The following is a 72,089-nucleotide window of genomic DNA, read 5'->3' on the forward strand; positions in this document are numbered from 1 at the left end:
TTTATAGCACCTATACAATTACAGTAGTGGCCCTTTTGTAATGTCGAATGCAAATATTTTGAATGGTCTATATATTTTCACAGTGAAATCAGCTTAGGCTATTTCGTAGTCTCAAGCCAATGCTTTCAAACTAAATCAATGCTTTCAAATGTAGACTGTTTTGTTCGACTTCTCTGCTCGTGAATATTGCACTGCGAAATTTAAACATTTCTTTTGTATACTTAGATCAGGTAACTCGAAAATCCTGTAATTTTATTCGTCACACCACTTATAAGAAACTGAAACCAAAACCGAAACTACCTGTCACAAATGTTTAGTTTTAAACAAAAGGTAGAAACAAAGAGATCGATATCTTGTGATTCAAGTGGTTAGACAGGACAATAGGAAACCACGTGACCAAAACCAAAACCAAAACTAAAACTATATATTTGAAATGAGGCATTCCCTCATTTCACATCTTTAGTTTTGGTTTCTCTTTTGTTCAGAAACCAAAAATCAAGGGATTAAAAAGTAGATCAGATCTGGTCTGCAATCATAACACTATTATGCTGGGAGGACAGAGTATACGCTGGCGAAGTTACGTAATAATCGGATTAACTACCATAGCAATAGGTGAAAACAATTTTTGAATATACCGCGCTGCACTGATACGTTCACACGGTACCTCTTCATTGAACCGTGTCATGCTGATTACTTGCACCTGTAAGATTAGTATCTTTGAAAAGACCAGTATTGTATTCAATCTATGATTGCAGACATACACAGGTGATGAGTGTAACCTGCTTGTAGTGCAGCGCGATATGTTCAAAATTGTTTTCACCTATTGCTATGGTAATTAATCCGATTAATTACGTAACTTCGTCAGCGTATAGGGTATATAACTAGAAGTATACAATAGCCTATTGTGCTAACATAATTAGTATCATGATTGATATCGGAAATCTATCCCGCGGACGACAGTTGATGCTCTTAGTCGAAGGTGGCATATAACACTCACCAGACAGGGTCTAATTCTGCATAAAACCGGGCAAAGTTATTTCTATAGATCTGCTGCGCATTCAAATTGCATTGTATTGCATCGTAATTTCATTTGTGTCTATGCTAATTATGTTTACACAACATGAACTCACGTGTTTTCAAGCAAATTCGCCGATAATAGGTGATCAAAAGCGATCGGAATGTTACAAAAGTACAGATCGCATTCAGCTTACTTATATGAGATGATCTTTGGAAAAATACGGCATAATTTGTCTTGGTGTTTGCGGAATGTCATGCAGTAAAATATTAATACGTTGCGGCAATTCATGATTGACAACTAACAATCGGCGTGTCCTTCGTATCCTCCACTATCAATTTCTTATTCACTCACGAATCCTCACAAAATCTTTGTGTTGATTACGTAATGTGTGGAGGCAAATTGCAATAAGTACAATGGAATAATGAGTAGGGCGGGCTCCGAGGCGGGTTTCTTCTTCATCTTACGTAACAGTATTGTTCTCCAAAAAAACCCGGAAGCTTGTCGTTTGGAGCTCTAGCTGAAATACAGCAAGATAATGTAAGATAGTAAATGTAAACCTGTATTTTAGCTAGAGTATCTCGAGCTAACACTCACGAGTTCTAGGCCTAGAAATCATATACATGCACGTATATTGAAGGATGGGATGGGGCGGGGACTTTGTTTGTTTGTATGAAACATAAGCGATGCATGGAGATGATTTGATTATTAATTTGTTTATTATCCCCGGGAAGCACAACCCATACCTCTTTAAGAGGGGGGGGGATCCCCTCCTACCACCTATTCCCTAATTGATTCCTTCTCCCCCCTCCTCATTCGATATCTTCATCTCGAGCTCTGATCGCCTCCCCCTTCTCTTTCACTTTCAATGCTCTCTTCCACTTTCACTTTCATTGCAGTAAAAAAATGCTTCAGTAAAAGTCATTATTTTATTAGAGGTCATATAATGGCCTTCCATCGATTCTGGTACATGGGATTAAGGACATGAATCGATTTTATAGCACCTATACAATTACAATAGTGGCCCCTTTTGTAATGTCGAATGCAAATATTTCGATGTTCTAGATTTTTTCACAGGTGAAATAACCTAGGCTTATTCGATTTTGTAAACCGCGTCTTTCAATGTAGATTACCATGCTCGATTTCTCTCCTCGTGAATATTGCACTGCGAAATTTAAACATTTATTTTGTATACTTAGAGTAGGCAACTTCAAACCAAATATTTTTTTCTTCACACCACTTATAAGAAACTGAAACCCAAACCGAAACTGACTGACACAAAAGTTCGTTTTTTAACAAAAGGTAGAAAGAATAAGTTCGATTGCCTCATTTCAAATGTTTAGTTTTAGTTTTGGTTTTGGTCATGTGGTTTCCTATTGTCCTGCCTAACCATTTGAATCATGAGATAGCGTTTGAGAGAACTACCGTACTTTAAAAAAACACGACTTATAATTACATTGTAGTTCGGCTTATAATTCACAAAAACTTTGAACTCATTTCATGATGCAGTCATGTCTACAGTAGAATTCATCTCGACCTTTGCAGGACTTGAACCCCATTAAAAGCTATTAAACCAAGATAACACTCATTGAAACAGCTCAACTGATTAAATCGGATCTTCTCTGGTTGTGCACATGTGTCTGTTTTATATGTGCGGTATCGCTATGAGGTGCTATAATACAGCTTCAGTTGGGTAACTGATTATAAAGGAAAGGCAAGGAAACAATGGTATGTGGACCTTTGTTCACGAAATGAGACAATGGCCTGCTTTTTGTTAACCAGCATTCTTGAAAATGAGCAACATAATGATTGTTGACTTAACACGGTTTGGAAATAATTTCTTCATATTTTTGGTGTTATCTGTCGTTTACATATCCTTCCTAAAACACAAAAGTGCGACTATTTCCAAACACCTAAATTAGCTAAAAATTTAGGACATGTTACAAAACTATATTTTCTAGAATTTCTTAGAATAGATTAAATGTAGCTTGTACCGTTTTTTTGTGGCATCCTTCAGAACGGAGCGGTCCGTTACCAATATAGCTCAATATTTTCGGTCAAATCTCCATTCAATTAACACGAGGAGTTGGCTAGCTATGAGCTACGAAAGTGCGACTATTTCTGAACATCTAACCTAGCTGTAATTTTAGGTCATGTAAGAGAAATATATTTGCTAGAAGTTTGGAGAATAGTTTAAATATTGGCCGGTTATTTTTTACACAGTGATGTTAACTAGGCAAATGCAATATACTTCTAACATACACTATTTGTAAAGGTCGCGCGTCAATGGTCAGAGCACTGTGTATTGTGTATAGGAAAATGGACAGTAACTGCAGTATGTACATTGTGTATTGATACATAATGGCATGCACTCAGTTGGGTGCAATAATTAGTTGCGATAGTTGCATGTCATGTAATAAGTAATTGCCGCGCTTATGTGAATATCGCCAGCGTAACTTGGAATTTTGATGAGCATGGTAACAAAAACCAACTTATTTTTACCAATTGTAGGCCGAACAAACATTCAAAATTAATCTTATAAAAAAACTGAGTGAGTTATCAATGTTTGAGATATTGAAAGAGTGTTTTGGTTCAGTTTTATTGCAAACTAACCTTTAAAATTGTAGCCATAAAAGATTTTTTTTTCTGGTAGGCAATAATTAATCACTAATTTTTCACGATTATGAAAGAGACATAATTGACAATCTGAGTTGTTGAGGTATTGATATTCTCAATAATGAAAATGTTATTTCAAAGAGTAAGGGACCATTCACAAACACTTGTAAGGGGGGCCTGATGCAAAAGGGGGCCCTGAAATTTTTGACCCTCCTAAGGGGGGGCTGAAAAATTGCCAAAACTTTTTCTAGGAAAATTGAGTTTATATGCTTTTCTATGGGGTTGACCGATAATTTTAATGTCAAAAAGGGGGAGGGCTGAAATTTTTGAGGTCTGTAAAGGGGGCCCCACAAAATGTTCGCGATAAAAAATTTTTGCATCAGGCCCCCACTTACAAGTGTTTGTGAACGGTCCCTAAGCACCACAAAAAGTTGTCAAATATGGCCTTAAAGAGAAAAAAGGCTTGTTTCTAATACATTATTGTACTAAAAAATTATCATCACAGGATGCAGCAATTTCTCTAAAACCATACAAAAATGGATTACTTTTTAGAGCATTATAAATTGCACAAAATACAAGCACATTCAAAATGTGGCAAACTGTTTATAGGCATGAGACTATTTTCCTAAAAATAAAACTGAAAAAAAATGCATGTGAAATTGGGCAAAAAGTAGGCCTACCAAAAAAAAACCAGGCTGAATAAATAATTTTGCACGCATCTAGGACACTGTTCTAGGAATCACAGAACGTGAGCATGTAAAAGTGGTAAATATTTAATGCTGACAGAACTCGAGCAAGCGGCAAATGTTTAACGCTATTTTGCAATCAGAGACGCCTTTCTGACCGTGTGCATTATACTGCATGTGATTACTAAACGCCAAATCTGGGACTACGTGCGACTTTCTACAGTGAAACCTTTTAATTTAGTTACCACCTACAAAGAAGTACAATTGATGTCCATGCTGTCTGTGTCCATCCATACATGCCCATGTCCATGGCCACAATTAATTTTGCCCAAATAAATTTACACATAGTTCTAATGGGCCACACGATCTAGCAATCAATGACAGTACCACCCCATCTTTGTATTTTGGAGATTCATGAATTTCTGCTTATATGAGCAGTACACAATCTTTCATAATTATTATGCTGAAGTGGAACCTAAAGTTGCTTGTGGAGATACATGTAGCTATTGAGTATAGTCTAAACCAGTTCTTTTCTTTCATTTATCCAGGCCTCTGCCATGTCCTCTTCCTCGTCCAGCCACCTTCCTTTGTCCTCTACCTCGTTCTCGCCCTCTGCCAGTGCTCAGCTGCATGAGTCGTGGATGTTGTGCTTCTGGAAGAGGATCTTCCTCACGCTGGCGGATAATACGTTCATGTCCACTGCTACCAGAACCCACCTGCACTGGGAACTGGTTATCCGCTTATCATCCTGCATTGTGATGTACTCCACACAAAAACAAAAACAAAATTAAAGTTTTAACATTACAATGACAATAAATCTTAAGCCTGCAAACATAAAAAAAAAGTCTAGGGTCGGACCTACTTTTAGGGTTACGCCAAACAAACATTATTTTTTAGGCCTTACCTTATCTTGAGCTTCTGGAGAGCAAAATCGTCTGATTCTGTCATAGAGGTACTGCTTCCGCTCTGCGCTTAGGCCTGGTGGCTTATCCATGGGGGGGGTAAGTCCTTCTTCAGGATTGTCACCTCAACTTCTGGTGAGTCCACGAACTGCCTTACAAATACCTTGCCTGGTGTATCTGCACCAAACCTGCAACATTGGAAATAGTAAAATCACATTGATTATTTCTACAGTACAAAAAAATACATGTTAATTTACAATACAGCCATTGTGCACAGTAAAATCATCAGTAACTTCACTAGACCATTAATAACATTTACATTTGTATAATTATTAAGGGTTCCAAGAATCTTTTCTTGTGCATGCGTATGCCACAATTGTGCCACTATCCAGTTGTAACATTTTCATAAACAAACTTAAAAATCTGTGGCCCCATGCATGAACCTATAATATCCCACAAAGACACTAACTTGAGAAAAATCAATTTACAGTTTTTACTCAGTGCATGAACCTATGTGAGAAAAATAATACAGCCTTCTATAGCAAAAGGTTTGGTTACCCAGCCTGTTGTTTTTTAGCAATGTTAATGACAATAACTCATTAAATTGAGGGATATCAGGTTCATGCATGGGCCAAAGAAAATAATGTTGAAGAGAGATTAATATTTACCGAAAATGGTGGTAGGCCAAGATTTCCTTAACAGCTGATGAATAGGGCTCCAGGTGGGTATCCCACGCTCTCTGTACTACCACTGGAGTACCATCTTCTTTACCAACAAGCTGTGGAAGATTGGTCTGGGCAATTCTGGCACTTGCTGACACCACATCACACATGTCATCAAGACAGCTAACCTTGGTCACACGAAATCGCTGCTTGATGAGGCCGAAACATCCATCGGGCAGCAATTTTGTATGTTCAGCCAACATAAAGTTTAGAGTTATTGATTTAATTATGCCTACTTTCCAAAAGTATGTAGTTTTGCATATGCAAAACTACATACTTCGGCAAAATAGGTAGTTTTGCATATGCAAAATATCATACTTTACGGTCACTATGAAAAAATACAAGTTTTGCTGGGAAACCCCGTGCAGTTCGTGTTTGTGAATAAGGGCGCATGTCACAATAATTGGTAACTTATATTTTAAAAGGCAAAATATAGCGGACTGTGTATGTAACAAATGAATTAGCAATATCTGTATCTGTCTCCACAATCTTAAAGTATTAGGCTACATAATATAAAATCAAGTTATTCTTTGAAAGTAGATAATATTAGAACAGTGACCGTATGGATCCATTCTGCCCCTAAAGCGGCCGATACCGAACAACACATAGGGCCTAAACGGCCTTGACCTGCGGTTGTCTAAATTCTGAGGGATTTGCATGCTGGTCAGGTAGAAGATAAATAACAGAGTGACCTTCAGCTTCTCCGTGTTTGGTCAGACCTACCGTATAGGCGTAGGCTGCATGGGGTGTATCCTGCATAAATTAGTGTTCTTGTTCAAACCTGAGACTAGTATACCTCAGGTTCAAACACATGTTTCACACTTAAGTGTACGCTGCATGACTGTATGTTTCTGTTTTCAGGGATGTTTATCCTAATGTCTAATAAATGATGAGGGACATTACTTTGGTGGTATGCACCCTTACAACACACATCGCGCGGTGTTTCTTTATGCAAAATAAAAGTTATGCAAAACATCATACTTTGTTAGTATGTAGATATGAATGCTATACCGGTTCTTATTCCGTCCAGAACAGTTATCGCAAGACAACTGGACAGAACGCTCCCCCATGCCGTAGACATCAAAGAAATGGTCAAGCAAACTAATAACAACAAGAAAGAAAATGGTTAAATTTGTGTGGGGTGTGTATGACAGGCTTGTGGAATAGTTGTACAAATAATTATAAACTGCTGTGGAAAAAGGAATTGTGTAAACAGCATGATAAAATAAAACTCAATGTGAACTAAGCACAAGAGGATGTCACAGCAATTTGGATTTTTTTACTGGTACCAAATAATTATAAAGTTATAAAGTTGTAGAGTTTAATTACGGTACTTTTGCTTCTATACGCTGGCGAAGTTACGTAATTAATTGGATTAATTGCCATAGCAATTGGAGAAAACAATTTTGAACATATCGCGCTGCACTACAAACAGGTTACACTCATCATCTGTGTATGTCTGCAATCATATATTGAATACAATACTGGTCTTTTCAAAGATACTCAGCTCATTTGCATGGCAAAATTACCCGTCTCCTCCGCAGCCAATTTGGTTTCGCTCCATCGAAATCAAGCTGGCCACGGAGGAGACTACCCTCCTTTGTGTTTGTTCATTTGTGTATGGAGAGCCATTATTGGAGTCTATAATGACTTAGGCTACGCTCTCAGCCAGAGTCCGACGCTGCATTGTACTAGAAATACCTTTTCTGTGAAATCGCTATAGAGCCAATCGGGAACACGTATTCGTTTTGAAAATATAGCATTAAAATTAGTATCACCCTTGTGGCCACCGTGCAGTGGAAAACCTTAATTCTTTCATTAAAAAGAAATGAAAATTAAAAACAACACGGATCTACCTGTGCACCTATAAAATGGGCACAGCAATTTGTCTCAAATATGAGTGAATTTTAAGAAACATACGGGATATGATGAACATTGACCTGACGCCATGATAGCAGGTCGTTTTATATACAATGTATATACCGTATTGTCATAATACCAATATTTGTCATAATATATAGTGAGTAATATTTAGCAACGTAAACGTGCAGTTCATATGCACAAACGAATACTGATCTTTATGATATTCAGGTTTTTGTGCATCACATATAACATGTCACATAGGAGGTCATACGTGTTGACCTTCATCTATTGTATTTGTTCAACTGTGTATGGAGAGTAGAAACGCCATTAAAACTCTATCAGTATTGGGGAGTAACTCACCGGATTGCTATTCTAAGTACTTTGATAATACAGATAATATGTATTAATGGGTCGAGGCGATCAACGCTCTGCAGGGTCTATTGTTCTATTGTTTCCGATTAGAGCGCTGACATATTGGAAAATGTTGCCAATCAATATTCATGAGAGTGTACATTCAACGTCCATTTTGCGAAATTGGGTGAGTTGTGTTTGGTAGGTGTGAAATACATCTGACTGGGCGTTTTAATTACGTAACGAATAAAGGCATTGACATCGTCGAATGGCTGCCCAGTGCTGTTATGTGTTTAGTTATTATATAGGCCTAATAATTATTATTAAATGTATTCATCATTCCTTTATTTTCCCTTCTCTGTACTTATTCTTTCCTAGACCTACACTTTATCACTCCCTCGCTCTCATTGTCCCCTATCACCCTCCCTCTCTCATTCCCATCATTTTCCTTATATTTCTATTTATCTACTTGTCTTTATTATATATTTTTAATTCTCCCTTCCTCCAGCCCTCTCTCATTCTCCATATCCCCTCCTCCCCTCTCCCTCCCTCCTCCCCTCCCAAAACTTCTCACAGATGTGAATCTGCCCCTCCCCAACCCCCTCCCCTCTTTGGGTACGCCACTATTTCTATACCAATCTCCTTCTTAAAATAAGATTAAATGGAAATTTCTTCAAAACAACCTTCATAGGCCTATACTTATACTTACATGTATACGTATAGCGATTACCATTATAGTGTAATACAGATATATGGACTGGACATGGCAGCCTTCATACATTCTAATGTGTTATCGATCACCAAGAGCATTCAATTTATTTAAATGAAACGCCTATCGTCAGGTGGGTGGTAAAGATGATGGCATCGACAGCTAAAGCCTCCTTATAATCTTCAGACCCACACAAGCACACATTTGGGATACATGAATACAATGGTACCACTTTACACATGACTGCCCTTACACATGACTGTAGCGTGGTCACTTATTGATACTCGCCTGTTGCGTAGAGCGTTAATATGATGCCGGATCAGTGACCAATTTAATGGCGGAACCCCTTTCTTCGAAACAATGGTACCACTTTTATGAATAGCCTGTCGCAACTTCTAATCGGCATCAAACGAACAAAAGATTATATAATCTATTGCGACTCTATTTCTATTAAAAGCTCTTTGGAGGCGATTGCATTGAAAAACCTAATAAATTATTCATAACAGTTACGTAATCAATCGATAGTGCGGACACTTTTCATTTGCAAACCACCAAAATTCGTGATCTTTTAGCGTTGGAAAAGAAACCACGTGAATAGAGTGCCCTCTCAAGAATAGGTTCTCTGTGGGTAGACGATAAATCATAATGACCTTCATCATGCGAGGCTCAGCCAAGCACGTATTTTTCCGTAGGCCTGTATCATATTAGGCCAGGGAACCTCTATTATTATCGGGAATTGCCTATCACACATGATCGCACACAAGGTCGTAGGCAATTGGTGGGACCTCATCTGCCCAGAACATATTGACCCAGGTCAGCATACCGTCATATCCTTCCCGACATGCTTAGTAGCCAAGTCCGTATTTTTTATTATACGATTAATACGAATTTATTAAACATGGTAACAAATATTCTCTAGCAAATCGGTTATACGGTGGAACTGGTAGGCATATTATAAATTCGGGATATTAAATATCTTCCTGACCAGCCAGATCTGCGCATGGTCAAAAACGAGGATAGACGAGTATCAGACCGACGCAAACTAGCTTAGTCTCCACATCAGCATAGTTTGGTTCCGCCCTCCACAGGGAGCGTAACCTGTGTAGGAGACTCGGTCGGACCTGGTGGGACCTCATCTCTCCCCATCGATTGAAAAATTGTGATCTATAATCCCCGACATTGCTCTTATGAACTGACATCCACCTGATTAGGCCTGCTTCAAGTGCAATGTGGGAGTAGGATGGTTTGTGATATATATTCTTCTTGATGTGATAAATATATTATATATTCCTTTTACATCATAGGCCTATTAAGATACAGTTACCATTTCCACATACGCCTTCCAGGTTGCAAAAGGTGTATAGAAAATAACGAAATACCTGTATGATGGTTGAAGGTTCTGATATCAACTACGGAAATCTATCAATCGTGTAAAGAATAATTTGTGGGAACAAGTCAATTTAATGTAGTATACGATTCTGAATTGCAAAGTATTGGTCACTATACTTTTGTGATATTTCCAATTGGCGTTAAACATGTTTAATACCAGTACGACAGCAACTTAGCTCACTTCCGGTAATTTTTACCGGCGTGACCTCTGCTGTTACGTAACGCAATGTTGAAAATCAGGTGGCAAATATGGTTTTTCAGAAAACTTCAAACAAATGGAATACACGGGTCGTTCCTCCCTTCATTTCCATATTGAGCCCATATAAGATATGAAACATGAGTATAAGGCAAAGAATAACGTGTAAAAGTTGATTTATTGTGGAAAAAATGAATGCTTTTGGAGCGCGAAGTAGCCTAAAAAATGAGAGAAAATGCATGTCATGATCACTAAAATGGTTATATCTACAGCTTGGAGGAAACGCCGGTCTAATGCTTTTCTGTTATGATAAACATTAATTAACCAGAGCTTGTATTAAATTTTCAGCGAAAATGAGCGGTGGAACAACCTAGTCGTAGGTTGAAAAGTTGTGTTCTTTGAGTCCTCGTGTCGTACGCGCACGTTGCAAGTGTCACGATGCTTCACGAAATGGATCCCAGCCGGCGCTGTCTATTATGCATGTTATATTGATCAATATAGCAATTAAAAACGTCTATTGTTATATATTTTATTAATGCAAAATACTCTATTGTGTAACAAAATATTGTAGTCGTCAAAGAGGGTAGTATCATCTCATTTAACTGAAGTACAAGCAGTTTTAAAAAGACTGTTGTTGAGTGAGATACCGTGACATGTTGAACGAGAAATAAGATAGCACAATAATACCCGTTGCAAGAACAAGATGCGATGGCTTAGTGGACAGAGCGAAGGTCTTCAGTGCGGAAGGTTGAGAGTTCGATTCCCATCATGTTATTCTTAGAATTTTTCAGTTCGTTTTTCTTTCTTTTTTCTCTCCCTTTTGTCTTTAATAATATAAGCCTAATGAATGTCAGCTTGAAGGCCCGCCTTTTTCATGATTTATTTCTCGTTGCTAAGTATTTCATATTTGGGCCTAATCCTACATTCGATTTGATATCTTTTTTTAAAATTGCCTTTAAGTTCAGTAGCTTTCAATATGAAATAGTTTCAAATAAAGCATGTCAAACTTAAGTAATTTTTAAGTTCAAGATTATATACTCGGAGTAGGATTATCAAATAAAGGAACATCAACACAGATTTTCACGATTTTTTAATTGGACTAGACCCCTCCCCTATCGACAACATATTTTATGAGCTTTTATGCATACATATTAAATCACGAGAAGCACGAATTTTAAACCTAATATTTTGGCATATTTGTCATTTTTACACAATGTCCAACTTACACCTCAGATTACACCTAATTGGAATCAGCCAAGTTCGTTTTCCAGATAGAGCAACTAACTTTGATGTCTTATTTAATCCCCCATAGAACACCACAGTTAAGCGGTCAAGATATTAGGTGCTTTCTTTCATTTTATCTCGTTACTACTGCTTCAAATGTAATGTAAAAACCTTCCTGACAGTTATTTATTAATTGTATGGGCGGAGCCATAGGCGGAGAGCCATACTTTAATTTTGTTTTGCAATATTTGTTCGCACGTTTAAGGGTTTATCTAGCCACTGTATAGATTGAAAGTTGCAGGGTATATAGTATGTAATCGAATGAAGAAGTAGATAGATTTTTTATAATAATATGTGTTCAGGAGAGGAGATATTTAACAAAAACAAAAACACCCAAGTCCGTCAAATGCACGAATAAGAATACGTGTATAGTATAGGCCTATCCACCATTGGGGAATTGCCGCAGCTGATTAGAGTCGTTCATTTCGTGCGGTACATGATTAGAGTCGTTCATTTCGTACGGTAAATAGCGGGCAATGGGTGTATTTTTGTTTGCTTTTGTGTTGCTTTTTGGAAACACTCGCGCCCGCTATAAAGTCGTTAATTTGTTTGCACAGACCTAGTCTCCTACACAGCCAATTTGTGTCGGGCGATCCGAACAAACATCGTGATAGCCACATACAGTCTGGCCCGAGGCACAGACTATCAAGTGTTTATTTGAATGATGACAAAACAGAGTTCATGGTTATTGGTTCAAAATATCAAACTGCAAAAGTCCATGTTGCACATATCAGGGTAGGAAATGCTAATGTAATCCCATCATCAGAGGTTCGAAACCTGGGTGTTATTTTTGACTCATCCCTTTCTATGGAATACCATATCACAACAGTGTGTAGAGCCGCATATGCGTCTATTCGAAACATAGGTCGTATTCGTAGACATGTAAACAGGGAGACTGCTGAAATGATGGTACATGCCTTCATAACATCCAAGATAGACATTGGCAACTCTCTGTTGCATGGCATCACAAAGACCCAACTGCACAGACTACAGAGAATTCAAAACATTGCTGCCAGACTTATAACGTACACAAAACCACGTGAGCACATTACACCTGTTTTACATGACTTGCATTGGCTTCCAGTTGAACAAAGAATCACATTTAAAATAGCATTGTTTGTCTACAAAATCTTGTATAAATCAGCTCCAGCATATTTAAATGAACTTGTAGAAATGTATTCACCAACTCGTAATCTCCGTTCTACTACAAAAGGACTTCTTCAAGAAACAGTTGCCAGAAACCAGTGGGGCAGCAGATCATTTCATGTTTCAGCTGCAAACATTTGGAACAATCTGCCATTTTCGGTTCGCTCTGCCAAGAGCTTGTGTAGTTTCAAAACAAATTTGAAAACACATTTGTTACAAAATGCTTTTAATTGACTCTTTGCATATCATGAACTATACAACACTGATGAACTGTTTTTGTTATTAATTGTTATAATATGTTTGTATCATTGTACATTGGTTTTTTTTTTTTTTTTTGCAAAGCGCCATGAGCGTCTCGCGACGGATACCGGCGCTTTATTAAGTGTACATTTATTATTATTATTATTATTATTATTATTATTATTATTATTATTATTATTATTATTATTATTATTTATTATTTACCAGTGACCTTCAATAAAATCGATACTGTAGTACAATGTACAAACATGCTATATACAGGGTGTCCCTGAAAGAACTGTTTCGTCAGAAACTTAATTGTTTGGGTATTTTAACGCCACAACTAAACCAAACTAAATACTTTTTGAATTTTGACAAAAAGACGAAATATTAAGATTAGAAATTTAATAACGTGGCATAATCACTGCGCATCATAATTTTTACTTCATTTACTGTATAAAACACATCTTTTGACTCATTATGACCCCAGATTTTTTTTCTTTCTTGAGAAATAAAAATCCTTCCAAACTTTACATAGAGCCAAAAATTTACAAGATTAATTTTTTTTATTTTGGCATTGAAAGTTGCAGGGTATATAGTATGTAATCGAATGAAGAAGTAGATAGATTTTCTATAATAATATGTGTTCAGGAGAGGAGATATTTAACAAAAACAAAAACACCCAAGTCCGTCAAATGCACGAATAAGAATACGTGTATAGTATAGGCCTATCCACCATTGGGGAATTGCCGCAGCTGATTAGAGTCGTTCATGTCGTGCGGTACATGATTAGAGTCGTTCATTTCATACGGTAAATAGCGGGCAATGGGTGTATTTTTTGTTTGCTTTTGTGTTGCTTTTTGGAAACACTCGCGCCCGCTATAAAGTCGTTAATTTGTTTGCACAGACCTAGTCTCCTACACAGCCAATTTGTGTCGGGTGATCCGAACAAACATCGTGATAGCCACATACAGTCTGGCCCGAGGCACAGACTATCAAGTGTTTATTTACCAGTGACCTTCAATAACATCGATACTGTAGTACAATTTACAAACATGCTATATACAGGGTGTCCCTGAAAGAATTGTTTGGGTATTTTACCGCCACAACCAAACAAAACTAAATACTTTTTGAATTTTGACAAAAAGACGAAATATTAAAATTAGAAATTTAATAACGTGGCATAATCACTGCGCATCATAATTTTTACTTCATTTACTGTATAAAACACATCTTTTGACTCATTATGACCCCAGATTTTTTTCTTTTTTGAGAAACAAAAATCCTTCCAAACTTTACATAGAGCCAAAAATGTACAAGATTATTTTATTTTTATTTTGGCATAACAATTCAGGGAATTTTGTTTTTGTTTGTTAACGTTTGTTTTAATACGCAATCACTCGGGCACACCCTTTCCAACGAGCTTTAATCTCAACATTTAATTTTGAGCATGGAGAAAGGAAATCATAATTTCCCTCCCGTTTCTCCCCATTTTCCCCTTCTGTTTTTCTTCTCTTTTTTTTCATTTTGCTTTTCACCTTTCCACATTTTTTCTTCTCAGACAACCCTTGTTTACCAAAAGTAATACATTTTATTTAATTTATGACGACACAGCATTCTGTCATCCCTGTCTAGCCCCGCACCAAAGGTCTGACCTGGTTGTTAAACCGGCGCAGGCCAGATGTCATGTCAGAACTGCAAATCAAATGCAGCAAGGTAGAGGTTGTAATATCGTGCACATAGCTACCTATACCTTGCTGTGTATAGTGAACAGAGCACGTGTATTTTGCTCACTGGCAATTGATACAAACAGAAGGTATCAATAAATATGAATGGATCGTTTTCGAAGTTTATGTTGTGATGAAGTTTGGCAGTCAACATGTTCGATGATGCCGAGTATTAGGGAACAAACCAAAAGATCAATGACGTCCTATAAACGAAACTAGTTTCGTTTAGGGGTGAGGGGGTAAAAATACTCAATTACGTTTGTACAAAACCATCGGTCTGAAGAATGTGTCATTATTATTATTATGTCAAAATTTTCAACATTTCATTATTACGTTTCTGGCAGGGAGGGAGGGGGTCGGCTGAGAAATGAAACTAGTTACGTTTATAGGACGTCATCGATCTTTTGGTTTGTTCCCTTATAGGATCTACAGGGGTTTTAACAACATGGTGTATCGCCTAAACTTGGTCAGTTGTATTTGTAGAGCTGAATAGATTTCGGGGTCATCCAAGGTCACCCAGGGTTCATCTGAGGTCAAATGACTAAAAAACTGTCATAATGGCACGAAACTTGGTGGGTATAGTCAACACTTAGAGTAAAATTTTGGAAGCTCATTTCGGGGTCATCCGAGGTCACCCGGGGGCATTTGAGGTCAAATTACTAAAAACTGTTATATGGGCTCGAAACTTGGTGGGTATAGTCAACATTTAGATTCAAATTATTGGAAGGTCATTTCGGTGTCATCCGAGGTCACCCAGGGGTCATCTGATGTCAAATTACTAAAAACTGACATAACAGCATGACATTTGGTGAGTACAGTCAACATTAAGAGTCAAATGTTTGGAAGGTCATTTTGGGGGTAATCCAAGGTCACTTAGGGGTCATCTGAGGTCAAATGACTAACATCTGTCGTATGGGCATGAAACTTGGTGGGTACAGTCAATATTGCTAGGAAACTGTCTATACATACAAACTGAACTTCCACCACTGGCACGGCTCGGGTTGTTTTGGTAAAGCAATACCAACACCTCGAACTCGACACCACGAGGGGATATCCCATATCCCAACCCGTGCTCTGGGCATCGTGTAAAACATAAACATTACACAGCCGTGCGGCCTATTACATTTCCATATTATTACCTTCTTTGATCACCCCACACTCCCCATCCACCATCCAGGCTTCGCCCATACAGGGTTCTGAAAAGAAACTCACATCTAAACACAACCACTACCATACCATCACCCAACAACCTTACACACCAACCGCGTATGACGAAAACCGCGCAACCCGAGAACCGCTCTAGTATTATAAATATTGTTATAATTTTTGGAATAACAAAACTTCAAATTTAATAAAAATATGCAAACTAGGATTAAAAAAATGAGTTAAAATAAAATCAAAAATCAAAGAGAGGTGCTAGCGGAGTTCGAACCAAGATCGAACCAAATTTTTAATTTACCCCCGGTATTTCCACCAAGCCATACCAGTGATTTGATAGATACGGTAATAATAGCAATGTTATTCCCACTCATGGCTCACTCGTGAATTCTATTTCTGGAATAAATTAACACCGTCCAAATAATGTAACACAAACCGATGCTCACTTTAAAATTGTTTAAACGTTGGGAGTATATTTTCAAGGTAAATAACCAACAATGGACAATTGACAATGCAAGTTTCTTTGCAGGAAAAACATCGATCGGCCTTACAATATATTCCGTGACAGTAGTCACGCACAAAGATAAACATTTCAACGTGTTCAATATACGACTAAACATATACCCCAACCAAAATTGATGAAATTTTCAGGCAAGCTCACTTTAGTTATTCTATAACATGACACCCATTTTTGATTCCGGCGCTTTTTCTTGCTTGATGATATGAACATTTTTGTGTTTGTGACATGCAATTTTTCTCATTTTCCGAGCTACTTTGGACATGTTCAAGATTCTTTATTGTCCATTTAATTCAACTTTTACAAGTTATTTGTTGCTTTACACAATGTTTGATATCTTATATGAGGTTAGGGTACATAAATGGAGCAATATACGACCCGTATCTTCCATTTCTGGAGCTATTTTGATAAAACGTGTTTGCCGGCTAAAATTGCAACATTGCGTTACGTAACTCGTGTTCACCAACCCGTATAAATTTTCTGTCGAACAAAAGAGGTCACGAAGTTGCCGTCGTACTGATACACGCTTGCATTTGTAATACTTGCTGCGGAGTAAACAAAATATTCTGTGTGCGTGGCTGTAGCGCAAATCTGTCTATTTATCCAGCGTTTAGATAATGTATACTCAACCGTTGCTGTCAAAAGGCCATTGATTCTGGATACTTGTCCAAGTATTTAATGACATTGTAATTATATGCCTACTGCGGATGATGTGGCATACCATAATCAGGGATATAAAGGGATAGGCATCGTAGCTATTACGTAACACACCGAATGATGTAGTTTAACTCTAGACAATAGGCGCCATATTGCAGGAGGGTTAGAGTTCATAGAGGAAACGTTAAAGGTTAGTAGATTAGGTCACCCAGGCACATCACTAATGTGTTTCACGAGTTGTAATACCGACAGGTAAAAACATTGATTTTGTAAAATTCTCCCGATTTTCTAAAATTACTAAATAAGGTAAGTACTTCAAACCATTCTTTGATGAATCTATGCAATATGACGGTAATTTTTGAAACATCTAAGAATCAATCTTAAACATCTTCATGATATTCATTTTTTTGCGCATGGTCAAGGCATGCTCTTGCGCTATCCACAGACTATCCGGTGGAAACTTCAAAGCAACGATCATGCGTTAATATTTACAAAATGGCGAATGATGTAGTTTAAGTCGAACAATAGCGTGACCGGCGTGACGTAGTTTTTGGCATTGTTCCTATATGCACTTTCACCCTCCTGCCATAATTCTCCCCTGACGTATATATATAGACCACTTTACATCACTATTTATCAACAAAGGCGAGGGACTCATCTGTCGATATGGTCGAACGAGCCGCCACACTGCGCACTGAATGGTCTATTGTTTTATTGTGTCCGATTTGAGCGCTGACATATTGGAAAATGTTGCCCATCAATATTCATGAGAGTGTACATTCAACGTCCAATTTTCGAAATTGGGTGATTTGTGCTTGGCAGGTGTAAAATACATCTGACTGGGCGTTTTAAATACGTAACGCATAAAGGCATTGACATCATCGAATGGCTGCCTATAGTGCTGTTAGTGTTAGGCCTTTGTGGGGGGGGGGCTGTGTTTAGTTTCTATAATAATTGTTATAAGGCCTACATTTATTTGTTATTCCTTTCTTTTCCTGTCTCTGTACTTATTCTTTCCTTGCTAAAGTATCACTCCCTCTACTTATCTCCCTTCCCTTCTCCATCCCCTCATACTTTTTGTCCCTCTTTCTCTCTTCCTCCAGCCCCCTCTCATTCTTCATGTCCCCTCCTCCACCTCTTCCTCCCTCATCCCCTCCCAAGACCTCTCACAAAAAGATGCCCCCCCCCCCACTTCAGTACGCCACTGTTTATGACATTCTCCTTCTTAAAATAAAATAAAATGTCAATTTGTGAAACAATTTTAATATAGGCCTATACCGGTATACTTATTATATGTTACATGTAGGCCTATACGTAGCTATTACCATTATACAGTAATAGACATGCAGACATGGCAGCCTTGATATGTAATCATTCAGCAAGCGCATTCAATTTATTTAAATGAAGCACCTACAGTCAGTGGGGTGACAACGAACTGCATCAACGGCTAATGTGTGCCTTTTGAGCTTACGGCTACTCAATTACACCCTTGAGTGGTATAACAACAAAAGGTACTTTTCGTTATAGTAAGCGCTTTCACGCGACTTTCGTTTGATCACTTATTGACAGTAAGTTGTGTTCACACAGTCGGATATAAGTGAGTTATTACCGGTAATAAGCGATTTATAACCGGTATTAGTGACTTATTACCGGTATTAAACGACTTAAATCCGACTGTGTGAACACGACTGTAGTCTGCTAGGTAAAGCGTTAATACACTGTCTGGTCAGCTTACCGATTTAATGGTGGAAGCCCTTTGTACCAAACAAAATGTTCCTTTCGTTGAATAGCTTCTCAGATTTCAAATCGGCACAAGTGTACAATGCGTTACATAATCTATTGCCTCTCCATTCTTAATAGCTCCATGGTTCAATGGCTTTCCTGTACTATATGAAATGTGGCGGGCGAATTAAAATGCACGTGCCCTTAGCAGACTACGATGCGTAAGCACACTGCAGGGCAAAGAACAATGGAAAATGCCATAATGCGCGCGCATACTGCCGGGCAATAACGTCACATGGCAAGTGGTCTATAGGACATCATTAACAAAATTTAACACTTCTCGGACCTAAAGATCATGATAAGGGACTATACACTTGGATGATGTTGTATTCATACTTGCACCTACCAGCATCTACTGCGATGTCGCCCGAAGTTAGCCTTTCGAATATGCTTCTCGTGTGGCGTGTGTAAATAAACGAATTAGGTATAAAGCATGCATGCAAGGTTAACATCTTCATAAGCCTGCACATGTCCGTAGGTGCTGGGTTTAGTATGAACTTTCATTGAACCAGGAGGGTGAAAGTGCATAGGAACAATACCGGAAACTACGTCACGCTATTGTTCGACCTAAGCTACATATTTTTTAACGCATGCGTGTTCGTCAATACAGCTTTAGTCTCCTCCACCTTCGCAACACAGTAGGTGGAGTGTCTGGAATCACACTGACGGCGGAGGAGAATACTAGCTTGTCAGACAGTTTAATTTTATCAAGCATATAATAACTGAACAATCACCGTCATTCGATCGATTTACTACAGAATATATTGTACAGTAGGTCCCTGAAAAAATTACCGAGTGAATAAAATTGAACGTAAGTCGAGAAATATACATTAGAATCAAAAAATTTAAAATGTAGCGCATAGCCTATTTCATTGTGCATTGCATACGAACATTTTATTTGATTCGGTTGACTGGTTGCGAAGAAATTAACTATTACATAATGCGAGCATCAATGCAGTTCATTCCAAGTTCGATCAGCATGCGCTTTTTCATACTCGCTCACCGCTTCCTAAAGTTTGTGTATCTCATTAAATTTAGTCCACATTATCTATTTTATAATCCGACGGTGTTATATGTTTCATGCTTTCACTGTAGATTAATAACAGTTTGGAAGCTTTCTAACTTGAATTCTTTAGATTGTGCAAAAATGTTATATTTTAACTTTCCAAAGAACATTTGTGCCAAGAATGACAATCATTATGATCAAGTGCTTGCAGTTTTACGTGTGATTTTTGATACCATGCAACATTAATGTTTTGCATTACAATTTCTTGGAAATATTCCAAAAACATTAATGTGTGTGAGAATTTTTTAAGCTAGCTTATGCAACATTAATATCAACATGAACGAAAAAAGAATATTTACAAGTACCGAGCATCATCTTACATGCAAGCTTTCATATTCAATATCGTGCAGGTTTTCAAATTTGAACCAAAAAATTAGATGTTTTGAAAGAAACAGATTGTTCAAAAAACACGAAAAGGATTTCACCGAACAAAATATGAAGCCCAATGACAGTGTTAACCACTAGTGCGCATTGTGTTGAATGATCTCTCTTTCAAACTTGGAATGAAGTGAATTGAGGCATGCGTTATGTAATCGCTCATTTCTTCGCAATCAGTCAACTGATTCCAGTAAAATTGGCGTACAAGATGCGGAATAAGATGGGCTACACGCAGATTTTTAGATTTGTGGATTCTGGTGTCTATTTCTCGACTTACGTCCAAATTTATTCGCCTGGTAATTTTTTATGGGACACCCTGTATATTCAAACTATAATTTTAATATTGTAAACCTGTTAACTTATATATTTGTGTACTAAAGTATAAGGACACGTGAATAAAATCATGTCGAAGACAAAATGGCCGCTAATCCGCCTATTGTCTAGACCTAGGATACATATTCCGAATGAGGGCAGCAGACTAGGATGCTTATCCCTTCCTCTTGATCCCTGATTTAACATTCTAACCAAGCGCATGCACCTCAAATCTAACCTTCTACCTCTCTTCCGGCAAACATAGTCCAAGGGTCCCTTAAGGGAGGGGTAATGGGCAGGAACCTGGTTTGGATTCCAGAGGGAGTGTGCCTGCAAGAGACACAGCCATCAGAAAAGGAATAGCTCAGATCGCGCGCCGAATAAGTTAGCAGTTCAGAAATTGATATTTTTTCCAGCCTTGAAAGAAATTAGGCAGAGCGGGGAATCGAACCCGGGACCTCGTGGTTCTGAAACTCAATGCATTACCACTAAGCCAACTAGATATTTGCTGTAAGAAGTTTGATAGTAGTCCTTAAGTTGATATTGCTTAATCAATACTGATATTTATCTAATGTACGATGTTATTCAAATCCACCAAAAAAACGTTGACAACGTAAAGAAAGCAGCAAGTTTGAAAAGCCCCCACCTCGGCTCACTTTTTGAAACTTGGTCCCATTTGTAAAAGATACTGATTTAATCTTTGTCATAATTATCAACTTAAAACATTTCCAGAAGTGTTATGTATCTTTAATGTGCCGATGCGATATTAAGTTGTTAGCATTCTGGAACGATCAGAAAGGTTATTATGTTGTTCTTGGCCAATATCCTATATATGTTTTGTTTTATAATAATTATTAAGTTCATGACCAATGATTGAATTAATTATTATTATTAGTAGTAGGCATGTTAATGGCAATGATGCTATTGTTTAAACGTTAAAAACACCGATTTGCTGTTGATATTCAAAATGGGACCAAGTTTCAAAAAGCGAGCCGAGGTGGGGGCTTTTTAAACTTGCTGCTTTCTTTACGTTGTCAACGATTTTTTGGTGGATTTTCTTTCTTTTTGTGAATGTAGCCAAGCAGCTCTAAGCTTGGAAAGTCATCGGGTTACGAAATACTCCATAAAACGAATAAAACGAAAAATAGATGTTTGAAATTATGTTATCCTTGATTTATGACAGTAAATTATTTAATAAAACTTTATCAGCCGTTTATTTTGAAAACTTGCTGGTCACTGCTACCGCGTGACTGTAATGTTAATAGGGATACATATACATTTTAATATACTTTAATTATTCAAGGCAACTAAGAAAATGTAAATATGAACAACGCATACCCAATGTTGACGATGCCAGCGAGACACAGAGTCAGTCCGAGTTACTTCAAATTGAAACTATGTAGCAAGGCTTATACTACGGAAGCGTCTAAGTGCCACGACTTAGCAAGATAATTATGTTTTAATGATTGTGGTTTTTGTAGCCCTGCGGGGCAATCTACTTGGATATCCAAATTTCGCGGTTGATAGTTCTTTGTAGCCCTCCAGGGCAATCTAGTTGGATTTTCCTATTAAGCGGCGGTTGTTGGCGGTCTTTCGCGGTTTGTAGTTTTAATTTCCCTCATTCTTCATGCCCTACCCTCTATCGGGGGTTAATTTATAGTTGAAGCTCGTTGGATAACTATACTTCGCGGTGTGTGGTTCTTTGTAGCCCTGCGGGGCAATCTAGTTGGATATCCAAATTTCGCGGTTGGTTCTTTGTAGCCCTACGGGGCAATCTAGTTGGATATCCAAATTTCGCGGTTGATAGTTCTTTGTAGCCCTGCGGGGCAATCTAGTTGGATTTCCCTATTAAGCGGCGGTTGTTGGCGGTCTTTCACGGTTTGTAGTTTTAATTTCCCTCATTCTTCATGCCCTACCCTCAATCGGGGGTTAATTTATAATTTAAGCTTGTTGGGTAACTATGCTTCGCGGTGTGTGGTTCTTTGTAGCCCTGCGGGGCAATCTAGTTGGATATCCAAATTTCGCGGTTGATAGTTCTTTGTAGCCCTACGGGGCAATCTAGTTGGATATCCAAATTTCGCGGTTGATAGTTCTTTGTAGCCCTGCGGGGCAATCTAGTTGGATTTTCCTATTAAGCGGCGGTTGTTGGCGGTCTTTCACGGTTTGTAGTTTTAATTTCCCTCATTCTTCATGCCCTACCCTCAATCGGGGGTTAATTTATAATTTAAGCTTGTTGGGTAACTATGCTTCGCGGTGTGTGGTTCTTTGTAGCCCTGCGGGGCAATCTAGTTGGATATCCAAATTTCGCAGTTGATAGTTATTTAGATTTATAGATCTAGTTGGATTTCCCTATTAAGCGGCGGTTGTTGGAGGTCTTTCGCGGTTGGTGGTTTTGATCTCCCTCATTCTTTATGCCCTACCCTCTATCGGGGGTTAATTTATAGTTTAAGCTTGTTGGATAACTATACTTCACAGTGTGTGGTTTTTGAAGCCCTGCGGGGCAATATAACTGGATGTCTCTATCGAGCGGCGGTTGTTGGTTGTCTTTCGCAGTTTGTGGTTTTAATTTGTTGGATATCCAAATTTCGCGATTTGTGGTTCTTTGTAGCCCTGCGGGCCAATCTAGTTGCATATCCCTAGTGAGCGGCGGTTTTTGGCGTTCTTTCGCGGTTTGTGGTTTTAATTTTTTCTCTACTTGTTCAGGCCCTGGCCTCTATCGGTGGCTAATTTGTCTTTTAAACTGGTTGGATATCCATATTTCGCGGTTTGTGGTTCTTTGTAACCATGTGGGGCAATCTAGTTTGACATCCCTATTGAGCGGCGGTTGTTGGCGGTCTTTCGCGGTTTGTGATTTTAATTTCCCTCATTCTTCAAGCCCTGCTCTCTATCGAGGGTTAATTAAATAGCTTAAGCTTGTTGGCTATCAAAATGTCGCGGCTTGTGGTTCTTTGCAGCCCTGTGGAAAATCTTGTTGCACATTCCTATAGGCTGTGCCAAGTTGTTCTGTGTGTCTGTGGTGGGGACAGTCCCTCCTTTCAATAGGCCTTTGTGTATTTTTGACGATGCCAGCGAGACACAGAGTCAGTCCGAGTTACTTCAAATTGAAACTATGTAGCAAGGCTTATACTACGGAAGCGTCTAAGTGCCACGACTTAGCAAGATAATTATGTTTTAATGATTGTGGTTTTTGTAGCCCTGCGGGGCAATCTACTTGGATATCCAAATTTCGCGGTTGATAGTTCTTTGTAGCCCTCCGGGGCAATCTAGTTGGATTTTCATATTAAGCGGCGGTTGTTGGCGGTCTTTCGCGGTTTGTAGTTTTAATTTCCCTCATTCTTCAAGCCCTACCCTCTATCGGGGGTTAATTTATAGTTGAAGCTCGTTGGATAACTATACTTCGCGGTGTGTGGTTCTTTGTAGCCCTGCGGGGCAATCTAGTTGGATATCCAAATTTCGCGGTTGATAGTTCTTTGTAGCCCTGCGGGGCAATCTAGTTGGATTTCCTATTAAGCGGCGGTTGTTGGCGGTCTTTCGCGGTTTGTAGTTTTAATTTCCCTCATTCTTCATGCCCTACCCTCAATCGGGGGTTAATTTATAGTTTAAGCTTGTTCGGTAACTATGCTTCGCGGTGTGTGGTTCTTTGTAGCCCTGCGGGGCAATCTAGTTGGATATCCAAATTTCGCAGTTGATAGTTATTTAGATTTATAGATCTAGTTGGATTTCCCTATTAAGCGGCGGTTGTTGGAGGTCTTTCGCGGTTGGTAGTTTTGATTTCCCTCATTCTTTATGCCCTACCCTCTATCGGGGGTTAATTTATAGTTTAAGCTTGTTGGATAACTATACTTCACAGTGTGTGGTTTTTGAAGCCCTGCGGGGCAATATAACTGGATGTCTCTATCGAGCGGCGGTTGTTGGTTGTCTTTCGCAGTTTGTGGTTTTAATTTGTTGGAGATCCAAATTTCGCGATTTGTGGTTCTTTGTAGCCCTGCGGGCCAATCTAGTTGCATATCCCTAGTGAGCGGCGGTTTTTGGCGTTCTTTCGCGGTTTGTGGTTTTAATTTTTTCTACTTGTTCAGGCCCTGGCCTCTATCGGTGGCTAATTTGTCTTTTAAACTGGTTGGATATCCATATTTCGCGGTTTGTGGTTCTTTGTAACCATGTGGGGCAATCTAGTTTGACATCCCTATTGAGCGGCGGTTGTTGGCGGTCTTTCGCGGTTTGTGATTTTAATTTCCCTCATTCTTCAAGCCCTGCTCTCTATCGAGGGTTAATTAAATAGCTTAAGCTTGTTGGCTATCAAAATTTCGCGGCTTGTGGTTCTTTGCAGCCCTGTGGAAAATCTTGTTGCACATTCCTATAGGCTGTGCCAAGTTGTTCTGTGTGTCTGTGGTGGGGACAGTCCCTCCTTTCAATAGGCCTTTGTGTATTTTTGAAGCTTTGCTAATTTGTCTTTACAGATGACTTTAATGGCCTTCCATATTTGGTTGTCTCTTTTTGGATACGTTTTTGTTCCTGCTGGCCTTCCATATTAGTGGAACAATTTTTCACACCTATAGAGTGTATGCAACAAACCAACCGGAACGGTATAACAATTGAAATGACAGTCATGTAGGAATACAGTTCTACGATAGCTGAAGATGACAGAGGGACAGGTCTCTGGATCGATTCAACAACCATTCATACATCGTCTTACATGTGTTATTGTCCTATTATCATGTGAATCGCCCCGTGGTAGGACAGAGCTGTATTTAAATGAGAAAATATTGGTAACCTGATCTAGTTTTTTGTGTTATTCAGATTGTTGTGTTGTTCAGATTTAAATAAATAAAGAAAGTAATAAAGAGATTTCTTTTATTATTTGTTCTGCTAGCGGCTGCACTATAGGTTTTTTTTAAATAGGCCCTTAATATAATAAGTAATAAACCTGAGGATCAAACATCTTACATTGATTAAAAAAATAATATCACAATAGCACTGGATGATTAAAATTGTGTTATCCTTGATTAATGACAATAAAATTATTGTTAAATACAATATTGAAAAAAAAAACAGTTGATCATCGGGTTTCGAACTCGGATCCCCGGATCCGGAGTCGAACGCCGAAACCATTGAGCTACGGGACTCTAATATACATTGCTGTGTCGAAGTACATTATTTATTATATGAATGGGTGCATCCTCCGGAAAGAACAAAAGAATTGTGAACAACTTGATTTTTTGGCGAATGGGGCTCAGAAATTTTATGTAGGGTATCTCAGAAAATGCTAGGGTATAATTGGAAGTAAATCTGAAAAAGTAGTGTGTAGGTGATTGCCCGCTAGTGCTGTAGCCTTGTCCAAAAATTCTGGATCAGCATTATTTTCCACTAATTTTCGCTATGAAATACCGGGTGAAATGAAGCAAAAGTGTTTGTTTATTATTAAACAATGGTTGACTGTAGGATTGGTGTTCCTTTTTGAATTAATGAGTTGTCAAGATATTACATTTGGGACTCTAAATAACATTAAACATGGTTTTAGATACACTTTGTACCCAGCGAAAAATATCATAGAACAATAGAAGTCAAGTGTTTTAATGTTAGGTGTAAATATAGTCTCGCGGGAGCATCTTATTAGTCTTCTTTAACAGTCTTTTTTTTTTTAAACTTGCTGGTCACGGCTACCGCGTGACTCTAATGTCAGTAAATAAACAAATAAATAAATAGATATGGGACCCGTAAATAAATAAATACATAATGCAGAATGCAGTTAATAGTATTCTAGTTACTAAATTCCAAACATTCTATTATTTATTATTTTCTGCTATACACAGGAGCTGTGCATTTAATATCCGCGCCTAATCAATGATGGGTATTTCACTACATAGTCAAACTGGTGTGTGCCCGGACGGATTATCCATTGACCAGCTGCTAAATCAATAAGTCTTTTATCTGTATGCTTTATAACCATGATAACAGATTAAGAGTCTGTAACAAGGTCGGTCATTGGCGGCTTGCTAATAGATTCTGGCATGATACAAAGAGCAGCACCAATCACAGCACATGTTTTATAATGGGCAACCAATGTATCCATATACTAGTATAGTTTAGGCGCTGACGCAAGCTTTCATGCGGGAAATGAACACATTCTCGCTTGTCGTACCCTTTTTCGAGATATTCTGCTGTTTCTACTGGGGAACGGTTGGCGGGTAATGTGGTTTAGTTTAGAGTGTTACCGGTTAATGTGCTCAGTGGAAACAGATCGGTTCAGAGTGATGCGGTGTGGACACCCGGCAACCGTGATCCACCTCATGAGGTAGACCATGTGGTGTGACACCCGGGATTTCTGTCAGTGGAAACACAACGGTTAACGGTTGCTGGGTGTTATTTTATGTACATTTTGTGTATCACCTCGTGACCTTAAAAGCAGGTTGGGTCAGGAAAACATTTTATGTACTTCCGGTACACACCACAACCCTTATTTTAAGCATCAGTAGAAACGTACTGGCTGTTGCCTGAATCGGATTGTGGATTACCAGGTAATACCGGGTAAAATGCATAATGCTCAGTGTAAACACGCAGATTGATACGGCGCTAAAGGCTACGGCTTTTCCAGACACAGCGAAGAACCCTATAAACAGAGGTAAGTTATCATCTTGTTACAAGGAATTCAAAGTAATTTTATCATCAATAGATCCACATAGAAGAATACGACATCTATCGTGAGCCAATCTGCATTCTGTTGCCTGCAAAAGCCGACGATCGGGTAAAAATTCTAAAAGCAGCGTAACTAGATATTTGCGTTAATTTCATGATACGTCAGTTAAAACGCATTGAAAACGCCAAATTGCAGACATAAAATATGTAATATTACTAAATCACCCAAGCAGATGGTAACGTAGGTATGTGGAAAGGAACTGCAATAACAATAACAAACTTTATATACCGCATATATAGATTCCTGTCATCTGATTGGTTAAAAGTAGGGGCATTGTTTCAACTATGCCCTGTATTTGAAAGAATTTCATCAAACTGACTATGGACCGGTCCATGGAAATGAACTATGGACCGGTTCAACTCTGCGCAATCGCAACATCCACGTACATCCATTTAACAAGCGTATTGGGTGTTGATAGTCCGTCTGTGTAAGAGATGGATTTTACTTCCGGGGCAAAGTTGGTGGGTCGCAATTTTTTGACCTGCAGCAGACAGCAAAAACAAAAACAAAAAAACGAAACACGGAAAGTTAACTGGAATAAATACGTTACGATAATGGCCGAATCTGAAAACATAAGGTTCCAACTGCTTGACGATGATGGGTTGCAAGAGATAATTGATGGTGCGGACAGCAAGAATACAAAAGCACAAGTCAAATACGCTCTAAAAATCTTCGAAGAATACCGATAGTGATAGACATGAATTTGACAGACGCTACAAACCTGCCGAATTCGCAGCTTGATGCATTGTTACAGAAGTTTTATTGCGGTTCACGGCAACAAAATGGAACATTATACTGTAAGAAATCCATGATGGCCATCCGATTTGGGATACAACGTCATTTCCTGAATACTAAGAAAGTGGATGTCGTATACCATGATGACTTTGCCAATTCGTCGAGAGTTTTCAAGTGCTTTTCAGCAACACTGAAACAGAAAGGGAAAGGAGTTGTAACACACAAGGAAGCTATATCCGCTGAAGACATGGCCATTATTCAAGAATCTCTGGAGTTGAGTGATCCACTTGGTCTGCAAGACAAGGTTATCCTGGATGTTATGCTCTATTTTTGCAATAGAGGACGAGAGAACCTGCGGGAGATGACACGCGACAGCTTTGAAATTAGCGAGGAAGGAGGAAAACAAAAGATTACTCTCAAAGATACACTCACCAAGAATAACCGCGGAGATGACCAGGAGAAGAGCCAGGGTGGGGTCATGTTGTCAACAGGTATTGGTCCACGTTGCCCTGTTAACACATTTTTACTGTACATGGACAAACTGAACCCTGGCTGTGAGTGCTTTTGGCAAAAGCCAAAACCCAAAGCCAAATCTGCAGCCTCAGTGTGGTACTGCAATGCACCACTCGGCAAGAATAAGATTGGTAGTAAAATGAAGGACATTTCATTGAGGGCCGGTACTGCACGGTCATATACCAACCATTGCTTGCGAGCAACGAGCGTCTCCTCACTGCAAAATGCAGGATTTAAAGACCGTGATATAATGACAGTATGCGGTCACCACTCGGAAACGAGTATAAAACACTATGCCAGAACCACCGAGGACACCAAGCATAAAATGAGTGAAGCAATTGCTGCGACAATGTCGATCGGTCCACCCGCAGAAGAACCATCATCATCTAAGCCTACTCAGAGCAATAGTCAGGAAATTGCTGAGCTAGAGCAAATTATGCGTGATATTTCAAACAACCCTGACGTCATGACAGTTCCTGTCAACATCACCTCAAGTTCAACAACAAATAGCACATGACACTTCTTTGTAAATATGTTGCCTAAATGGGCCAGTTTGTTATTAACTGAAAAATTGTTCGAAGAATTAAGCTGTTGGTGTTGGAATTTAAGCTGAAATTGAACAGTTAACTTTTGCGTAAGCTGAAATTGAAACTTTTGCATTTGAACTTTGACGTTGAACTATTGGAATGCTTGTTTGCATCAAGAACTTTTGTTGTATTTGAATTTTTACCAAGGATTATAAAGGCTATCCTGAAAGAGGAATATTGGTTAGTCGTGAAACTTTCTTTGTAAATATTATTTAGCCAAGGCCTATGAGCAATAAAATAGGCATTTTAACCAATCTATATTATTCGGTATATAAAACAAATATTGACTGCTTTATTCGGGTCATTTTAACCATGCCCCTCATAGCAGTCAATATTTGTATAATATGTGCCCAAAGAGTTGTCTTTGGCATGTCGCTTTTTTGAAATATCACCAAAAATATCAAATTTTGGGAAAACGCCCCAAAATTTAAAACAAACACGAACCTTCCAAAATTAGCACTCGGCGGCACAGTGACTACCTGTCGCTGTAATTTGGGGTAGCTCGTTGCATCCCCTCTGCAGATACCTGTACTTCAAGTTCGCCCATACCCCATACCTTAAATGTACTAATATGAGATTCCTAAACCAAACCCTATACTTGATTCATTTTACCTTGACAGTCGCGGGGGGTCCTTTCGAACGTTCCAATGAGTCAAATAGGGCCCAAACTTACGCTAGAGTGAACGCGATAATGCGATTGATTTTTTACGCGCAAAAATATTGCCAATTCAGAGAGAAAATTTAGTTTCTCGTAAAGGGCCTACTATACAATAATACTTTTTGTTGGCCGCTGAGCTATATCTTTTATAGATACTTTATAACATCCCATGTTGAAAGTTGACAAGCTATTTCTACTTGCTTTAAAGAGAGCACAAATAGGCACACAGTATAGACAATTGAATGAAGACGATTTATTTGTGCTAGGATTTCATTTAATATAACTACATGTATATATTTTAATATTCCTCATACCTATTGAAGAACATAAGATTATATTGTAAAGGCCAAAAAATATACGCATCCATGAGCGCTCATGCATTGGGAGACAAACATGATAAATTTAATCTATTCTTTTCATCCTCGATCATTAACCTTTCACATGGATGCTGTTTGTCTCAATGCTTTCTCGGCAATATCGGACATAGTAATTGAAATCGTGAAACCGTAGAACGATCTGTTGGTCAGCATAGATATTGAATAAAATTGAATCCCATCACATCAATTCAAAGTTACGCCCTTTTTTGAAATACTGGTTACCAGCGACTTAAAATATATGGACAATGGTATAACTTATAACAGAGCCTTAAGGGGGGGGGGGTCGATCTTTTGTGCGTAATTATAGACGGCCAGGGGATTCACTCTATCATTAAAAAAATTATTTGAAGAAGTCAAAGAGCCCTAGGAATAAAAACTGTAGTGTAATTCACACCAGATACAATTTCTTTATACGACAAAAATTAATTTTTGTAATCGATCAAAAAAACAAACGTTTTATATCAATTTTAAATTGAATCCGTAAATATGGTACCTCTCGCCCTTTTTTAGGTCAAGGCTATTTTTACCAATATGCACCGAACCACTGTTGAAGCTATTTCACATACATGTACAAAACATTCTAGAGAAAGAATGGGGACTTATAGTGTTCAAATATCTTTTGTTGATTTCGAATGATAATGTTATGAAGTCGTAAATTTTAAGGTCACATTCCTAAAACCAAAACAAAACATTGCGACGCAGATAATTCCCGACTTACGCAATTTCATCATCACATCAGTGTCTTTATTATTTGTTTGAAACCTTTCCCAAACGTTCGTGCTATTTATGCATAAAACGGCTAATCTATCTTTACAAAACGCGTCTTTTTTTAGTAAACAAAAGGCTAAAGATGGCATTATGAGATTTATCTTTTATCATCATACTCCTCCGCTCAACTGCCACGGTGGCCGAGCGGTAAAGCGCTAGACGCGTAATCGAAGGAAGCTTAGAATCGCTGGTTCGAGTCCCGACGAAGCCTGTGGAAACTTTTATTTTCTTCAAAATTCATGATCGCATTCCGAAAAGAGGCACTTGTCGGTAAATCATGTATCGTATCCTTAAGGTGGGAGTACACGAGGCAATTTCCATTGCAAGGCCCATTACTTAGTGGGTGAGATTATGTGCTCACTGACCATGAAGCTAAGCAATTGTACAAAATACACGAAGCAATGGGTGGCCTTGCAATTCCTTGAGCGTGCTCATAGATTTGGGGATATACTCAAAACATAAGTAGTGGCTAATGGTTTTCGTAATCATATCCAAATGGCTCATGTCTTGTCCTGAAAGCAAAAGATTGCCATCCTCTCCTGTATATCTATACAATTTTCCATAAAGAAAAGGCTAAGGAAAACTAAGATCAAAAGGGCTAAACACCACCACCGCCAACAATATAGGCCTACAAGTGTATTATAATGTAGCATGTGCATACATTTATCATGTTGTGGATGGTGAATCAAGTTGGTCCCTACATTTCCCAAATGAATGCAGCGACCAGCTCGTGTTCACTCAGCTGATTGGCTGAAGGAGGTTAGATTGCATGCAACAACCTTGAAAGTAGAGCATGTCTCTACCTTTTTGCCTGTTGCTCGGGGGATTAATTTGCCTGATGCTTGGGGATTAATTCCTTGCAAATCCAAAATACACGGAGCAATCTTTTTCCAAGGTCTGTGCAACAGGCAATTGCTTGGAAAATTGCCTCGTGTAAGTCGGCCTTTAGTGAATTCGAATTTGTTGAATGATAACTCTAAAGCGGCTCGTAATGTTAAACATTATAAAAACAAACCCAAAAGCCCTGTTTGCAACATGCCTTCTCAGTTGCTACTATGCTGCATACTTATTGTGTTAAATACTATTTATACACGTGATTATTACTCAATATTGATTATGTCATGATGCAGTCATGTCTACAGTAGAATTCACCTCGACATTTGCAGGACTTAAACCCCATTAAAAGCTATTAAACCAAGATAACACTCATTGAAAACAGCTCAACTGATTAAATCATATCTTCTCTGGCTAAATACACGCAACATATGTATCTGCTTTACACGTACAGTGGAGCAATGAGCTGGGATTATCGTTTCAGTTGGGTGAACGATTATAAAGCGAGCGCTAGAGAACAATTCTGTGTGGTCTTTGTTTACGAAATGAGACAATACGTGCTTATTGTTGTCCAGCGTTCTTGAAAATGAGAAGCATGGTGGTTTGCAGACTTAACACGGTTTGGAAATAATTTCTTCATATTTTTTGGTGTTATCTGTCTTTTACATATCCTTCCTAAAACACCAAAGTACGCATATTTCCAAACATCTAAATTAGCTAAAAATTTAGGACATGTTACAAAACTATATTTTCTAGAATTTTAGAAGAGGACTTTTAATATTGGCCGGTTATTTTTCACACAGCGACGTTAACTAGGCAATGTACTATTACCTATATAACATACACTAAAACACCAAAGTACGCATATTTCCAAACATCTAAATTAGCTAAAAATTTTGAACATGTTACAAAACTATATTTTCTAGAACTTTAGAAGAGTACTTTTAATATTGGCCGGTTATTTTTCACACAGCGACATTAACTAGGCACATCCACATACTTTTAACGTAGGCTATTTGTAGAGGTCACACGTCAATGGTAAGAGCAGTGTATTGTGTGTAGGAAAACGGACAGTAACTGCAGTATGTCATGTTCTGATATTATGACGATTTCGATGTTTTTGATTATAAATAATATGTTCATGCCATATTTACTGTGATAATTTGTAACATGAGTACGGCCTCATGACAGAACAACTTATTTCATTTTTGAATGGGTTTCCGTGATTAAATAAAGATTATACTATACTACTCAATCCCTCTTTGACACAATACTTATTCATCACGCTATATCCCTCATTTTATATCATAACTATTCTTTATCTAAAACTGAATATTCATACGTAGTGGTATAATATTAAATTACAACATTTTTTTAAACTCCAACACTACTTAAAATGGAGAGCTTTCACAGTACCAACTGCGGCCTTTGTCGGATGTTATGGCTCTGATGATTTATGGATTGAAAAACTTGGATGACGTCACGTTTGTATATGACGTCAAAGGTATTTTCCTTGTCCCTCTGGACACATAAGACCCATCGTTTCAAGCCGGTGCTGTGACTTATTACCTTGCGCGAGTTGGTGCGGATATTTTATCACATTTGATAGGAAAAACATCACATCATTAATACCCAGGCCTTTGTTAATAAGATCAAACACTTAAAAGTAGAGCCTGATGAGTCCATAGTGTCCTTTGACGTGTCGGCATTGTTCACTCCTATCCCGGTGAAAGAAGCCCTCATCGTTTTTCGCACTTTCTTGAAAAGTGACGAAACCTGGAAAGCAGAGACAGCAGAAAATCTTGAGGTGGATGACGTCATTAAATAACACATATACTATCAACAGAAAGATGGATGCACAATGGGCGGCCCTTGCAGGCTCCTGGTGGCTAACGCGTATATGAAGTATTTTGGAGCGTTATGTCGATGACATTATTCTGTGTCATAAAAACTTTGCAGGTGGATGAATTCACTGATCTCATAAATTCACAAGACGACAACATTAAGTTCACCAGAGAGGAAGAAGAAGACGGGCTACTTCCTTTCCTGGACACTCTGATCGTGCGGGCTAGCGATGGCAGTTTGAAGGTCAAGATCTTTAGGAGCACTAATCACACTGACCAGTATCTAAGTTTCGCATCACACGACCCACTAAAACATAAATTAAGTATGATTAAGACTTTGTTAAATAGGACTGAAATTGTTACGGATCCGGAGGATAGAGTTGAGGAAATCGAACACGTTAAGGGAGCGCTCCGAAACTGTGGGTATTGCGACTGGACCTCTTTTACGAACAGTAAAGCAAAACTTCCAAGGGGAGAACTTATTTTGAAAGAACTTCTGAGTAACTTCGAAGAGCGTTTAAAACAGCAGATATCCCAAAGCTTTTTAACCACCGCGCACTACGGCAAACACTTACCGAAAGATAACATAGACCGTCTATGAAATCTCCTGTATATTGTGATGCTATGTACATTGGTGAAACAGGTACACTGTAAAAATCGGTGACGTTTGACGCGTTTAGAAACTAAATATGTGACATGTTACGTGTTTAGAAACTGAACACAGCGTTTAGCTGGGAAAATAAGTGTTTAGCTGGTAAACACATAAATAAAGATTAATATGCTAAACATAGTGTTTAAAATAGGTAACGTGTGACGCGTTTAGAATCTACACTTGTGACATTTGACCGAGAATGTGACGTGTTTAGAAACTGAACACAGTGTTTAGTTGGGAAACTTGCTGTGTTTAGCTTGGCGGGCAGGCTGTTTATAGCTAAAAGACATTTTGGGTGCACTACACTAAATCCTTCCGCATTTGGTGTAACCTTTCAAAGTTCCGGTAAAAAATAGCACCTATGCGAAATATATCGGCGTCCCGAGGGAACCAAATTGAGTGACTCTTGGTTGTTTTGATAAAAAAGATAGAATAGGAGCTCAACATTACATATCTGTTCAGAAAATTTTCTGAATCGAACGTGCATGGGTAATAGGCCCTCGGAACAATATCATGGCCGGAACTGGTAAGGAGGCGAGCGTGTCGGCTGAAATTCGGGATGGCGCTGTTCAGGAGTTCGTATCTCTCAAGTTTGTCTTAACTTGTCCCAAAAAATTAAATTTAAATAAAAGTTTAATCTTTATTTAAGACATTGGTTTGATCAAAATATTAAAAATGTTGTGACATGGGGTAGAAAAACAAACTTACTTTCTTGTATTTTCCCGTGTATTTCAATGGGACGATTATTTAGTGGTGTGTGCCCTTTTGGGCTAGTGACCTCACGTGCATGCACTCTATATTTGTTTATTATTGTTTGTAGTGTGAACTGTCTGTATCAGATGACCCAATTTTCACGGATGCTTTGGTTTGAATGATGGCTGCATTTTTTTCTTGTTCCTGGTCTCTGTGCTCAGCCTCGCTCTCTTTGTACTGATTATATAGCCATTGATGTCATCCTTGCACTTGTCTTATCAGAGCTACTTGATTGAGGGTTCATCTTTTACTATGTTTTCTATATTGTTTTTTTTACTTTGAATTATTTTTTGCTTTCCTTTTTTTAATACAGGGTGTCCCCAAAAAAGAGGCCCCTCATTGCGCCCTATTTTTCCCCTATTTTCGAAATGTTGATGAAATATATTTTGGTATGTAAAGAAACCTTTAATCGTTAGCTTTAATAAACCAAAACAATTACTTCAATCAGCTTAAAACTTTTGAAGATATGCTCTTTTAAAGAAATGTACACGTTTTTCACTCTGTCCACGGAGGAGGTTTGGCTACTTCAAGATTAAAAGGACTACCCGTACCATGCATGAATATCAAAAATTCCTCAATGATAACTTTATAAAATAACTTTATTTAGGATATGTGCTTTACCGGTGGGTTTATGGGCTGTAGATTTTGAGAGTGTTATTAATTTGTGGGTAAAATGGATTCGGAATGGGAATGCTTTACTTGCAATTACTTATTTTTTTCTTGGTTATTTTTGCCTTTTTGTTTTATTATGTTTCTTCCTTTCTTACTTTGTCGTTTCTTGCTTTTTTATTTAGAACATAAGTCATTTCTCTTTTTAGGATAAAAGGTAGCCCTGAAAAGGCCTTGTTTGGTTTATCCTTGATTCTTCTGAAGTGAGTTTACTGTGCCGCTCTCCCCACACCTGGCCGCCTCCTTGGCGAATACATGTTTCAGCCCTGGTCCTCATTGCATCACTTGCGTTGCGTACCATCCTTGTGCGCCGGGTACTTGCGAATGCAGCAGTAATACGTTTGTGAAGATCTTGGATTTTGCCTCAAAGGAAGCAATCAAGTAGTGTGTGGTCTGTTTGATCTTGCAGGCCACTCCACAGCATGACCCATCCGAACAACTCTGTTTGCTATCCGTGGACAGAGAGAAAAACGGGTACTTTTCTTTAAAAGGGCATATCTTCAAAAGTTATGAGCCGATTGAAATAACTGTTTCGGTTTATTAAAGCTAACGGGTAAAGGCTTCTTTACATACCAACATATACTTAAACACCTTTTCTGAAATAGGAGAAAAAGAGGGCGCAATGAGGGGCCTCTTTTTATTGGGACACCCTGTATATTTATTCATATGCATTTTCTTTAATTGTTTAATTACTGATTTACTTGATTTATTTCTTGTCATTTACTTTAACTTGTTTTAAATTTAGCTGTCCTTAACATTTTCTGAATCATTGTGTTAATTGGCGGGTGATTGAACATGTTTATCTTTCCCTGATCCTCGCCATTTGCTTACTTGCCTGCTATTTTCACCTTGATTGCTGGAATGTCGTGATCAATTTTCCCCTTTTTGTTTGTCATTTTTCAAGTCATTTTTAGTACTAGGTTTCTAATCGTTGTGATTTAAAAAAAAATAAAAATCCCTTATATTATTATTTCTGTATCTATTATTGATTTATATTTGTTTATGCATTAGCCTTTCTTTATGGTATATTTATCAGTTACTTCCGTGCTCGTATGACTCTGTCCTATATGCTTTTTGGCCCTAAATTTGTTTTCATCACCTACTTTAAACTTCAGTGTTTAGTGTAACCTTGTGGTTTGTTTAGATTGTGTGTGTGTGTGGGGGGGGGGGGTGGTGTTTGACGTTGGATCTTCATGGCAAATTGTAAAAAATGTTTGAAGAACATTGTACATGATCGTATTATGTTAACTTGTAAATTCTGTAATATTTATATCATACATGATGCAGTCATGTCTACAGTAGAATTCAATTCGACCTTTGCAGGACTTAAACCCCATTAAAAGTTATTAAACCAAGATAACACTCATTGAAAACAGCTCAACTGATTAAATCATATCTTCTCTGGTTAAATACACACATCATATGTTTCTGCTTTTACACGTACAATGGAGCAATGCGCTGGGATTATCCTTTCAGTTGGGTGAACGATTATAAAGCGAGCGCTAGAGAACAATTGTGTGTGGTCTTTGTTTACGAAATGAGACACTACGTGCTTATTGTTAACCAGCGTTCTTGAAAATGAGAAACATGGTGGTTTGCAGACTTAACACGGTTTGGAAATAATCTCTTCGTATTTTTTTGGTGTTATCTGTCGTTTACATATCCTTCCTAAAACCCCAAAGTGCGAATATTTCCAAACATCTAAATTAGCTAAAAATTTAGGACATGTTACAAAACTATATTGTCTAGAATTTTAGAAGAGTACTTTTAATATTGGCCGGTTATTTTTCACACAGCGACGTTAACTAGGCATTCCCCCATACTTTTTACGTAGGCCATTTGTAGAGGTCACGCGTCAATGGGAAAGAGCACTGTATTATGTATAGGAAAACGGACAGTAACTGCAGTATGAAAAAAATGTGTTTATGGCAATATTGATGATGATAACTGGATGTGTTATAGTTGTACTGGTACTTTATTTCCATTCAATCACATTCTTGATGATAATGAATTTAAATTTAATAGTTTTTATTTCAATAACTCCATTGAATATAATAAGCTGCTGAGTCTAAAATTGAATCCTTTCTTGTATGATGATATTGTTGATAATGCTATGCCAAAGAATCTGTTTAAACCCAATTGTGTTAACTCCTGTAACTACTACTTTGATAATTTACTTGATATTGTTGTATCGTTCAGTGACAATTTTTCAATTTTACATTTAAATTCTCGTAGTTTTAACAAAAACCGTGACAACATTTAAATTTTCTTATCACATTTGAAACACACTTTTTCTATAATTACAATGTCAGAAACTTGGTCCAAGGAGGATCAATCTAATTTAATCGATATTACCAATTATAATTTAATTAGTGTACCACGGAAGAACAGGAAAAGTGGTGGGGCTGCTTTGTACATTCATAATTCGCTTTCTTTTAAATTAAGAAAGGATCTTGATCTAATTCAGTATGACTCTTCTGTTAATGTTATTGATCACTCTGAGTCTATCTTCATTGAAATTATGAATTCAAAGTGTAAGAATATCATTATTGGTAATGTTTATCGTGCTCATAGAACTGACGTTGCTTCATTTAACTCTGATTTAAGCCGTTGTCTTGATGTTATTGCAAATGAAAACAAGCATTGCTATATTTCAGGTGATTTTAACTTAGACCTTTTACAGCACGAGAATGATTTAAAAATTCAGAATTTCCTTACAAATTTCTTTGATCATAATATGTTTCCACTTATAGATCGCCCCACCAGGATAACGTCACATTCTGCCACACTTCTTGATACTATTTTCCATAATGTTTTTGATAAGAAAATTAAGTGTGGTATATGTGTGTCTGACATCACAGATCACTACCGTATTTTTCAATTTACTGATTCTATTTCATTGAAACATAATTTTGTTGGATCCACACATGGTCGTTCATTTACTCAACGGAACATTCATTTTTTTACAAATCACCTTCAATTAACTAATTGGAATCATGTTCTTAATGAGGAATCTGTTATCCAAGCGTATAAGTTATTTATTGATAAACTGTCTGTATTACATAATCGTTGTTTTCCCGTTAAGGCTAAACGTGTGAATTTAAGTTATAAGCGTATTCCTCATAAACCATGGATCACAACTGCTATTTTAACATCCATCAGTCGTAAGGATAAGCTGTACCGTAAATTTAAATCTTCGCCAACAGATGCCAGTAAGCGTTTACTAGTAAATTATAGAAATACTCTTACCAGTCTGATTCGTAATTCTAAAAAAATGTATTATTGTAATTTGCTCAGTGAACAAAAACAAAAACACACTCTCAAACAAACCTGGACACTCCTTAATGATCTTTTAGGAAGGAAGCGTAAGCAACCTCTTCCAGATTGTGTTGATATAAATGGCACTCCAACAACTAATCCTAAAATGATTGCAAATGGTTTTAATGATTTCTTCACCAACATTCGTCCTAAATTAGCTAAAAATATTCCTCCTACACATGTTTCTTTTGATCACTTTTTGAATAATATTCCTTCTCCTCAGAATTCACTTTTTCTTACACCAACGGACACGAATGAAGTTATCAAAACATGTGCTTCTCTTAAATCTGGTGCAAGTCCTGGATATGCTGAAATTAGACCTGATATTGTAAAACATGTTAAACATCTGATTGCTTCTCCGTTGGTTCATATATTTAATTTGTCTATTTCTAATGGAATTTTTCCAGATGAGCATAAGCACGCTAAAGTTGTTCCTATTTTTAAAGCTGGCGACTCCCATTTATGTAACAATTATCGCCCAATTTCAATCCTTCCTGTGTTTTCAAAAATATGTGAGCGTATTATTCACAAGAGACTTTATAATTTTCTTACATTCTATTCATTACTTCATCAAAGTCAATTTGGTTTTAAGACAACTTATTCATCCTACATGGCTGTTTTAGAGGCATACAATATGATAGTTTCTAACCTTGATAAAGGTCACCATACATTGGGTATATTCCTGGACCTCTCCAAGGCTTTCGAGACAATCAATCATGATATTCTCATTGAGAAATTTCACCATTATGGAGTACGTGGAAAGGCTTAGGAGTGGTTACCAACAGAAAACAATTTGTTGTGTTTAATAATTATTGTAAATCTTCTTTAAGTACAGTTCAATGTGGTGTTCCCCAAGGTTCAGTATTGGGTTCCCTTTCTTTTTATTATTTTCCTAAATGATATAGTTTATTCTTCGAAAGATTTGTCCTTTTTTATTTATGCAGATGATACAAATGCTATTATGTCCAATCCGAACCTTGATGAACTTATTTGTTCTGTTAATAATCAATTAATTAATATTTCTGCATGGTTCAAAGCCAATAAGTTGTCCCTTAATGTTCAAAAAACGAATTATATTATGTTTAAAAACCGTCATAGCAATCGCACATACCACAATACTCATATATTTATAGGTGGCAATGAACTTATTAAAGTAACTCGTACTAAATTTTTTAGGGTGTTATTCTTGATGAATCTCTGACATGGTATGATCATACATCTTATGTTACCAATATTGTTTCAAGATATAGTGGAGTTTTATTTCGTCTAAAGCTCATTCTTTCGTGTGATACGTTATTTACCTTGTACAATACATTAGTTCTACCTCATCTACACTACTGTAATATCATTTGGGCAGATCCTAACTATTGCAATTTGAATTCTATTTTTGTGAAAGAGAATTATCCGGTTATGTACCAATTCTAGCTGGCTGGCCCATACATCACCTTTATTTTGTCAGCTAAATATTTTGAATATTTTTGATATTCATAAACTTATCAAAGCTTTATTTATATATAATTTCAGTATTAACAACATGCCTTGTAATTTTGCCAATTATTTTGTTAAAATATGGCCATCCACAGTTATTCAACACGCTCATCCAATTTGTTTCGCCCTGCAATATTCAATTATGATTTGGCCAGAAATACCATTAGAAGGCAGGGCCCATTGCTCTGGAATTCTATCCCCGATGATATCAAAATCGCCTTGTCTCCTAATTCATTCAAACGCAGCTATAAAGATTATCTGATTTCTTTATACTCATAAATGTATTGCTTCATAAAAATGCCCTGTATCATAATATTCTATTTTGTACTGTATAAAGTTAATGCATTTTTTTCTCAATTGTCTTTTGTTTCTGCACTGAGGGCAATCATGTCTTACGAGCTTTGCTCTTGTGATTGTCCTACCATCCTTTTCTTGATATTTTGTTATTGTAGGCCCTATATAATATGATGATGGTGAAATAAACTTGAACTTGAACTTGAACATGTGTTTCGAAATCACCGGGAAAAATCTACCTTGAAGTTATATCTTTCAGAGGGTAGTTGTTCCGGTTGTAGCTCATAGGTGAACAACTACTTTGCTAATGATTGCTACTAGGTGAATTGCTGCTAAGGTAACTGTAAATAAACATGTTCTGCATGACAAGACTTTTGTCATCAATTATAGCCTGATGCATTCTGCAACCTTGTATTGAAAGCCTGGGCTACACGAACTGAGAACTTGGGTTAGGAAAACAGAAGCAGCCGTCATTATCTATAAGCGATACTTGGCTTGAATATTCTGTGACTGATAGTGAAATAATGATAGACGGCTACTGTGTTATAAGAAAGGACAGAATTAGAGAAGGGGGTAGGGTTTGCACTTTGATCAGAAATGACATTGCGTTTAGGAATAGAGATGACTTGACCGATGATAGCTTAGAAACACAATGCTTTAAGCTTTTATTACCAAAACCCAAACCAATTGTGATAGGCACTGTTTACCCTGAGCAGAATGATTTCTTAGAACATTTTTTTAATGTAACTGATTTAACTTATTTCATTTACCCCTGCAAAATGGGAAATTGATTTTGTGAATTAAGTATTGCATTTGCTTGAAATTGTGACTATTCTGATATTTTCATGAGCATGTTTGTGAATATTTTTATTATGCATGTTAATTAGCATATTTATGTCAGATAAATTCTAAGGATGCACCGTGTGGCATATAGTGTTCCTTATTTCATGACATATTTGATGCATTGTAACTATTTGTTTACCACTGTTTTATGGTTAAAAATCTGAAAAAAAAATGTGTTAAAACATGGAAATGGTTGAAGAAAGTAATGTGTTTTCTGAAATTTGGTTAATTAATAAAATGACAAAGAAAATTTTTTTTTGTATGTTTGTATACAACAATTGTAGCACTAGGGAGTGCATCAATATGACATGATTATATTTTACGAAAAATGGTGTAGGAATGAGAAACCATCATGTTTTGGTTGAAATCACATTAAACATATCACAAGATTAGGTATGTGATTGAAAATCCTAAACACTTCTTGGCTAAACACATTGTCCTAAACATATCATGTGTTGATTGTGTTCAGTTTGAACAGTCAACACCATGATTGTTTAGAAACTAAACATTATAATGTCCAGGTCAACTACACATTATATTGTTTAGTTTCTAAACATGGTGTTGATTGATGTAAAAACTAAACAGTGTCTAATAAGTGTTACAGGTAATTAAACATGTCACAGTGTTTAGTTTCTAAATGCTGTGTTTCTACAACAGTCAACACCATGTTTAGAAACTAAACACTATAGTGTTTAGTTGAGCTGGACATTATAGTGTTCAGTTTCTAAACGCGGTGTTGACTGTTATAGAAACTAAAAAAATGTGACATGTTTAGAAAATAAATACTGTGACACGTTTCATAACTGTTACAAAAATGTGTTTAGAATCTAAACACTTGAATTTTGCAGTGTAGAAAGGTGGAAAACGGCTATCTGAACATAAATCAAAGGCTGCCGATTCCAAATCTGCTAACATGAGCATGCCTCCATGAATAATAATTCCCATCAAATGGACTGGGAAGACACTTGACTGGACTAAGATCCAATCTGGGATAACCTTCTCACACCAAAGATCTTCAGGGGGTCGAGGAAAACACATTTGATTTGACGTTATCTACAAACGTGACGTCATCCAAAGTTGTCAAGCAATAAATCATCAGAGCCTTAACATCCGGCTGAGGACGCAGTTGGTTCTGTGAAAGCGCTTCCGCTATCAAATTTTCAGTCGTGTTGAAGTTAAACAATTCTTATAATTTATACTTTATCTACTTAGGCTTTACCACATCAGTGGTTTTGTGTTATATTTGTGCCTATTTTTGCCAGTAATGATGTGTTATTGGAAAGTTCTGCCAATTCTTGAAATCTTCAGAATGATAGGTTCTGTAATCTAAGAGCTCTTCCATACATTGTATGGCAACTGGATCAAACTCATAGTCCAACTTATTGACAAATAACTGCGGGGTTCTGTAAAAATACTTCAGATAACCTGTACCAAAGCAACAGAGCTCATGTCTGTACTTTCCAATACACTTTGGACGGTCCACGAACTTTGTGTTAAACGACCATTTACGATAGCGAACGTTGCAGTCATAAGAAGGCTTGACATGACCACCCGGAGCATATGGCAACCTATTTAATGAAGGTGTGTAATATTCATCAGAAACAAATACATCCTTTAACCAATATAGGTATTCCTTAGCCACTCGGTCGTAAATGGTGAAGTTGACAAATTCTCGAGTTGCTGCAATATACGTGTCTCCTGCATAGATTGTGATATTGTGTGGTGCTATTGATTTTGTCTCTTTAAATCGGCTTCTCTCATACGCGGTGTCATTGTTTTTGTAGCCTTCTATACAATTGTGATTATTATATGCTTTCAACTGTTGCACCATCTCAAAGTTTGTTTTCAAAGGAAAATCCATGCCACATAGATTTAATAGATACTTCCATTGAACTGGGTGGTTTAATAAATCTTCTAGACAATGTAGATCTGCCAACAGAGCTGAATAGGATCCCCATCTGACATCTTCAAGTTTAGAAGCGAGGAAAACATTGTCGAAACACTGAGATAAAGTCCGAATTGCTTTGTGAAATTGGGGTGGTGATTTTTTGTCAATGTGTATACAGTAGACATTTTGAGGTTGGTAGATTGCTCGCAGTAGTCGTTCTACCTAAAATATATAATAACCAACAGTCAGTAGACCCATTCCATGTCAACTCCAGGGATGTGCACCGCAGCACCTCTTCAACTTTGTTTCGTTTTCGGTGTGGTGGTAGATATTGATGAGAAAGTAAAATCCTGAAAATTTGAGCTTCATACTCCATTTCGTTTTCCCGTGGCATCAATTTGAAATTTAGGGGGGTCAGCGTAAAAAATGTGTCGCAACGCCAAAGACGACGTTTGGAGGTCCATAAATGTATAAAGGAACCCTTTGGAAAACTTTGAAAAGTAATGTATCCTGGGCTACTTTTTGACCCTAAATTCAAATCTGCTATCAGAAAACTTGTCCAAGAACATTTCTTCAAAATATATAAGGCCCTCAAAATGCAAATTCGTCCAACAGGACCAACTTCAGGGGGAACTCAAAAGTAAAAAAATTTTTTGTCCATTTTTCAGCCAAATGTCAATATGCCAATTTGGTAGGACATTACTCTTACCAATATTGAGCATATTGAATACATTTAGCTGAAATATGGACAATAAAATTATTTTTACTTTTGGAGTTCTGACCCCCCCTGAAAACCAATGTCAGACAATTTGCCCCACTATCAACTTCAGGCATGTTGAGACGAAGTTGCATTTTGAGGGCCTTATATCTTTTAAAGTAAAGGAGTTACACGTTTTCTGATAGCAGATTTGAATTCTACACCAAAAAGTAGCCCAGGATACATACTTTTCAAAGTTTTAAAGGGTTCCATTTATACATTTATGGACCTCCAAACGTCGTCTTTGGCGTTGCGACACATTTGTTTATTCTGACCCCCCCTAAATTTCAAATTGATGCCACGGGAAAACGAAATGGAGTATGAAGCTCAAATTTTCAGGATTTTACTTTCTCATCAATATCTACCACCACACAGAAAAAAAAGAAAAAATTGAAGAAGTGCTGCAGTGCACATCCCTGAGTTGACATGGAATGGGTCAGTATGGAATTAGATATATTATTTACAAACAAAGTACGATTGAGTTATAATGATCTGTACCCAACTGCACTATTTTCTTCTGAGATCTTGAATTCCCTGAATACAAATTTAATCTGCACGGCTGCTCTCATGACCATTTCATAAAGATATTCAAATTGGTTGCTTGAATTTTAAGATGATTAGCTACTTTCATGTAAAACGCGTAGCTGTAATCGTTGGACAAGGGGGTGGATAAAAGGCGAATTATGGGATGGTCAAGTTACTTAGAGTTAGCGGACAATGGCAAATGGCGAGTTAGATCACAATGACATTAAAAAGCGAGTTTTGGGAAAGCCCCCCAATCAGACCCGGTGCCCCCAATCATGGCCGATGCCCCCCACTATGATGACCCACGCTACGCCACTGGTATCTGCACCCTTCCCTTTTAAACGTGGAGTTTTTCAGGGCGATCCTTTATCCCCAATCATTTTCTTGGTTGCCTTTGAACCCACTATTAAACATCTGAAGACCCGTGGTGAAACTTTCGGCGATGATTTGGATGGCTGTCGGTACATTATTACCCTGCTATTTGCCACCGACTTCTGTCTAATAATATCAGACAAAAGGAGGCACCTAAAGTTAATGAATGAATGAAATTCATGAAATCGATGAACTTGGGAGGTATGAACATTTGCAGATGCCCTACCTACTCAGTTTTTAGCCTACATGTAATATATACATTATTCTTGCTTGACAGCAAGTACAAAAAATATCCGTCAAGTGGTTTAGCTTTAATTCCCTTCGGAAGAGAGCGGTCCACAAGAGAGTGATAGTCACTAAAAGTTGCATTCGAATTACACAGGGAATTTTGCAGGCCATGCGTGCCCTTCCTTACTAAAACACCAAAGTGCGAATATATTTCCAAACATCTAAATTAGCTAAAACAAAGCTATATTTTCTAGAATTTCAGGGAGTACAAACAATAACAACAACAAACCGCATTTTTATAGCGCCTTACGCGTACACCTCAAGGCGCGGAAGAAAAGAAAGACAAACCAATACATTACTAAAAAAACCCTTAATACCTTAAATCGTACAGTTTACACATAAATTAATATGAAATACACACTAGCAATAATTGAAAGCACGTAAGATAATGATGCAAGTCCGTGGATAATCTTGAATGTCACGAGAAGAGTCTTAAACATTATCCGTTTGCGTACCGGCAACCAATGGAGTTGGCGAAGAACGGGACTCGTGTGGACGCGACCTCTAACTCAGGTGACTAGCCGACCTGCGGCGTTTTGGACTCTCTGTAATCTATCGAGCTCGAATTGAGGAAGTCCGTATAACAAGCTGTTGCAGCTATCTAAACGAGATGTTACAAATGAGTGGACAAGCTTGTCAACATACGCCTGGTCGAGGTATTTTCTCAATTTACCGATGTTGTAGAGAGCAAACGAGGCACTAACTGCAGATGCTGCTTACATGCTGACCGGTTATGTTTTCACGCAGTGACGTTAACTAGGCAATGCCTACAGCCTATACCTACAGCCTGTCTAAAAAAATGTGCAAGTAAAAAGCGCACTCTTTGACAATTAGAAAATACTGATGTGACATGATGCTTACATCAACGTTCAGGGCGTAGTCTTAGCTCTCAAATGCAGTTTGGTCTGTTGAATTTTCTTGTTTTAATCTCGAGATATGTTTAGTTAGGTAAAATCACAATTGTGCCACTTTTTTCTAGGGAAGACGGCTGTACATGTAAATCAATGATATAGCATCAAGTTTATCAAGAGTTCCATCGTGAAATCAAAATAATGCATCAATTACACAACACTACAAAACTGTTTTTACTGTTTTATCATGATACAGGTATAATAATTCTCTTTTTCCACTTAAAAACAGATGAATAAATATTTCACATTCTGCTGTAAAATTAAATTAAATATAATATTGTATATGTGCATGTCAATGATTTTATAATGGTAAATACTGATTTCTTTGTCACTCAAGACATTAAAAGACAAACACAAATTGCACAATTATAGGTTAATGAACGCGTATTACTTGTTGGGAGAGAACTGAGACAAAATAATGCACGCGCGCTGATGTTGATGCCTGTAATGCACGAGCTCTGAGGAGGAAGTGCATTAGACGCATCAACATCAGCTATCATTGTACAGGCCTCTTCCCTGGTGGCACACTTGTGATTTTACCCTTTCGTTGTTAACTAAACATATCTCGAGATTAAAATAAGCAAGTTGAACAGAACAAACGGCATTTAAGAACTAAGACGGCGCCCTTTACGTTGATGTAAGCATCATGTCACAACGGTATTTTCTAAATGCCAGAGAGGGCGCTTTTCACTTTCACAGGCTGTATAACATACACTGTTTGTAGAGGTCACGCGTCAATAGTGAGAGCACTGTGTAATGTGTATAGGAAAATGAACAGTAACTGTGGTATGCGCAAAAGTGTTTTTCAGCTCTCGTATGTCACGAAAGATGATCCCAGTTTTTGACCAATATCCATCTACAGTATGGTGGCGACCGCTGGTAATTATTTACTGTAGTACTAACACCGGCCACAAAGGGCTAGGGTACTCGGTAGAAGCAGCAGTGGTATCTCCATACTATACTTTACTTTACTATACTTAGACTGTCCCACAGTCTCGGTTCGGTCCGGCCTGGATAATGGACCGATACATAATTACATAATAGCCTATCAAAATATGCCATAGTCCTTCACACCCCCCCCCCCCACCCCCACCCCGATTCTAAATACACAGCGACCAAAACCACTTCCCAGCGCCTAAAACCAATTCCTCTTTCTACAAAATTGATGCCACTACACTAATCACACCTCCTACATTGAACGCTAAAATTCAGTGACCGCTCCCCCACGCCGAGACTGTTCCGAAGTGTTAGAGATCTCACTTCCAAATAATCGTTCAACTAAGCCCGTGATTCTTGTGTCAATTATGATAGCCCCGCCCCAGTTTCAAGGGGTTTCAATTCAAATTTGGTAGCACAAAGCTATGCCGCGTGATGTGATGCGCTGCCCTGGAGATCGAGCTTGGGACACTTGTAAACAACTGAACGGTATTGATCTCATCTGGCACGCGCGGTCTGGGGACAAGGTATACGCACACAGGGTATGCGCAAGGCAACAATAAGTTCACTTTACAAATAAATCCTATTCATGATGATTTTATTTATTGTGTCGATCAGCATTTATTTCTATCTTATTTTAGCCAATTTAACCAATTTCAGGATGCTCAAAGTACTAAAACGATTCAATGCAGCCATATTATGGCCTTTTTTAGAACAATCTCTGTGTCATTTTATTTTGACAAATGTTTGTGTTACACTGACCAATTTCTTGGTCGATATGCGTATGAAATGAGTTGGAAACGTGTGAAAGTACTTTCTCTGAATCGGAAATAAATCAAGTAAATTTGACAAACTTTATTAGTCACGGCATTCAGGCATTTTGACCAATAAGTTGTGGTTTCCCCGCGGACTCTTTTCCCGTGTTATACATATATTTGACCATTTCTGTGTCAAATTTGACCAATCTAGAATAAGACTGCACTACAGGGGATGTGCAATAATTATGAGCGCGGGGGGGGGGATTTCCAAATAGCGTGCCAACAGTCTCTTGCCCCTCCCGGCCTGCCACAAATCGCTTGCCCCCCCCCCCCCCGTTTGCATAATTATGTCAAATTTTGGGATCCCAATTTGCAAATTTTAAAAGGTCTAGGTAGGACCTTACCTATATTGCGAGTGCAGCGAGCGGGAAAATGTGCATATTTAAACATGTTTTCCTAGCATTTTGTTTAAAAGACGCCCAGTGCCGCCGACAAGGGGGGGGGGGGGGGGGGTAACCGGGGGCTACCCCGGGGCCCGGAGTCCTAGGGGCCCGTAAAAAGTGAAGAAAACATACTTTACTATGGGGCAGTAAAAGCAAAGAAAAGGGACCTCAGGGGCCCGTAAATGGTAAAGAAAAGATACCTTGTAATTTAAGGAGTATTTCGTGATCCTAGCGTCCTCTTTTAAAGACATTTTTCAGTAGATATCCTCGAAAAAGCTTATTCACAAAATTTCAGTTGATTCCGATTTTGCGTGTGCGATTTATGCATGATTATGTGATTCATCAATGTGTTGTTATTTCGTTCTGGTATACCAGAACGAAATTTCAATTTCACGATATCTTTACTAAACGAAATAATCTGCAAGAATTTTTTTGTACATCAACATTATTTAGCTAGAGGTTTCCAGTGATATAAAAATCTCAACTTTTTTTTAGAAAAGTGGGGGGGGGTGATGCTGTGGATCACGAAATGCCCTTTAATGCTTTACTCTATACGGGCCAACAAAGGTCTCTTTTCTTGTCCATTAGGCCTAAGGTATATCTCTTCTTTGCTTTTTACGGGCCCTCTGAGGTCTCCTTTTCTTTTTATGGGTCCAATAAGCCCGAGGGGGGCACATCAACAAATTTTGGTGGGTATGCTCCCCCGGAATTTTGAGGTGGTGGGTCTTTGGGAGCTGACGGCGTACCGGTAAAGGGGTCTTTCGGAGCTGCGAACCGGGCTGTGAACAAGTAAAATGGGGTCTTTTGGAGCTGCGAAAAGTCAAAATCAAGGGTCTTTCTTGACTTTTTGGTTAAAAATCGCCTGAAAAAACAAGAAATATGAGGAATGAGCAATTTTTGGGTCTTTTAGAGCTGAAATTATCCAAATCAAGGGTCTTTCGGAGCTTTATTTTGGTCAAATATAGGGGGTCTTTTGGAGCTGCGAAACCCAAAAAGGGGGGTCTTTTTTATCTTTTCTTTGCTTACATACTCACTAAGGTCTCTTTTCTTTCCTTTACGGGCCTATGGTATCTTTTCTTTGCCTTTACGGGTCCATTATAAGGTCTGTTTTCTTTGCTCTTACGCGTACGGCCCATCAAACAAACAAAAATAGCGGGCCCGTAAAAAATAAGAAAAAAAAGAGACGTGCATTAAAAAAATACAAGATAGCCTTTGAAGCACACCGTCGGCAGAGTGCTACACTATCGTAAGTGCAGTTTGGACAGTTTTACAGGAGGAGCATTTTTGTGTTTAGCGTAGCTGTTTGTTTCCAAGTAGCCATAAAATAACATGGGAATGTAAAGCAATTTGATTTTAATAATATAAACCATATAAATGGTGTTAAAGTTAATAAATCGATGAATTATTTACTGATTTAGATGTCGTAAGTGCCACATACGATAGTGTTACACTCAAATTGAAATGAGTGTAGAGTGCAACACTATCGTATGTGGCACATACGATAGTGTTGCACTCAAATAGAAATAAGTATAGAGTGCAACACTATCGTATGTGCCACATACGATAGTGTAGCATTCATTGCTAAATTAGGATATGCGTAATATCGGCTCAAATATCCAATATTTTGTCATTTTATGTTTCTTAACAAGTGTTAATTTATTTTGGCACATAATATTAACAATAGCAAGACACCTTTTGCCGTAATGTTATCTCTCAATATTTATTACTGAATCTAAAACTAAAAACACCTAATTTATCGTCTCTATTACCAGTCATGGGAGCTATGAACTTAGCCAGCATGATGACAACGCATACAGCCGTCAGCGTCACAGCCAGTGATGTGTTAGAGACTGCTTTGCACTTACGATGGTGTAGCATTCCGTGATTTTGTTGTTTAGGCCCAATAAAGTAGCGTATGTGGCACATACGATGGTCTTGCAGCAAATGAAAAACAAAATTAGCGTGCAAGACTATCGTAAGTGGCACATACGATAGTATTGCATGCATTAATTAAAATTGCATTGCACTTACGATATTTTATTTTATTAATTAAAAAATAATTAAATAATTTTGAAACTTAGAACCTGGTTTAAAATGTGCGTTTTTATATGGCCTTCCATAATTCGTCAAAATCTCATTTTGGCCAAAAATGTCACTTACGATAGTGTAGCACTCTGGCGACGACACACTCTAATAACTATTTCACTTGAATTTATATTACTGTTTGATCATCCTCGATATAATGAAATCTTTGAGAAATCAGGGGAGTGCAGCTTAATCAATCATGGGAACACAAATTGCACATTTTCGCGCGCTTCGCCTGCATTGTGCCCTTGATCATTTACCTTAAAATTTGCAATTTTTCCGCGCTTCGCATGGGGTTTGTTTCAATAAGTCTACTTCAGAATCGTTGGATTCGTTGTTGTCATTTACTTGTGAATCATCCAAGTCCATATCATATACTTCTGAATCGCATTCCTCCTGTTCAGACTCTTCTTCCTGATGTACATTTTGTTCATGTCGCGTTAGATCATATTTGCGAGTGAACCCTCTATCACACAGGGAACACTGGTGGTGTTTAGCAGCAAAAAAATTCATGTTGACCCTTTGATGGTTTGTGCACAAATGACGAGACGATGGACTGACCTTAGCATAATTCAAACTCATGATTCAAGCGATGATAAAACTCATTTTAATGCACTATTAACATAGTGCAATGTTTTTTAGATACACTATTACGACGCGTAACGCTTTTGAACGCACTATCGACGCTGCGTAACGCTTTTGAACGCACTATTGACGCTGCGTAACGCTTTTAAACGCACCATTGACGCTGCGTAACGCTTTTAACGCACTATTGACGCCGCGTAACGCGTTTTAACGCACTATTGACGCCGCGTAACGCTTTTTAACGCACTGCAAACAACGCACAACGCTTTTGGACTAACTATTGATACTCTCTCTCTCTCTCTGTGTCAGGTGGCGCTGTGTAGCGCTGCTGTGGTCTTCACAAGAGTACGCCATCTCACTCGATCCGATGCCAAGTGTGTTGCACCTTGCATCCCCTGGTTAGAAACCAGCTTCACGTCATTAGTCCAAGATGTTGGTGGACGTCCTCTTCCTCGTTTGCCTTACATGGCCCCTTGCAAAATCTGTTTTTCTACACCTCCATGTTTCCTGACAATATGGCCAAAGTACTTCAGCTTTCTCTCCATTATGCCGCTTCTGATGGTTAGACTTGTACCAATCTTGTCAAGGATCCAGGAATTTGTTCTCCTGTCTTTCCATGTCACTCGTAGAAGCCTCCTGTAACACCACATCTCAAAAGCATCTACTCTTTTCCTATCATTCTTGGTCATAGCCCAAGACTCGCATCCATAAGTGGCAATGGAAAACACAGTTGCACGAAGTAGGCAATGATACTACACAACGAATTTTGACGTACTATTAAGACGGCGTAACGCTTTTTGATGTACTAAGTACGCAGCTTAATGCATTTTAGGTTGCAGACAGCGCATTTGCTCATTCTACCCAGCTATTTGAGATTTTCATTGATCGTATTAACAGATTATTTTTCTCTTTTAAAATGTACAACATTTGATATAGTATACATTTACATTTAATAAGTATTAGGCCTACAGATTTAAAAATTATAAAAAATACTAGTAATGCTAGTTAGTTTTCATTTCATCATATGTCTAAATATGTTGTAGACACCCCATATTCTAGGACTTTTCGCTTTGGGTAGAAGAAGGTGAAAGCATATCTTGTTTGGTTGTATGTGAAGATACTGTTGTCTTTCACTCTGAAACCACGATTAACTCCACTTTTTCGCCTTCTTCTATATCAATAACTAAAGATAGAGATCTTTGTTAGAGATCTTTGTTAATGATGTTATTATTTTTGTTTACACCTTTGCAGCTGAATTTATCTTTAGGCCCAAAACAATAATATGTTTTGCTACAGAGAGCGATCATACCGTCTCCTTCCCACTCCACTTTAAAAAGACCCGGGGTTCGCTTATCGTAATGTCTGTGTTCTTCAGTATCAGTCCTGGGAATCCAGTTGGGCTTGTCATATTGAAACTGGTCTTTAAGGTCATCTTTCACAAGATCATCAAGGTGTTCTGCAGAAATAGCTATATATGCAGAGTCTGTGTCCATTTCTATGTATTGGTAGTCTGATCGATCAATGTATTTATCTAAGAAGTCAAAGTAAAATTGTAGCATGCGTAGCTTTGCATATTGATACACAAAGAATCCTATTTGAATTGGTAGGTCTTTCTTGATGTATTTTTTAGCCATGATCACCTCATGACAATCACCAGTTATTTCATTGATATCACGGAAGAGATGTTCATTGATTCTTTTCCTAGCCTCTATAGTGTCTGCAATTTTGACATTTGTATGTCTCTCCTTATTGGTGATAGTGTTTCCATAAGAAGAGTTGCCGATGAGTTTCATGGTGTCAGCAATTATTGTTTTGGAAGAATCCATGTCCCCAGCTCTGCGGGCATCTGATACAACATTGCCAAACTCTTTGAAACAGGCCTTGTGAAGATGAAGATACCACTTCAAGAGAGGATTTGAAAGCAGGATCTTTTCTCCAAACATGCTTCCAATTAAACTTCTTCTTGGAGTAGACATGATGTTTTTGTCTTCTGCAAATTTTGCCATGAAGGGACCTATGTCATTCATAGAGATGTCAACATTTTTGAAGATAGGTGGCATTTCTTCAAAATACGGTTTTAGATTTTCTGGCACACGAATGTCGCATTCAATACATCCGAATAGCTTATCTTGAAGTACTCCCTGTATAATTTCATCTTGAGTCAGAGTGGTTTTCTTGTAGAGAGGTGGTCTAATAGACTGGACAAAAGCTTGTAGCTCTTTGTTGGATCTATTTAGTCTGGTAAATTCACATTCCCACATTTCCACAAAATCATATCCCTCATTCTCTATATACTGCCTCTTTTCTAAGGTCCTCATGTTTCATGTTGCGGATTCAATGCACACTTGTGCCCATGAAATCTACATCCTTGCATTTCGAAGACTCGAAGACTTGGTTGGTCTCAGTACAAAAGCCATCAACTGGAAGCATACGTGGCCCGATTCGCTTTTCAGTGTTGTTGCCATTGTATCTGATGTTGATTCCTTGAGTGTGTGCCTCCCATCTCAGCCATTCGTGAGCCACCATTGAAATCCGTGTGTGTTATTCTCGCTTAAACCCAGTTTCCTGACGTCTTCTGATATACATTCCTGTCGGCATGTCTTGTGTAATGGCCAAAGATATAATGCATTAGCATCATAGCCCACTATCTTCTTACACAACTTGCCACCACGAATCTGTGTTTTATCAACTTCATGATACTTGTGAAAGATGATCGACGGGCCGCCTACCAGGTTTTCTTCAAAGAGCTGGCGAAGGTCTTTGTTAGTGTCATCAAACAAGATGAACGTGGCTTCAGGACTTGTCTTAAATAGGTACTTCATTGTTAGGCCCGGGACTGACATCCCATCCTTAAAGGTATCTATTTCCTCTCTCCCTGTAGAAAGAATCCATTTTGTCAAGTGCTTCAATGAAAGGTTCTACGTCTAGATTGTTGTATCACACCAGAAAATCGTGCATGGTAACCATACCATTCTCTTTCCAAACTTGCTGACAGTATTGGTAGTCATCATCTGATATATTCGTACCTTTGAGTCGACTAAAAAATGCATCTTTCGGAGGTAGCTGTGTTGTATCTAACTTTTCTATTGAATCCAACCATTCGTAAGGAAATATTCCCTTCTGGAGTTGACAGTTATAAGCCTTCAGGAACTTATCGTAAGTGGACCCTGGTGCTAGATAGTTTAGTAACATCCAGAAACTTGAAGCAGTTGGTCTTGATACACACATGATTGTGGTTTCGTTTCACAATGAATTGAATCTTGTCATTGTTTTGAAGGAGCTGTATATGTATGGCTTGATGACATTGATGTCATACTTTCCGCTGTTGAACCCTATCACCAGGAGTTCAGTTATGTAACTTTCCAAGCGGGTTTTTAATTTGACAAAGTTTTTGTGTTGCTTTTTGCCATTGTCGGGTTTTGAAGCATCTTCCGCATGAGTCCGTGCGTCTATTCTTCTATCTAATTCTTAGAAAACGGGTTGGTACAATTCATGCAATAAGGCTGTGCTATGCTGACTTATCTCTAATCCATCATTTGGTCGACCAACACCTGAGAACTACCATTGGATACAAAGCATTTTGGCGTCTCAAAGTTAGGAATGTTGCTGCATACAGATACACTGACTGGAACATGATGGGCTTCCCATGTCAGTGTCTCGGATATCTGGGAAGCAGTAGACTTGTCTAATAAACATTCAAAGTCATATATACGGCTCTGTAAGGGAAAAACCTCATGTGTTCTGGCATGCAGAAACCTTCATCCTCAAGCAGTTCAAAGATTGTAGGTGGGCTGATGTAATATCCTCCTGGGTAGATATGTCTTGTTCCATTTGCGTCACACGTAGCCTCGTGGCGAGTCAATTGCCATCCTGACTTCCACAGTTTGTGACATTTCTTACATTTGAAGGATTTGCTGTACTTGGCAAGGTTTGTTATGTAACTGAAGTGGTTTTCATATCAGTTGATATACATGGTACTATCATAATTGTTAACACTACGCTGCACCCGTCGTGCTACTACTTTCATAGATCCACACCTATCATATTTCATATCATGATAGTATGACCTAGTTGCATTACCATCACCTTTCTGTACATCTTCTTCTTGTATCTCTCCTTCACGATCCTCTCTATCATAACGACACTATCTGCTGCTTCGTTTACGTCATCTCCACAGTTCCCCATCATACACTCATCCTCAAAAGCGTCAGCATCACAACCAGAGCGTGATTCAATAAGCTCATAAACAATAATATTGACTTTGAAAAACTCTTCCAATGTGCTTAGCTCTGAGAGTTTCACCCCTTTGAACTTCTTGACTGGTTCTTTTGTGTACTCATGATATAACTCCTTCCCAGCAAACACAAAAACGTTTTAAAAACGTTTTAAATAAGTTATATTTTGGCTTTTGGTTTAGGTAAAAACATTTTAATAACATTAAAATGTCGGGTTATATAAAGGTCATTATAACGTTTTTAAAACGTTTTGTATGAAAACACACCACAACAATATTTTTAAATGTTTTCAAAAAATGTTATTGTAAACTATTTTTGCAAAATATTGTGTCAATACTTAAATAACATTATGTTACAATATTTGAACCAAGCAAGCACAGAAATGTTCTTAAAATGTTTGTTTCAAAACCTTTTAATAACATTTAAATGTCGGGTTATACAAAGGTCATGAAAACGTTTTTAAAACGTTATTGAAAATATTTTGGGCAAACATTTTTCGCAAAATATTTTTGAACCCCAAAATAACATTCTGTTTAGAATGTTTTTCATCAAGTTTTCAAGAATGTTTTTGGAATGTTATTAAAACGTTTTATACCCTTTATATAACCCGACATTTAAACGTTTTCTGAAAAACATTTTTGTTTGCTGAGCAGTAGATTATCAAAAAAATGTTTTTTAAGGTTATGAAAACGTTTTATACTCTTAATATACCGTTTATATAACCCGACATTTAAACGTTTTCTGACAACCTTTTATAACCTTTTACGAATGATGTCGAAAACGTTTTGTGTTTGCTGGGTTCGTTAATGTCTCCAATCCCTTCCGATGACAATTTCGATGAAGAGCCAAGCATCTGAAGAAGCATAAATTGTCACTATATCGCTCTTGTTACGGAAATATCTTATTGCTGAAGTAATGTCGAAATTAGGACTTACTGTCAACAATACGAAGGAAATGCATGGCAGGTATAAGATATGAAATGCAGGTGAGTATTTTAAGTCACAAAATATATGACACTTCACGTGATCTTGCACTAGAATATCAATCTTCACAAATCAGATATAATGGCATTTGGCTACCGGCATGAATTATTGATTATATAAGTAGGTAAATAATAAAATATTGACTACGGTGTTAGAGTAAAGCACCAATGAACCAAAAAGCTTGAATAAAGTCACTTACAGGTTGCAGTGATGTGTTTACACACACTAAATTGAACGTAGTTGTTGAAGAGAGTAAAAACGCCCTCTATCACGGTCACGACGCGCGGAAATGGGGTCAAGTGCTATGATCCCATCAGACAGAAGTGTTATGGCTTACCAAAGATTCATAAGCCCGAACCGATCCCAGTACGACCTATAGTCAGTAGCATCGGTTCCGTTACCTACAATTTGGCCCAATACGGCGCCAAGATGCTTGCTCCATTGGTCGGCAAAACTCCCCAAAAACAGCCAAGCTTTCGTGGATATTGTCAAGGACATTAAGCTAGAACAAAACGAAATCATAACATCCTACGATGTTAGCGTATTGTTTACATCCATTCCACCGGATGATGTTCTCAAAGCAAACTCGGGAATCCGCGAGTTTGGATGTTGGGTTTCTAATTACTCGTGGTCAGAGGTTACAGAGCCAGAAAGAATTGTTGAAAAGGGTAATGCTTTTTACAAGACTCTTCAGAAAGAATTAGATGAGTACTTTCCAACCAAAGTGATCAAACCTCACGTCAAGGATAAGCCTTGGATGACCCCGCTGTTAAAGAACTCATTCGGAAGAGACAAGCAGCTTTTAACCACAATTAACTCCCGCTTTGGAGATTCTACCGCAATAAAGTGAAGAGAGCAATAATTAGGGCAAAATAGGAGTTCTATCATGGCAGAGTCCAAAGACTCAAGAAGTCAAATCCCTCTGCATGGTATCGTCAAATAAAAATCATGACTACGCCAATCAGCCAATGATTCAACCTCCCCCTGCCTAAAATGGTTGCAGACAGTATTAACAACCACTTTGTGTCGATAGGCAAGGATTTGACTCCTTTGCAGTTTGAGACTCTTCCATCCTTCAGACCCACACCTCTTTTGCCCACAATCAATGAACGAGACGTGTTTAACAAGTTGCGTAAGATTGGTGCAAAGAAAGCTACCGGTCCCGATGGTATACCGGGTTCCATTATTCGTGAATTCTCTTATGAGTTGAGCCCTCCATTGTCCATCATCTTGAATTCCTCATTTAAGAGCGGTATTGTGCCCCACCAGTAGAAGAAAGCTATAGTAGTTCCGATACCCAAAACTACGCATCCAATTTGGGATAAACTCCGGCCAGTCTCGCTCACGGATCATTTTGCCAAAATCGCAGAATCATTCATAACTGACTGGCTCATGCAAGACATTGAGCCAATTCTTGACAGTAACCAGTTTGGCAACAGAAAAGGTCGCTCCATAACACATTATCTTGCCAAGCTACTTGATAACCTTCAAAAACACGCTGATAAGCCCAAGAATTTGAGCCGAATTGTGATCACTGACTTCAGTAAGGCTTATGATAGGGTGGACCATAACGTTGTCATCTTAAAAATGCTCCAAATGGGTGCGAGATCTGAAAATGTCACATCTGACTGGAAGCAGTTAAACGGGGGTGTTCTACAGGGTATACTTGTGGGTCCGGCATCATTTCTATGTCTTGTTAATGATGCCGTTAATGCACAGGCCTCAGACTTTATGGCGCTTAAATATGTTGATGACCTCACCATTGTAGAAAATTCACAAGTAGGTAAAAAAGTGTCATACAGGAGGACTTACACAGGTTTGTTACATGGTCAAACAACAACAACATGTCTCTTAATGCAAAAAAATGTATGTCAATGACTGTTTGCTTTTCACAACATCAAGAGGGTCCATCTCCTCTTACTATAGCCGAGCAACAACTTGCTGAAGTAAATGTTGTCAAAATCTTAGGTATTCAAATCAGTTCAGATCTAAAATGGGACACATACATAAGAGATGTAATTCAAAGAGCATCGAGTAGGTTATACATGCTCACTACGCTTAAGCGGTTCAACATTCCTGTTAGAGACATGATTTCCGTTTATGTAGGCTATGTTGGGTAGGGTGGGCCGAAAAACACCTTTTTTCTCCGATCGACTTGAAACTCTCGGAGAATTTTACTAGGGTACATACTACTATTGTGCTAAAATATCAGTAAGATCGGAGCATGTTCAGGCAGTAGATTTTCACAAAATCCCTACTTATTCACCATTTCTTACTGTATAACTCTATATAGAGAAATCAGTAGAAACAACCTGGGAAAAGTAGGCATTGAGATGACATCATAGCCAATATTAAACAATTTTGGTAGTTTGTTTAGACCCTCTAGAACATCACCAAATAGCAAGCAGTCTCCAATTGGTTACCATTATTTTTTGCTAGAGACCTGTATTTAGTTAAATATTGATGATATTTGAGTTGCTAAATTAAGGGGTAGGGGTAGCATTATGGAGCATTTCCCCAGTTCTACTGAGTCAAATTTCACAATCTTGGTCTTGTTGGGTAGATATGAACTGCAAAAGTACAAACAATACATGAGATATGAATTTACAGCAGCTCTGACATGACCAGGGGTTAAAGGGTCATGTGACGTCTGATTTGTAGTAATTTTCAAGACTGTGTGACCTTTTGACCTCTGGTCAAAACATGGATGACCGAAAATCATATAGCATTTATTTTTGGCAATGCTGCAGTTCATATCTATGCAATAATACCACATTTGGTAAATTTGACTGAGTAGAACTGGGAAAATTCTCCATAATGCTACCCCTACCCCTTAATATAGCAACTCAAATATCATTAATATTTGACTTACATGCGTGTCTTTAGCAAAAATAATGGTAACCAATTGGAGACGGCTTGCTATTTGGTGATGTTCTAGAGGTTCCAAACAAACTACCCAAAGTGTTTAATATTGATTAGGATGACATCTGAATGCCTACTTTTCCCAGATTGTTTCTACTGATTTCTCCATATAGAGTTATACAGCAAGAAATAGCAAAAAAGTAGGGATTTTGTGAAAATCTACTGCCTGGGCGAAACATGCTCCGATATTACTGATATTATTTTAGGTTTGACCAAACATTCATCTTATGAGGAGGCGCTCCAAACTTGAGAGACTCACACACAGAAGAGAAAATTGTCTAGAATTTGCTCAAAAACTCATGGATTCCGATACTTTTCGTGAATGGCTTCCTGAAGAAAGGGTGAAAATACATGGCCGTGAGCTCAGAAATGGACACAAACTTTAATACTCTTCCTAGGTGGCGCACAAATAGATATCATGACAGCGCAATCCCTTACATGGTCAACCTGTTAAATACTGCTTAATATAATTCTAGTTTATATGTCATCAGAACAATGTATTTTTAACTTAAAGGCAATATCCATCTTGTGTTTATTTATGCATTAGATAGTATTGCCAACTCATGGATCATAATGTTTTTGTCCGGGGGCGAAGCCTCCTCTTTTCAGACTTTTCCCGGGGTATTATTTCCTCTCCTTTTTCAGAGGACTCTTCCACCTTTAGTTTAGTTTGCAGGGAGGGAGTTTCGCCTGTTTGTGTGTTTTTGATGTTCTTTAATATCCTTTAAATTTCATGTTGTATAGTGTATTTTTTTATATGTGAACTTCACAGCAATTCAGCTTTTAGCCGAATTTCAGCTTTTAGCTGAATAATAATAATAAAAATAGCAATTACCAATTCCCTTAAAGATGACCCAGAAGATGATTTAAGGAAGCCCCATCATGCACTGCAAACGTGTTATCACCAGAGTTTCAACTGCCACTTTACTTTTCAAATCCCATTGAATTCTGTGCAAAAGATGTTGTTTAAGAATTGTGCGTGTGTCATTATTACTTAGTCGATTTCAGATCTAAAGTGATGTATGCATGAAGGATAATTCACACCTTCTGTAGGTAACATAAAATGTGAAATCGACCAGCATTGTGAATGCGTTTTTATTGTAAACATATCAGTCCAAATTCAAATTTAACCATGTCCGTCAATGCAATGTGCGCGCAGTGGTGTCATGTTCACTCACACAGCTGTGCTAACCGCAAGTCAACACAGTGGCGTGGTGGGAAGTGCTTAAATCATCCTCTCAAAATGACCCAAACCCCAGTGAGCGCACAAATCTGAATGTTGAACAATTGTCTGAGTTGGTTGATATCTGTCTGAACACCACGTAAATTGAACGGTTACATTAATTTTAACCAGTTTTTACAACAGCTATTTAATTGCGCATTTAACCCAACCAGAGGAGATGCTTTGACCCAACATTGAATTTAAGTCAAGCTCTGTCTGCAGACATTATTAGCGCCCTCTAGCAAGGTCAGGACATGAATTTAATAACAATACGCTATTTACATAAGAATTTGACACATGCTTATGAGCAAATGACACATCCTGATTTAACAATCCTTGGCAAGGAATAGTATAATAACCATGAAGCTATTAAATCCGTGGAGGAGCAATATATTACGTAACGTATTGTTCCTTTGTGCCGATTTGCTATTCATCGAGAGGTATCTTTTGTTCAGGACAAAAGGATGCCGCCACTAAATCGGTAGCTAACCTGACAACGTATCAACTGTCAATAAGTGATCAAAAGAATGTAAAGTGAAAGCGCAAAACTTGAGCGACAGGTACCTTTTGTTATCATACAGCCCACGGTTGTCACTGAGTCTTCGCCAGCACACAAAAGCACACTTCGATCAGGAGGGTGAAAGTGCATAGGAACAATGCCGGGAACTACGTCACGCTATTGTTCGACTAAGGCTACATCATTTTTAACGCATGCGTGTTCGTCAATACAGCTTTAGTCTCCACCTTCGCAACACGGTACGTGGAGTGACCGCAATCACACTGACGGTGGAGGAGAATACTAGCTGGTGAGACAATTTAATTCTATCAAGCATAATTATAATACCCTGAACAATCACCGTCATTTGATCGATTTACTACAACATATATTGTATACACAAAATATAATTTTAAAATTGTAGACCTGTTAACTTATATATTTGTGTACTAAAGTATAAGGACACGTGAATAAAATCATGTAGAAGACAAAATGGCCGCTAATCCGCCTTTTGTCTAGACCTAGGCTACATCTTCCGGTTTGTTACGTAATACTAGGATACCCATCCCTTTGTATCGATCCCTGCTTCGATGTACAATTATTTACAACCCACCTTTATTTAGGCGCCTCATTTAAATAAATTCAAATTTTAAATACAATTTAAACTACATAAATTCTCCCATCCACATTTACCCAATATGAAATTTAAAAAAAGTAAAATTAAGTTTGGCAGAGGCAGTGTTCGAACTCGCGGCGCACCACTATCTTAGATACTTTAAGACCCTAGCGCCTTAGACCGCTCGTCCACTTGTCTTGTTGGTATCCATTTTGAAACTTATTTGAACATATAATTGCAACTTCAACATAGGCCTACCACGTGACAAGTAAAGGCAGAGAACGTACCATATTTTGGAATTTTATTTGCTTAAAACATTAATGTGTATCAGAGAAGATGTAATTCTCTGTGTGTATTAAAAGCGCTCAATTTTTAATAACTGTGCGTGTTTTACCAGAGAAGATGTACAGAAATCCAACAATTAATGGGCACAATACATTATCAAGCACGGCTGGGCTGGGCTGCACGTGCTATACTCCTATATACCGGGTATATATACATGTGGGTCTACCATTTTTCGTATATACACGGTCTGGATTTTTGCATTTAATAGGAGGTTTTCCACGCAGGTCCCCAAAAGTTTCTTCCAGATATTGGAGATTAGATTCCCATAAAGACGAAACAATAATTTTTAGTGGGGACCTACGTAAAAATTACATACAATTTTCACCATCAATTCAGTGTTAATTTCCACTCAATTCAGAAAATATTTTGCCGTATATAAAATTGAAATAAAATTCTCTGTTTTCTAAACCACATAAACTTTAGCACCATTGGGTATCACGAATCGTCATTATATGATGTACACGTACAGTTAATATTCAAATATTTTTATACATTATGATGCTTCAGTTTTTATTTACACCAAAAATATTTCATTGAAAACCCTCCCACTTGGTGATTTCATAAAGGTAACCACGCTTCCCTAGAATGTGTAATAAATTAGCATTGTTTTTTTCTTCTTATTTTAGCAGCATTCTAGACACTCAGGCGTCCGGCGATGACTGCTGTAGTCAGTGCTCAAATCGGACACAATAGAACAATAAACCCTGTAGTGTGTTGGATAAGAGCACTGGCATTATTGGAAAATGTTACCTCTCGATAAATAACTTGTTAGAAAATCAAATCGGCACAAAGGAACAATGCGTTACGTATTCTATTGCGCATCCACGAATATGATATCTCCGTGCTCTAATCAGACACAATAGATCAATAAACCCTGCAGTACGTTGGTACTATCATTATTGTTATTATTATTTTATAATTTTGCTGGTTTACCTGTGCGGCGTTCTGGTATACCAACATACTGTATGCAATAGGGAACCCAGCCTCGTCCTCTGATAATGGATGATGTGCATACTTTCGACCGTGTTTATATTCGCTACAATTACGAGCCCACTCTTCCACCTATAGAAAGGTAATGTATACAAATAGCAGATTCGTATCATAATCAGAGGTAGAAAGTCATTCAAATGTGTGTGACCTGATTGATTTTGGTATCCATGGTATCAACCCAAATCACTAGATATTTCTCCGTGAAACATCTGTTACTTGTTGAAAAATCTATGAAAAATCTGTGTTAAATTTCAGATTTGTCATGGATTTTTCCAAAGATCACGGATTTTGTTTATCTCGTAGTGAATGAAAGCTCAAATTGTTCCCTAAATTTTGATGCTCAATAATGGTGAGAATTGTCATACTTTGAAGGTGTAATACCTACAGATACAAAAAGAGTGAAATCCCATGTTTCGTCAGCATTTAAATTAAACATAACCATTTTAATCATGGTGATTTTGACTCTGCCTCTGTAGTGCAGACACAGTTTTTCCATGATGTGTTTTGTAGCTCGCATTGTTTGTTTGAGTGTTCTAAAATATGGGATCCGATAAAATTAAACGCGTTAGTAGTCTGTGGGCATCCTCGCGCCCAAAATTATGCAAATGAGATCAAACAAATGACGTCACGAGTTAATCCCTTCTATTACCGTACCTAATTGCTTCCTAAATTGTAGTGGCTGAGCAAACGAGTGAAACAATGTCAATATTAATAGGTCAATTAAGAGGTTCAACTTCAAATATAGCCTTTAACATGTTTAATGTAGTACTTGTACAGTATACAGGAGTAGATTTATCGGCCTAATATAATATTGGTAAAGTATAAAAGTTAATAGGTACTGTACTATAAAAGTCAATAGGCAGGTACAAACTTTTGTAATATAAAGCTAGGCCAAAACATGTATCTGTATTATACTTATAATAGATGCTAATATACGTAGGCCTGCTCATTATTCCTACATAAAGGTAATTTTATAATTTAACACAATCATTCGCTTACAATCTACAAGCCTGCAGTTCTAATATCAACCGGTATGAGTAATATTTCGGCTTCAGAGCTATGTCCTTGGGACATATTACCGAAAAGTTATAATGGTTCTCAACACCTATCCATCGAAGTGTTTGAATGCAGTGTATGGTGCGCTTTACCATACTCCAATGCCAAACACGTGTGCATGGACGATTTTGATACAGACGAGGGCTTTGAAGAAAGGGAACATTATTTCACAACATTTGATGAATTCTGCGAACTATTTTCGAATCATCCAAAAGTGAGTTTGGTGATGAAATGTGCTGACTGTGGGGAAATGCACGATATTGTTATTATTGATGATGATGATGATGAAGATGATAATGATGACGGAAATGAAAACCATAACAATAAAGATCGGGTGGTGGATATAGACAATCAAAACAACGATGAACTGATGGATGTGGACAATCACGGCGCATGAAAATTGCCAAGAAAGCTACATCAGGATAAACGAGTTCAAACAACCAGTGGGTGTGGTTAAAAACCCAGTTTTAAGACGTACTTACTATCGTACCTGTTCATGGACTACTAACGTATATTGACAGATACATTTTTACAGTATTCGCAAGAATTAATAGCTTGCTGGAAACAGACAAAAAGTATGTATCAATCTACAGGAGAGTACCAAGGTTCCAGATCATGTTGTCATGACATTATTGTCAGCGAGGATGAAACGACTTGTTTTGGAGAAGAGAATCAATCCTTGAAAAGCTGTACAAAAATTGTATATAGCCGAAATGAAGCCATTTTCAACTGTATAGAAACATATCTTGCAAAGGGAACCCTTCAAAGTCAGCTATTGAATTCTGATGAAATGAAACAAATAGATAATGTAATCCATTTCTGCAGAGACCATAGTGAATATAAACTGATGTTAGATTGGCCACTTGGATATCATGATAATTTCACCGAAGAATTTCGAGCTTTGTGTGAAAATGCAATGTTTGCATATGGCAATGGTTACAAACTATGCTTTAGAGCTCTGACACTTTTCGTTTTTACCGACTATCTGTGTAGTCATAGACTCAAAGACAATGATTTGAAACGGAATCTCTTAACAATCACGAAAACTACTATTGAACAATATGACGTTGATTGGACAGTTATATTGGAGAAACGCACGATGAAAAGAAACTTTGTCAAAATCATGTGTGTGAATATCATCATGCTTGCATTGGGCGTTATTTTAAAATGTATGTTTACATGAAGAAATAAACGGAAAAAATAAAATGAAACATAAAAACAAAAAAGTGTGTATTTATGTGTATATTTATGCGCGTGCAGAGTTTAAAGTACAATGTATAAAGATTTTGTGTAGGTAGGTAGGAGTATGTCTAAAAACCTAGAATTAGGGAAACCTTTACATGAGATCTAATATCATCTTTGGATGATTTTTTCCCCTTTTCACTTACATCTGATTGTGAATGCTAAGGTCAGAGGGTGCTCTATCTATACTACTACGTACGATATTGTTGTAGGCCTTAACCATGGAGGGTAGCACATCGCTGTATTTAAAGATATATTTGATCGTGAACTATTTCTCGTACCATCACAGACACTATCGGTATTGCGATTGTTAGAGTATCAGGAATTTTAGGTAGGATGAGCCCTTATAGTAATCAATTTATGACTATCACTGTCAATTTCAATATTTTTTTTTTGGTTGCTGTAAATATTTGTTTTCATGTAGTATATTTTTCTAGATGTTTTAAGATTTATCTAATTATTTTTGGGAACAGCTAATTAATATTCAAAATAATAATTTTAGTAAGTAGGTACATTGGCTAAATTCTGACCATGTTATAAAATAGACCTAAACAAAAACAACAACAACAACAACACAAATAAAGTACAGTACAACAACATACGCGTCTTTCATTTACAATTATTTTATTATAGATATTCGAAGTTTCTTTGTAAACATTTACAACTAGAGTGAGTATAGAAGTTACCCAATTGGTTTCATGAGTAGAATCTTCATCAAAAATAAGTATTAAACTATACACAGTTTGTGAATTATTTTATAGTATTACATGTAATGTTCATATGTAGTATAGTTTAGTGGCGGTGTTGGTTAAACGCTGTCTCCATCATCAACTTCCATTTCTTCTTCATCTGTACCTTCGTCGTACATGAAAAGGCCATCAAATTTGGTCCGATGTTTAGCTATTACCCTCTTCAGAGCTTTGCGTATCTCCATGCCACCATCTATTTTCTCTTCAAGATCATTCATAATCTCCTGATGAGTTTCATCGTCTTTGAGATGAATATTACGCCGCAAATATGCCATGTATTTGTTAAAAATGTCCGGTGAAGTGCCCACAAAGTCTTCATATAGGCTTTTTCATTGGCTTGTTCTTCATCCATACCCTGATTGATGTACTTCTGCCAAAACAATTCAACTTTCAGTGTCAAATTTGTGATAAAGGTTTTGTTTTTATAAATCTTTGATCTGCAAAGCAGATTTCATATGGTTATTTATTTCCATTCTACATTGTCTATAGCTGACTGCAACACTGATTCAATTTCTCCACCATTTCCCTAGCTTGGTTTACCACTGCTGCTTTTGTCCAGATGATTCCATCTACGAGGGAGCAATAATTGAGCTTTCGAAAAACCAGCATTTGAAAAGCACCTTTTCCATTGCGATACTCTTTATCTTTCCACTTTGCCATGGATGTCGTCGTACTTTCCGCAAAATCGACCAAGTTGGCGTCTAAGCTTTGAAGGTTAGCAACCTCCAGCCATACAGCATTAACATAGTTCAGATCCAATAATTCAGAAAATGCTTTTTCGTAAACGATGTCACACAATGGATCATCACGATCTTCATTCAGATACACGCAAATGTGTTTCACCTGGCTAGGATGTCCGTCACAATGTGTCTTCATCATTTCCCTCGCATGACGTTCTAACTCATCCCCGATTATATAATGCGCAAATTGATGAAGTAGATGTCGCTGTCTCTCCATCTCCATTTCTTTGATTGATGCGTCCCAATTTTCCTTTGAGTTAGGTAAAACGTCGCTGATGTTGAAAGTAGCCATCTCTATTAAGGCTATGAAGGATGGATTAAGCAAGTTGAATGCCTGATGAAGCCCTTTATAATGCTGAGGTGGACACGTGCGTGAAGAATTTATATCCCGATCTATAGTATACGTCATGGATGACTTGACCAATCAAAATTCTGTATTGTGTTTCATTTCTAAAAACTATATTGACACGTGAACATAGTAAAGGGTATTGATAAGTTATCTTTCGAAGACTGCTGACTGAAATTTTTTGTCGGACTACGCCTGTTCACTTTCACGCGAGCTGCATCCACTGCCTCAGCTTCTGATAAGTATCCCCTCAAGTGACTGCTAAGACGCATAAACCGTATCTGTGCAGGTCCGTGAAAATATTCCTTGCCATCCCGATATTTCTTGTTACCCCATTTTGCACAAGATTCTGTTACAGTCTCCTCAAAATCAATCCTCTTGGGATCTAGCTGTAAAATTTTAGCGGACTACAGGAATATAGCTTGCACATAGCCCAGATCCAGTTTAGCTAGGGCTTCCTCGTAAATTATGTCAAACAGTGGGTCTTCGCATGCTATACAGACGGTTCTATTTGACGCCCGTTGTACCGTTCTTTCATCACTGCACCGAACATCGTTTTAGTTCGTCACCAACTATATAGTTGACCAAATATTGAAGTCGCCGTATGAGCTCCTCATTGCTTGCTTATCTTAGGTATCATTTCGACTCCCTATCTTGCCACATAGAATATTCTCCTTCACTATTCCAAGCATCAGCCATTGGAACTGATTGTTTGATATACTTATAGAAGAATGATGATTTTGTGAATATGACGATATACAGAGCTACTAGTTATATCTTTCTTTCAAATAGTATTCACCAATAACAGCTTAGGATTTAAATGAGGTCAACATGATGGATATTGGATATTTTTAGACTGTTGCATATTCATGTTAGAATATTCTGTTTTGAATTTTGCATAATACACTACAACATGTTCAAAGTTGTGCATTCCGAACTATATCTATCAACTATATCACTGATCTCAAAATCTGAGCAACAAATGAGCAGAATGAGTAGCAAATGAGCAGAATGAGTAGCAGAATGAGCAGTAAATGAGCAACATGAACAGCATGAACAGCAGATGAGCAGAATGAGCAGCAAGTGAGCAGTAAATGAGCAAAATGAGCAGGAAGTGAGCAGCAAGTGAGTAAAATGAGCAGTAAATGAGCAGTAGATGAGTAAAATGAGCAGCAAATGAGCAGTAAATGAGCAAAATGGGCAGTAAATGAGTCGAATGAGCAGCAAATGAGCAGAATGAGCAGCAAGTGAGCAGCAAATGAGGAGAATGAGCAGCAAAATGAGCACCAAATGAGCACCAAATGAGTAGAATGAGTAACAAATGAGCAGAATGAGTAGCAAATGAGCAGAATGAGTAGCAGAATGAGCAGTAAATGAGTAAAATGAGCAGATAATGAGCAAAATGAGCAGCAAGTGAGCAGTTAATGAGCAGTAAATGAGCAAAATGAGCAATAAATGAGCAGCAAATGAGCAGAATGAGCAGCAAGTGAGCAGTAAATGAGCAGTAAGTGAGCAGCAAGTGAGTAAAATGAGCAGTAAATGAGCAGCAGATGAGTCAAATGAGCAGCAAATGAGCAGAATGAGCAGCAAGTGAGCAGTAAATGAGCAGTAAGTGAGCAGCAAGTGAGTAAAATGAGCAGTAAATGAGCAGCAGATGAGTCAAATGAGCAGCAAGTCAGCAGTAAATGAGCAAAATGAGCAGTAAATGAGCAGAATGAGCAGTAAATGAGTCGAATGAGCAGCAAATGAGCAGCAAGTGAGCAGTAAATCAGCAAAATGAGCAAAATGAGCAGTAAATGAGCAGAATGAGCAGTAAATGAGTCGAATGAGCAGTAAATGAGCAGAATTAGCAGTAAATGAGTCGAATGAGCAGCAAATGAGCAGAATGAGCGGCAAGTGCGCAGTAAATGAGCAAAATGAGCAGTAAGTGAGCAGCTTGAGCAGAAAGTGCGCATGAGCAGAACGATCAGCACATGTGAGCAGTAAATGAGCAGCTTGAGCAGAAAGTGTGCAGCAAGTGATCAACAAAATTAAATATATGTTTTTCTTGTGTCTCTAATCATTCAGTTCCGAGCTTTCAAAGAGTCAACATGAATTCTTTATCTGCTGTAGGTAAACCCTATGCTTGCTCATTCTGCGACAAAACGTTTGCTCGCCAGTTCAACCTTAGGCGACACACGGAAACTGTACATGGTGTTGAGGAGTCTGAAAAGGATGAAAATGAAGATTCCAAAGAAGATAATCCTGAAATTGAGTATTCACAAGAAAATAACCCTGAATACTGTTCGGAGACAGATGAACATGAAGACTCAGAATCTGAGGATTCTGAATCCACCAGGGAAGTAGAATCTGAATCATCTGATGGAGAGATGTCTAGTGATGAGTTTGAAGACAATGTCACATATCAAGAATTGTATCAGCAAGCCATTGAAGAAACTCAAGAGATAAGGGATGAAAAATACCAGAAGTACATCAATCAGGGTATGGATGAAGAACAAGCCAATGAAAAAGCCTATATGAAGACTTTGTGGGCACTTCACCGGACATTTTTTAACAAATACATGGCATATTTGCGGCGTAATATTCATATCAAAGACGATGAAACTCATCAGGAGATTATGAATGATCTTGAAGAGAAAATAGATGGTGGCATGGAGATACGCAAAGCTCTGAAGAGGGTAATAGCTAAACATCGGACCAAATTTGATGGCCTTTTCATGTACGACGAAGGTACGGATGAAGAAGAAATGGAAGTTGATGATGGAGACAGCGTTTAACCAACACCGCCACTAAACTATACTACATATGAACATTACATGTAATACTATAAAATAATTCACAAACTGTGTATAGTTTAATACTTATTTTTGATGAAGATTCTACTTTAAACTCTGCACGCGCATAAATATACACATAAATACACACTTTTTTGTTTTTATGTTTCATTTAATTTTTTCCGTTTATTTCTTCATGTAAACATACATTTTAAAATAACGCCCAATGCAAGCATGATGATATTCACACACATGATTTTGACAAAGTTTCTTTTCATCGTGCGTTTCTCCAATATAACTGTCCAATCAACGTCATATTGTTCTATAGTAGTTTTCGTGATTGTTAAGAGATTCCGTTTCAAATCATTGTCTTTGAGTCATTATCATGATATTCAAGTGGCCAATCTAACATCAGTTTATATTCACTATGGTCTCTGCAGAAATGGATTACATTGTCTATTTGTTTCATTTCATCAGAATTCAATAGCTGACTTTGAAGGGTTCCCTTTGCAAGATATGTTTCTATACAGTTAAAAATGGCTTCATTTCGGCTATATACAATTTTTGTACAGCTTTTCAAGGATTGATTCTCTTCTCCAAAACAAGTCGTTTCATCCTCGCTGACAATAATGTCATGACAACATGATCTGGAACCTTGGTACTCTCCTGTAGATTGATACATACTTTTTGTCTGTTTCCAGCAAGCTATTAATTCTTGCGAATACTGTAAAAATTTATCTGTCAATATACGTTAGTAGTCCATGAACAGGTACGATAGTAAGTACGTCTTAAAACTGGGTTTTTAACCACACCCACTGGTTGTTTGAACTCGTTTATCCTGATGTAGCTTTCTTGGCAATTTTCATGCGCCGTGATTGTCCACATCCATCAGTTCATCGTTGTTTTGATTGTCTATATCCACCACCTGATCTTGATTGTTATGGTTTTCATTTCCGTCATCATTATCATCTTCATCATCATCGTCATCAATAATAACAATATCGTGCATTTCCCCACAGTCAGCACATTTCATCACCAAACTCACTTTTGGATGATTCGAAAATAGTTCGCAGAATTCATCAAATGTTGTGAAATAATGTTCCCTTTCTTCAAAGCCCTCGTCTGTATCAAAATCGTCCATGCACACGTGTTTGGCATTGGAGTATGGTAAAGCGCACCATACACTGCATTCAAACACTTCGATGGATAGGTGTTGAGAACCATTATAACTTTTCGGTAATATGTCCCAAAAACATAGCTCTGAAGCCGAAATATTACTCATACCGGTTGATATTAGAACTGCAGGCTTGTAGATTGTAAGCGAATGATTGTGTTAAATTATAAAATTATCTTTATGTAGGAATAATGAGCAGGCCTACGTATATTAGCATCTATTATAAGTATAATACAGATACATGTTTTGGCCTAGCTTTATATTACAAAAGTTTGTACCTGCCTATTGACTTTTATAGTACAGTACCTATTAACTTTTATACTTTACCAATATTATATTAGGCCGATAAATCTACTCCTGTATACTGTACAAGTACTACATTAAACATGTTAAAGGCTATATTTGAAGTTGAACCTCTTAATTGACCTATTAATATTGACATTGTTTCACTCGTTTGCTCAGCCACTACAATTTAGGAAGCAATTAGGTACGGTAATAGAAGGGATTAACTCGTGACGTCATTTGTTTGATCTCATTTGCATAATTTTGGGCGCAAGGATGCCCACAGACTACTCGCGTTAAGCCCAATATATTCGAATTATTTAGCAGTATTTTTTCCACATACATATCCTTTGAAGTACTTGTGGAGAATTTATCAGAGAATAGTCTGTTTTAGTAATCGTAATGAGTAAAAGACTATTTATCAACTTCTCAAGCCGACGACGAACCCGACAAGCTTCATAAATCGTGTCATTGTAATGTTATGTGCCCTAACATAATCCATAATAAGGGTAACCGGTTATGTATTTTGTCTACGAGTGGATATTCATTCCTAGTGGTAGATAAAATGATTAAAGGGTTTAACTTCAACACTACACTATTTTTTGCTCACCTGGAACGTTTTCATT

The 72,089-nt window shown here is 37.7% G+C and overlaps 3 protein-coding genes and 1 pseudogene across 3 annotated transcripts; 1 reads left to right on the forward strand and 3 right to left on the reverse strand.

The window, feature by feature from the left end:
• Nucleotides 1–4,853: 4,853 nt before the first annotated feature.
• LOC140145076 (uncharacterized) lies at nt 4,854–16,019 on the reverse strand. Its single transcript, XM_072166861.1, has 5 exons — nt 15,986–16,019; nt 6,948–7,130; nt 5,888–6,173; nt 5,344–5,407; nt 4,854–5,033 (listed from the first exon to the last, which is right to left on the reverse strand). Exons 1-5 carry the CDS (start codon nt 16,017–16,019, stop codon nt 4,854–4,856), a joined length of 747 nt encoding a protein of 248 aa, XP_072022962.1.
• Nucleotides 16,020–28,107: 12,088 nt separating this feature from the next.
• On the forward strand, nt 28,108–29,175 carry LOC140145077 (uncharacterized). The gene has a single exon (XM_072166862.1). It carries the CDS (start codon nt 28,108–28,110, stop codon nt 29,173–29,175), a length of 1,068 nt encoding a protein of 355 aa, XP_072022963.1.
• A 13,409-nt stretch (nt 29,176–42,584) lies between these two features.
• LOC140145078 (N-acetyllactosaminide beta-1,6-N-acetylglucosaminyl-transferase-like) lies at nt 42,585–51,219 on the reverse strand. Its single transcript, XM_072166863.1, has 2 exons — nt 51,055–51,219; nt 42,585–43,853 (listed from the first exon to the last, which is right to left on the reverse strand). Exons 1-2 carry the CDS (start codon nt 51,217–51,219, stop codon nt 42,993–42,995), a joined length of 1,026 nt encoding a protein of 341 aa, XP_072022964.1. The 3' UTR covers nt 42,585–42,992.
• Nucleotides 51,220–52,311: 1,092 nt separating this feature from the next.
• On the reverse strand, nt 52,312–55,342 carry LOC140145080 (uncharacterized; annotated as a pseudogene).
• Between the last annotated feature and the right edge of the window lie 16,747 nt (nt 55,343–72,089).

The sequence above is a fragment of the Amphiura filiformis genome, unplaced genomic scaffold (genome assembly GCF_039555335.1).
Source record: "Amphiura filiformis unplaced genomic scaffold, Afil_fr2py scaffold_128, whole genome shotgun sequence".
In the NCBI taxonomy this organism is placed as follows: Eukaryota; Metazoa; Echinodermata; class Ophiuroidea; order Amphilepidida; family Amphiuridae; genus Amphiura; species Amphiura filiformis.

What these genes read in the sequence shown, in the direction of transcription:
- LOC140145078 (XM_072166863.1), bottom strand. Translation starts at nt 51,219, where the DNA reads ATGAATTTTTTTGCTGCTAAACACCACCAGTGTTCCCTGTGTGATAGA. An exon ending in TGGACTTGGATGATTCACAA is followed by an intron (nt 43,854 to 51,054) that starts GTAAATGACAAC and finishes TATATATTTTAG; the next exon opens with GTAGAACGACTACTGCGAGC.
- LOC140145077 (XM_072166862.1), top strand. Translation starts at nt 28,108, where the DNA reads ATGAATTTGACAGACGCTACAAACCTGCCGAATTCGCAGCTTGATGCA.
- LOC140145076 (XM_072166861.1), bottom strand. Translation starts at nt 16,019, where the DNA reads ATGGTGGATGGGGAGTGTGGGGTGATCAAAGAAG. An exon ending in TTGGCCTACCACCATTTTCG is followed by an intron (nt 5,408 to 5,887) that starts GTAAATATTAAT and finishes CCAATGTTGCAG; the next exon opens with GTTTGGTGCAGATACACCAG. An exon ending in TGGACTCACCAGAAGTTGAG is followed by an intron (nt 5,034 to 5,343) that starts GTGACAATCCTG and finishes TTCCCAGTGCAG; the next exon opens with GTGGGTTCTGGTAGCAGTGG.